The following is a 60,948-nucleotide window of genomic DNA, read 5'->3' as shown; positions in this document are numbered from 1 at the left end:
TAGCCTCTTACTCTCCTTTATTGTTTCTGTCCATCTCGCCTGTATGTGGCAATGCTTAACTAATACTGGCTAAGACCAATCTTAAGGCGTTTTGAGGTTATACAGTAGGATTTGAATTCATGTTGATAGCCCAAATTCTGTCAACAGTGCAGGAGGTTTGCAGAAGCAGAATCATTTGCATTTACATGATTTACTCTAGAGTAACATCCAAGGTGCGCAAAAGTGAACTCAGCTTCAATGTGTAGATCATCAAAATTATAAGAATAGTAAAGAGGTCACAGGTCAAAGCCTTAGTGCAGTTACTCATCACCTGAACAGAAGGAATCAAGGAGATCTCCTATTTCTGAAGAGTCATTGTTTAAGACTGCTGCTATAAAGCATGGGTCTGCGGGGAGTAGTGGAGGTTTTGATATAGTGAGAAACTGCATATGTGTCTACCAGCAAGATCTCTGGAGTTAGGAAGTCCCAGCTCTCTGAGATTCTGAAAGCCGTTTTTTTTCATGAGGACTGAAAATGCTGCATTCAAGCGCGCCCATGTAAATCTCAACTTGAATATTGTGCATTTCATGTGCCGTAACTGGATAGAGCCTGTACTGAAGTGGACCATCCATTTTGTGTGTGTGTGTGTGTGTGTGTGTGTGTGTGTGTGTGTGTGTGTGTGTGTGTGTGTGTGTGTGTGTTGGATAGAATGAGGAAGAATTTTACTATTATTATAATTATTAATAACAATTTTCATAATACAAATATGTATATAATATTATATTAGTTCTGATATTAGATATATATCACATGTCTCCATTATAAACTACATTATTTTTTTAGAGAGTGGGCTACTTGGACGGCTTGATGTAGTAATAAAGCTGCGGAAAAGAAGTAATTCAGGTGAAGTTGTCTACTTTCCGATTGTTTTTAAATGCGTCATAAACGTCCATGCAGGCAGTTTGCAGGAGGGAGAGCGAGTGGGATAGAGAGTCATTTGGAGAAGAAGAGGGGAGGAGGAAAGAAGGGAAAGGAAGGAGGAGGAGTAGAAAGATCCGGAGAAAAAGTTTGAAAGGAAAAGAGAGACGTCTCAGTGGCCGGCCCGGTAGAAAAGGAATAAGTGGAGGTAGAAAGTGAAGACACAAAGGGTTTTAAGTCTCTCCGCGTGGATTTTACTGCTGCCGGGGAGCCGCTGGGCACGCGCCTGCTCCTGTGTGTCGTTGGGCGGATTAGATGAGTTTGACTTCACGATGAGGAGCGACCCTGTTCTGTTCACTTCCAACAGGGGTGAGTGGCTCAACCTGGGGCTTTTTCTGACTTCGAAAAATCACTGTACAGTCGGTGCTTGATGGTTGGCTGCTGTACAAGGTGATTAAAGCGCGTGTCATGAGATTACAGTGACTGTTATTCTGCATTTTACGTAGCATCCTCGTGATATCCAAAATACACCTACGAAAGTGTGTTTTTTCATGAGCTGCTAGCATAGAGTTCGTTGTGACCATTTGTACCTTAACTTTATATTCCCACCTCGTTCGTTTGGCTAATAGTCGCTAACGGCGTTGGTTTGGCTTTCCTGTAGTCATTTGTAATAGCACCTTTTCTATTTTGAATACTCTAATTGTGCTGGAAGGTCATTTTTCTTCCATGTACTGTAATATTTAGTCCTATTCTAATGGCATTTTGCGTCATGATTTGATTACAAAACTTCATCATAACATTGCTATAGTTTCAGTATTATTACATGCTTGACAATATGATAGAATTGGCAGTATGATGCTGTATCATCGTGCCAAGCACACGCGCACATCTGCACGCGCGCACACCCACGCGCCCTGAATATATCACATTGGCTGAAGCTTCATTTAGGGCACATCCACGCGACTTCCAGATGATATTTTGTCAACAGTGTGCTGATAGAACAAACTTTTTGTGTGTAGAAGCTAGAGGAGCCAGCGGTGAGTGTCAGCAATAATAAGTGGAGCAATGTTTATAAAAGGTGGGTAGTTCTGCAGCAGAAGGGGGGGGGGGAGACAGTTGGCTCTTGACAGTGTCATTGGGGTTGTGGTTGGTTGTCAAGTGTCTATGCAGAATGAACCTCATGCCAAACTCCATTCAATCATCTGGTAATTTAAGGTCGCTTTACTTTATGCAAGAATGCACGCCTCATAAATGTGGAGCAGGAGCTTTTGGGACTTCTGTCTTCAGGGGCTAAAAACCTTAAGCTCTGCATTCCATGTAGCACTTAAACTGATTAAACTGAAACTGTTAGGCTTAGTTCAGGCTGCTCATTGCTCCTACCTACCACAGAATTTGGTGGAATGATCATAGGATTAACAGGAGTTATGATAATTTGCATGCCACACTGAAGAATGTGCTTTGTTAGATAGTGCTCAGGTTAGATTTCATCTGGGAATTTCACTGCAACAAAACAACAGAAATTGCAGCATCTTTTCACAGAATGGATGTTCTCCTTTACCTTCACTGACCCTCCATTGTGAAAACTAATGTTTTCTCTCTTTCTGCATTCAAGATGTCATAATCTTATATTCTGACAGGCCCCCTTTATGACGTACTGTGCAGCAACTCACTTGAAAAGCACCTAGCTGCTGCTTACATCAGCTTTTTGTATATTGTTTTATCATTTCAGCTTTTTGACATAGCCCACTGTTATGTAACTTCATCCCTTGTTTTCTAGCATTGTGACCTTAAAACACAGTCTGGTTTTCATTACCTCATTGTTGCTAGACAACAGATCCAGATACATCAACAACACATATTATCTTGCATGCCTCACTGAAAAATGAAATAAGGAATCAGTCCAGTTCTTAAATTAAAGCTCTGCTGCCAGCTACAGATGGAGCTACACTCTTCACTGTATAGCTTTGGCTGGCCTGTAAGATGGAAAGCCAGGAGTTCTGTCCTTCTGTCCCCACATGGCCTTGATTTGAACAATAAAAACTTTCACTTCCTGGACTTGCTAGTATCCACAAGCAGGAAAAAGGTAGGCCTAACTCAGTCAGTGTAACTCAGTCTGACCACTGTTCTGCTTTTGGATTCGACCTCTAGGTACACTTGAATGCTAATGGGATCCACCTGAACAGCTCTGTAAATTAAAGTTATTAGAAGCATAGCTGTTCATCTGCTTAGTTTATTTTCTATCAGATTTCCCAGCTCAACTAAAGCTGCCAGTGCCCAGTCAGATAGTACACAGTCCAGGTCAACACTGGGGTAGCTCCACTGTTGCCAGAGGTTTTCTAACATGATCCTGGAGTGACAACGCAAATGCTCCATATCTCTAATTTCTCCAGCAGCGAACGGAGTCCTTCAATAACAGGACCTCTTCTAGCAGCTGCAGGGTATCAGGTAGCCCAGTGGCGCTTCTCTGCTTGGCATTTGGTTTGGTTCTGACAGACATCCATTGTGTAGACGGGTTGTAGTCACATCTCAGCAGCACATGAGAATGTAGCAGATCATGTTTTGGTTTTGGATTTAGATAAGTGTTTATCTAGTGTTGAGTTTAAGATGGTCTATATGTAGTACATGGTAAACCTAGTTTACCCAGTTATGTACATATTTTATTTCCTTACATTTATAGGAGTCAGGAAAATTCCTTATAGAGGGAAAGCCATTTTTTAAAATTCTGAAGCCTCTAATCACAACATAGTTTCATTTTTAACTACTCCCTTGCTCATGAATATACTAGTGATAATAGTAGTAGGTAATGGTATGTTCTGATCCAATCAGAATGTCAGTACCTTGTCTATCATGTGAAATTGGGGTGCAGTCATACCTCAAAGTGGGCAGGGAAATTCAGTAGCACATTCTTGTGAAATATGTGTTGATCTGTGGGTCAATAGTGTCAAAGTTCCAAAACATGAACTCTGCAAAATTGTCTGCCCAAATTTACTCTGCCTCAACAGTCTTGGTGGTTCCATTGAAATGAATTGGTTGCCATCCAAACAAAACGTTTAAGCGCAGTTTATGTACTGGTCTGTTAGACCCTGATTTCTTTTCTCTCCCCTTCGACTTAAGCTGGTGGTGGGAACACAGCAAGATACTTGAGTTGAGTTAAGGATCCCTTTCAGCAAGTCCTTGCTCAAGAGCCCCTCCGTTTAACAGGGTGCTGTGTTTTGGGGGCAAAAATGCACAAGTGTTTAAGTGTTTATTACTATTTATTATTGCAGCTTTCCTCACAGAAACCCTGAGTTGATGAGCAATTAATTGGGGCGTGTGTGATGTGGTCAGAAGGGGTACATGTTGTCACCGTTCTGGCCCACTTGGCCCATTTGGTTTTGCTTTAGAGTTGGGGGTTGCTTTCCCTCTCCACCTCATTCAGAAAGCCTGTTAGCCCCGATGATGATTTAACTTTAAAAGCTTTCATGTGTCAGATATGTGAGCCCCTCCTTTTTCGTGGTGGTGGTGGTGGTGGTGGGGGTCCCAGAAGTGAAGAGGAGAGATGAGGATAAATGAGTTTCTAATCTCTCCCTCCTTCCCTCCAAAGCCGACCTGTCAGTAAGATGGCATGAGTGAACAGAGACTTTAATTTCAGGCAGACTAATCATAGCCCACCCAGCCTTGCCCATGTCAATATCCATCTGGAAAAACACAGGGAGAAAGATGGGGATCTCCGGCCAAGCTCGAGCACAATTCTAAAGACCATGATGCACACCCAATAGGACAGCTTTGTATCATAGGGCCCTATGAATGAAGAAAACATGGACAGAGTCACGGAATTTCTATCATTGCAATCATGGGCCCTACGTATGGATTAAACACCACTGGAAACTGGCCTACTGATTTAACATGATTTAACATTTAACACAACTTTTGGACTCCTGTTTCATATTGTAAAACTAACACTTGAAATAATCCTATTTAATCTTGGCATTGATGTTACCTTGGTAATGTCAGTCCATTAAGAGAGGATCATTTCTGATGAGCCTCACCAGGCGTCTTTAATAGGCTTATAGTAGTGATAGGATGAGCCTGTTAGCTTGTTAGGCTGTCTGTATGCCTTGGACAAAGCTTTTAGGACTACAAGACCAAAGCTGCATATGTGGCTTGCCGTGATGGGGCGGGGTGTGGAGTAGCTAATGTAGTGGGGGTGATGTGGAATATATGTGAAGTTTCACACAGCAAGAGCTCTGTCAGATGAAAGGTCAACAACAACAACAACAACAACAACAACAACAACAACAACAACAACAACAACAACTAAGGATGAGCTGAGGAGTAGGTTGGGACTAATGGGTACACTTGTGAGCATATAACATGTTTGCATGTGTAAGTTCCATGTTATTACGTGGTGTTCTGACTTGTGTTTGGATCTGTCATTTGGCCACATGCGCTTACACAAACAGATGCCCATATGGGTGTGTCCAATACTGGGAGTGCACTATGGTCTGGTACTATGGGCAGGATATAATGGGGCTTGACAGAAGAAAAGGCTTGGAGCTGTCAGTCACTGTCAGAACTTTTTGAGCATCTGAAGATAAGATGCTGCTGACATTACAACTGAAGAGAGGGTGTTAAGCTGGTTCTATTCTGTCTGTGCTAAGACTGCAGATCTCAGGCTTTTCCATGGGTACATATGTTTACAAAGTCTCAGGTTAGATTCATTGTTCTGCAATGACAACAACATTAAAAAGTAAAGATAAAGATGCAAATCATAGTTGTTTATCCATTTTCTGTCAGTTGATGAATTGGGATCTCATTGGGTTCATTCTGCTGAAATCTATCTGGTGGTTCAGAACGATGCATTCGCAGATTTTTAGTTATTCCAGTGCCCTGCTTATATCTGGGTTATTTCGCTATGTCATCAGTGGATGAGTGAATGATCTCATGATGGCTTTGCAACTTCCATAACCTCAGTTAATGAAAAAAATCTGTACAAAGTGACACTCATTTCTCACGCCCATGCAGCTACCATTCCCAATCCAATCAAGGAAACCACATGTTCTCCATTCCCACTAGAAGATAGAATCCCAGAGCTGGAGCTTCTGTACACTTCCTCCTCTTTACCCCATCTCCCTTTCCTTGGCCTGTGGTTTTTAGCTGAGCACCCTCTAATTATCTTTTTAAAAAAGATACCAAAGGGAGCTTCATCGCTGTCCGCAAGCTGCCTTTAGCTGTTGGACAGTCCCTCTTTTCTCACCCTTTTTCCTCCTCCTCTCTCATATCTTCTGTAAACCTCCGTCAGCACTGCCCTATCCCTCCATCTCTAACCCTTTCTTCTCCTCCTTGCCTTCAGATCAGGGTTTTGCAGATGTGTATTTGCGGTTAGGGAAACATCTGCTCGTACGGTAAACCACCTGTACTGTTCGATAGCAATCAGCCCTGCTCTGTGATGTTCGCTTGGCACGTCCAATGGAACGAAGAAAACACACAAACCTCATAATTACAGACCTGAGAAATGGGGAGAGAGCGAGACAGCTTGTCTTTCATCATAAACTAATGCAGCATCGCCCGTCCTCTGATCTGTTCATAACTCTCCCTCTCTCTTGGTGTTCGTCCAAGTCGAGGCTTCACAAACCCTCTCTGAAACATTTACGACTAAATGTAATATTGCATGACTTTCTCAGCTTTTCACCAGCAGTGCTAACCAAGTGTACCAATCCATATGGCTTTTTCCCCACTATAGTAGAATGTGTAGACTCTGAGACAAAAAGAAGTGCACAAGAAGCTTTTGAGTCATCATGAAGATGAGACGACATCTACAAAAGTCTTGTTGTGTTTGATCAGGAATAAAAAACCGAGTCGATACCGAGTCGAGACAACCACATGTAGACGCTGTTTTCAGCCCTATCACTTGATCTTCGTTGTATAAGGACTTCTTGTCTGTTGGTGGTTTAAAAGCTGAACAAAATTAATGTTGGTCAAAAGGATGAAAAAGGTCTCATTAGCTTTTCTGGACCTTTCACATATGTCACAGGATTTTTTTCAGCAGCGGGGGCAGGCTCTCTGGGGAGCCGTGGCGGCATAAACAAATGACACTTGACTGCAGATTTTACTTTTACAACCTATTTATTGGATGGCCAGTTGAAAATTGCTTTTTGAAGGCTGAATGTGTCTGTGTGTGTGCGCGTGCGCTGTGTCTGTAACCTCTGCTCCTCCCCCTCCTGCTCAGTGGTACACACTGAAGCCACCACAAATCATGTACGGCTTGAACTGAAAAAAAGTCGAGAAAAAACAAAACAAAAAATCCCCAAGGCGGCTTTCGCTCCAGCTAGCAGGCAGGAGCCGGCTCCGATTGTTCACATGAAAGAGCGGCTCTAAGAGCTGTTTCGTTCACGACCGAAACATCTCTACTGACTAGCGTCATCTTCTTAGAGAAGAACAAGCTCATCTGAAAATGCAGTCAGCAGTTACATCATGGTGTGTAGACATTAGCTTAATGCTATCAATTAGTTTACTCATGTTAGCGACACTGAATTGGCACCGGGCCCAATTAACTTAAGCTACCGATATGTTACGTAACGTTAGCTGGCCATCAATATTTTGCGAATGTCTATTTAATTTGTAAAATCTATTGTGGGGTATCTTAAGCTAATACGTCAACCTTTTCTCCGGTAAGTCGCTGCCCTATTTTCCAAGACGACATTCCTCTGACTCTCTGACCTGGTGCCTGGGTGCTTGACGTCACTTTCAAGGTCGCACTCTCACAAGTAATTAACGTCGGACTCCGCTGTGAAGGTGGAGACATGCAGCGGTGGTGTATTTGCGACAATAAAAAAAAAAAAAAAAGAAGAAAAATTTGAAGGAGCGGCGGCTAGGATTTGGGAATGGCGGGCCACCACTCCTAAATGAATGAGGAAACACTGTGTCACATGGTTTTCATCAACAATGATATTCCATATATAAATGTATAAAACAAAGAAAAACAACAAATTGAGACATTTGAGAAGCTTGAACTACTGAATATTTGGCATGTTTGCTCCGTTAAACATCTGAAACAATGGAGTCATTTCAGTGGATTAATAGACTAATTGTTTCAGCTATAGATCGGATTTTTGCTGGAATAGTTGAGACGGACAATAGTTTCATAAATCCTGCTACTATATGCGACAGCTGTCATATTTGTCAGCGTTGTAAACTTAGAATGTTTTCACTCATAAAACTTTGTACGTGAGTGTGTGTCGGTACTTATGTAATTCATGTGCCTTCTTTGTTTTGGTGGCTCACTGGAGGCAGTAACCATGACAATGCCAGACCATAAACCAACCTCAATTAACAAAAACCACCATCTTACTGTAACACTCAGCCCACAATGCAATTAAGTTTCCCAGAACCACAGAAAGTGCTCACCGAAGATGATTGTGTGGTTGGCTCATTAAATGCTTTGGCCTCTCGTGCATCTGTTGGCTGCGTCATCAGTCTGTTACACCTGGGGGAGGTTTCTGCCACCTCCAACAGAGAAGCACATCAGGTTCCCCGGCTTAGAAGTGGAAGAAGTATTGCTACCTGGACATCCTGTGGTGCCTATTTTAGTCTCCCAAACAGATTTAATGTTAGGTTTTAATTTGATCTGGTTTTGCATGCCGTAGAGATGACACGCCGTCCTCTGATCTGTCTTTAAATATGGATTTCTAGATGTTCTGTTTCTTTACTGTAACAAATTGTATCCCCTAATTATACTCCAAAAATAAGCACATGAACACATGTTTACATGAAAATGCATGAAGAAATAAAGATGTTTTCCTGTATCTGTCACCCCAATCAGATTGAGTTGGTTTCAGGGTTGGTTTTAACCCATTTAAATGTCTTTGCACAGGTTGTGTTCCCTTTTGTCCTTTCGCCATGCTATTATTTGGTATGTTATTGGTGTTGTAGTGCAGATTTGGATGTGTCCATGTTGTAGGGACATAAGAAGCATGTTGCTATATAGTTCTAAGCCTTAGTAATTTATTTATTTTTATTTCTATTTTGAATGTATAGCATATGGTTTGGGTTTTTTTGCCACCAGGGTTCCCATCATGCTGAGACAGTCAGTATGGAATCAATCAGTACTGCGGGTTTGGGCGACATTTGAGCTGCATTTCATTAGTCTGTGTTTACATTTTACATAATTTGCAACATAAATGCTCACATGATTTCTGTTTGCATGAACAGACAATACAGTGTGGCAAGATGTGAAGTTTTAAATAGAACTATTTAAATAGCATTTGTTTCTGTTTCTAGTTATGACACTGACAAAAGTGGGTGCTTTTTGTTTTAATCAAGGAAATGCAAACTGAACTGGGCGTTCACTTTGGCGTTGTGAGGTGGCAGACCCGCCCAAATCTCATAGACTGTCATATGTTTGTAAACCCTCACTTATCCAAGTAAACTGACGAGAGCCCTTGATGACTGACGATGAGAGGCACGGCTTTGCAACGAAGATGGCTTGTAATTAGCAGGAAACACATTTTCAACAGAAAACCCAATGTGTTAACTCAGTGAGAGAAACTGGATTTACTTTAATGATGTGTGTGTGACTGTAAAACCACAGATATTTGATGCTTAAATTATGTCTTTTAAGCCTGTGTGTGTGTGGAGGCAGATCCTGACCTGAAAGCTTGTCAAATTCCCAGACTAAACACATCCCTGAAGTGTTAAAGACACTGTTGGTAACAAGAAACAGGCACCTGAAACACACACACACACACACACACACACACACACACATACACAGAGTGGGACAGCATCTGTCAGTGTGCTGTCAATCACAACAGCTGTATTCTGGGAAGAGGGCACAAAACCCTCCTCCTGCTAACCTAGCTAAGCATTTTTGCACTAACAACATCTTTGGAGCCTCAGGGTCTGAAGTTCTCTGTGAGACCTGAACATGACCCCAGTGCTTCACACAAACACACACACACCTCACCCAGGAAAACCCCCTTTGTTCTGAGCTCCGGGAAGTGTGAATAGCTCACAGTGAAAACATCCCTCTGACATGTCAAGGTGTTTTTAGTGGGTTTGTATGTGTTTGCGTGTGTGGGGATTAATTGTTTTTTTTGGTTCATTTGTCATGCAGGCCTAGTGTCGACACAGCAAATGTGGTTAGTGGCAAATTATACTGCTAAAAATACATGTCAGGTAAATAAAATTGAAAGTATACGTGTGAGACATGTTTAGAAATGTCAGACAACTGATCAAAACGAGTTTTGAATCAGAAAAAAATGTATTTGCACAATCCAAAGTATGCAATAAATGCACAATTTAGTGACAAAGTGAGGGGAAGACTCAACGAAAATGGGAGTGAAGGAGGGAGTTGAATGACAGGGAGAGACAGGAGTGTTTTTTTTTTTTTTTTAAGAAAGGGCGTGGGTGGTTTGTTTGCGCGACGAGGTACTTTTCTGCTCGCCCTCGGGCCGTGTTTGAGGGTGGTCCTCCTCGCTCCGTGCCACTTCATTTTCCCTCGCCGTCTTTGGTGATCTAGAGAGCTTGCTTTAGGTTTTAATGACACACACACAGGCACGCACGCACACACAGAGTTCTCTGACCACCCCAGTAGAGGTAAAGCATTGCACAGGTTGCACAAAGCACTACGACACAGTAAATGGAGCAGTAAAGAGCGCTTGGCTGTTCTCGGCGTAGTATAAAAACAGGCATGGTGAAAGTGATGGAGGGTGCGTGTGTGAGCGAGCAGCTTTACAGCGGGGATGTGCGTGTGCTTTTTGTTTGCCTCTAAATAGAGGCTGACAGACTGGTTGACATGATTGATGATGCATCCATCTGACCGTGAAGTTTAAAGATGCGTCTTAAGCACTGTGATGATGTGATGCTCTTACTGTTGCTATTCTTAGAGGTAATAGTGTTCAATGAATGCGGATGACTTAGTGGCTCTTTAAAAGATAACTCTGGTTATTACGCTGGGTGTTTTTGTAGTTTTGTCCATCTTTCCTACAAGTTGTTAGGATTGAGCAGTACAAAGAGAACATGTTTAATATTTGACCTCATCAGCTTCATTGATTTTTGTAAATATCCGGTGAATTTGAATTTCAGTCCAGGAACTCATTTCAAACAAGTTGAGACAGGGCCGATAAAAGTCGGGGAAAGTTGTGGAATGCTACAGAAACACCTGTTTGAGTGGACTTTGGTTGTGTGCAGGTAAACTGTCCGTGTTATCTGTGTTATGTCGGCTATTGTCTGGTGACAGTTTAGCTTTTTACTAGCTTTTTTTAAATCTGCATGTATATGCAGACATCTGTTGATAGAGATCAGGCGAAATGTCGAGTTGTTGTCAAGTTTAAAGTCAAGTTGCTAATGGGACTGTAAACAACAGGCCGGACATCCTTTATCTGTTATCTAGATATCTGTTGGCTACACCGGAAACCCCAAATGACCGGCTGTTGCCCCCAGAGACCAATTCTTTGTCAGATGATAGTGGGCAAGTTCATGGTCTACTTCTGTGAGTGCTATATTCAAAAAACAAAAACAACCATACATACAATTCAATTCAATTCAATTACAACAACTGACTTTTTTTCTTTATTCTCCATTTGTCTCCACATCACTCCAACATCCATCTCTTTGTCTCTCTTTTGATCTAACTTTTCTCTGAGCACTACCTCCTCTCTCCTGGCTGGTTTTCCTCTCACTCCCTCTGTCTTGTTCCTCCTCATTGGACTCTACCATCACTCCTTCCATACCTCACTCCCTCTCTTGAAGGATAATCAGATTATGTGAGGAATGTGTGAAAACGGCTGCCTGTCCAGCCTCAGAGCTGCTGTCCAATAGCTGAACCCCTGCTGCCACTATGAATATGAATTATGGTTGCATTGGAAACCTACACGACTCTCACAGAATTTACTGTCAAAACACTGCGATGCTCTGATGAAAAGGTTTGGGATGAATCTTCCCTATCATGTGCCAGCTACCAGCAGCCTCACCTGCTGTTGTTTAAGCGTAGATACCTGTGTGATAGGCTGAGTAAATTGTGATCAGATCTGGTATTTGGACAAGAGGTTTGTTGTGTCATCGTACCTGGCATAAAGGAGCAAGAACATCTAGTCCCTGCCGAAGAGACTCAGTGATGCATTTGAATCCCTAACCTGAGCACGGTGGGTGGAAGCCTGGTTGGTTTTAGACTGCTGGGGCATTTAGCACTTGGGTCAAATCAGTACACCTCCTGTGCTTCTAGCCCAAATGTTGTCTGAGCTGATTTACTATGATTATGTAAAGACCCTGAACATATCACAGCTGGCCTGGCGGGGGGCGAGGGCTTCAACTTCTGTGGAACCTCAACTCATGACTGCATATTAGAGCTCGATAATTCTTGTTAAAAAAAGAGCTTCATGACTTTTTACTGTGAAGTAAGATTAAAGATTTTCTCACATACCTCTTGAGTGCACGCAGCAGCTTATCTATAAAACAATAGGTGTGTTTTGATACACGTCATTAGCTGGGGGTGCATGCTGTCAACCTAGGCCTGTGTTGAAGCCCTTATATGTGGGCAAGCATCCACCTGCCAAAGTGTTTAAAGGGTATAGTCCGTTGTGTCTCTGCTCACAGAGGTTAAATAAAATAAGCGTATCAGCATTAACTCCACTGGCCCCTTCAATCTGCAGTGTGATGTTGTCACCTTCGACGTAATCAGTTGTTGACAGTAAGCTTGAGTTGCACCAAAACAGACCAGGGTCCCCACTTTGGGAAAGGTGCTTGTTATCTGAGCACCTCCGCATTGCTGTGCAGAGCGTGGCAGCTCCGAGTCACCCTTATGAACACAATGTGATGCCGTCCATATCAAAACAACCCCTCCGATAAAGGTCTGCAGTGAGAGACTGCACACGCATACCTCAACTTCTTGCTATATTTGGTTTCCCTCCGATTGTTTTGCCCTGTGTGGGGAGCCTGCTGTGTATTTTCCACCAGCAGCTGTAATTCGGCTGCAGCGTGCCCGTCAGGTGGGTTGCCTGCTCTGACCCTGCCGAGCAGCTGTCAGCCTGCCGGGTCTCTGCTGTGGAAGAGGCACTGTTTGCTTTATGATTGATGGACTGACTGAAAGCTCTGTTTTCCATCTCTACCTGGCTGCCCGCTCGTCTGTTATGTAACTGTGTTTTGCTTTTGTGCAGTTTCAGTTAGAAAGACTTTGCAAATTGCTTTAACAAAAACATAGTGTACATTAGGATTAATTCATTAATTGGGCTTGATGAATGAGCAATGGTGTAGTTTGTGTGTAACGATAGAGGTTTGCAGCTTGCTCTTGCAATCTTGTATCACACTGGTTGTCAACACAGATTTAAAGGGTATTTCTGGTGTATTACAACAAGAAATAAGAACTTTGTACTCTGCGAGTTAACTGTGGAGTTTACAGGCTGACTTCCTGGAACAGCCCACTGCAGAGAGGTGTTGACTCTAGGCTTGTATTTAATGACTTTGGACATAACATAATCAAAAACTGGCAACTTGACTTTTAGTGACTTCACTTGGACCTGAGCCTTTCCACTTGGAATGACTTGAATGTTTAGATAATCTCCACAAACTGTTGGTTTGTTTACAGCTTGTCTGATCATATGACAGCTTGTTGCCTGTCGGACTTCCTTGTAGCATTTTTTCCATGTGTCCAGCTGTTCATGAGCTGTTGTGTACATAGTGACAGATGTAATTAATGTCTTCAGTGCCTGAACTAATAACGGATCCCTGAATATTTATGTTGCGTGTGTTTGTGTTGCAGCAATGGAGGAGTTGGTGTGTGAGCTTCGTCTGTTCCTTGACCTGCTGGACAGGGAGTATCTGAGTGCCGGGGTTCGAGAGAGGAAGATGCACCTTTCCAACATCCTCCACAGAGTCCTCTCAGATAAAGGTGAGATTATGAGACGCCCTGCATCATAAGCTTCCTCAGAAACCGCTATCTTTATCTTAACGTCCTTGACTTACTGGCACATTCACATGCAGACTGGTTGAAGCGGTTTGGATAGATGTGATCTCACTGTCAGTGTAGGCAAAGGATTTTGGTAAAGGATTATCCTGAGTCACCAGGAGACAGAGGTGGAGGTGGAGACAGATTGTTTTATCTCCTTAAATGTCAGGATGATCATCATCATATTTGCAGTGAGAAGTGTTACTGTTTTGTCTCTTTTTTTTCCTGGTGTTTGGCAGAATTCTTCCAAGGTTAAAGAAGGATCTCGGAGAGATATTTTGCTGTAGTTTCTGGTTTCTATGCATTCTGGAATTTCCATATGTAAATATTATAATGGGCTGAAACAGCACAAAACACCAAAGTGATTGTGAGGATGAGGAAATATATTGAAGTCTATGGATGCCAATTCTATAATTGAATAGAATTACAAATAATTTAATCAAATCGAGTTAAAATTATGACTTAATTCATAATGGAAAAGGTCAGTTTGTAATTTTATGTTTGATTTGATTATTTGTTTAATGGAAGTGCTTTTATTTTCATTGTTATTCCGACGATACTGTGTTTTCACAGTACTACATTTCTCAGACCTTACTCTCACGTCCAAATGGAAACTTCAATTACAAACCATCACTCAATAAAATGATTTCATTAATGGGGAATATTAGCAAACGTATCGGCTTATACGGTATTTGAAAGTCTTGAGCCTTTACTCAGTTCAGTTAAGGTCTTGTGGACGGCGTGATGCAACATAATTACATTTCTTATGCAGACAGAAAAAAAAAATCCTCGCTGGCTTCCATTTTTCATGCCAGTGAGCCAAAGTGCAGCCTTTTTTTTTCCAGTTGCAGCTACTGAAATTTAAAACATGTAATCTCTCAAAGTGCCCTGTCCTCATGCCCACTGCGTATTTACAGTATAGTTAAGAACTTTCTCTCATGTTCTGTTACTTGCTCCTCCTTCCCAGAGCCTTCATTTAAGTCAGAGATCCACAGTGGTCTGCCGGCCCCGCCTCAGATGCCCCTCCCTGAGATCCCTCACCCCTGGCTGGTAAGACTTTACAGTGCCTCCAACATAGACCCAAGAGTTATGTTGAAAAATCTGGAAACTTGACCGTGTTATCACCGTGAACCTTCATGCTCAGTTTCACTTTCTTCTTATTTAGTATCTGCTCTTTTGTTGCACGTAAACACACCTGATTGTGTTACTGCATTATGTGCTTTGACTGACTGAACAGAGGTCTTTCTCATCCTAGCTGCTGTGGTGCCGAAATTTTGACAGCTGTTGCTGACAAATTCTGATTGGAGCGATGTACTGCCAGTGACTTGCAGGTCATCTGGCTCTGTGTGTGATTTTTGCAGGCATGCAACACATTCTCATGGCGGCTTCGTTTGGGAAACAGCCGATGTAGCACACGCACAGGAATGAAAATGAGAGTCGGGGAAACTCACCACCCTGCATGAAGAATGTGAAAGTTGAAAGCATGTATTAGTTTGACATAATAATCTTGACTGAAGGTCTGCTTCCTCGCTTTTTCCAGAGCTTTCAACCACATCTCGTGGTCATGGTCGTGGAGATGATGACTGTGAAATGAAGGCTGCAAAGATGCAGCCAGAGACTCCAGAGAAAGTTAGAAATTAGACATTGAGTCAAGGTTATTCTGCCAAATGCTGCGTTTTGCAAGCTTTGAAGTGAGACCTGCGTCACAGAGTGGGTTGAGTGATCATTTTAAGTCTTCAAGTCATGTCTGTTTGGATTTCAACACTTTCATGTGTGGAAGATTAGGAAAGACAGAAGAGAATCAAGCAGAGCTGGGTTTGTCAGTGTGGATCAGTCACATCTGGCCGGAGCGTAAACCCCAGCAGCTGCAGAAGAAACTGGGTGAATTAATGTTTATATCAGAAAATAGGTAATCTAATTACAATACAATACATATCTTAGCCAGCATTTCTCCCTACATTTCAGCACTTGACAGTTTTTGGAACTTGGTGATGTGGTACTGTGTGAAGCAGTGTACCAAAAGTCACATGAAAATGCCCCTCGGAGCTGTTTGGTCACATGAATGTCACATTTAGTCACAGAGTGGAACGTGGAAGCCGTGTGCCATGTGTTTGAGGGTGCTTTTACGGCCTCTTGTTAAGCAGTAGGAAGGCTGGTCATGGCTTCAATATGTTTTCCTGTCGCACACACTGAGGACTGCAGCATCTCTACTATGGTAATTGTGTGTGTGTGTGTGAGATGATGTTGGGAGTGATATTAGGAGCACGCATGTGGAAAGAGACCCAGCGTGAGGTAGAGGTGTGTGTGTGTGTGTGTGTGTGTGTGTGTGTGTGTGTGTGTGTGTGTGTGTGTGTGTGTGTGTGTGTGTGTGTGTGTGTGTGTGTGTGTGTGTGTGTGTGTGTGTGTGTGTGTGTGTGTGTGTGTGTGTGTGCGTGCGTATGTGTGTGTGTGTGTGTCCTTAGTGTTGGAGCAGATGCCTCTGATGGAAAGCAGGTGGCTGCGATGGCTCGCAAAGCCTTCTCACCATAACAACAAGCCACAACACCTTGTTCTACATCCTCTCATACACACACACACACACACACACACACACACACACACACACACACACACATGAAAACACACTGAGGCACAAGGCCTTACAGTGCAGTTTGTAATTAGAACCAGTCCACAGCCTCAGCCTCCTCCGGTGACCCCAGTGTGTGTCTGGAAATCGCAGCCGAGGGTTTCCTGGAAAACTAGATGCGAGAGGAGGAGTGATGTCTTTCCACTTTTCAGCTCTGACCTTTGTTCCCATCTTTGCAGTAACTTTTGCAGTCTTTTGGACTTTTGGGTAAGTGATTCGTTACCGTCAGAGCTCAGCTGGTTTTGCCAACCCGGGTGTTAAAACGGAGCCACCAGTTCAATCCGAGCCATCAAATTTTGCTCAAATCAGCCCAACATAGTAGTGGATAGTACAGTAGTGAAACCAACAATTGCAATACTAAAACATACATAAACATAAAACATACAAGTGGAAATATAGCCTATATATATTGTAAGAATATCTGAAACTAACAAATGTGCAGGATGTGCAGAATAACAGCAGCAAAGTACAATTTTCATAAATATACTTGGATGGAAACCCAGCTACTGTCTTTCATTTTGTTCCAGCTCTCTGTCTCTCTGTTGCTGTCTCTCTGCTCTGAAATTACCATTCATCACATTTCCACACTGACCTCTGGATAAGCTGTCCAGGCAGAGAGAAAAAATCCGGTCCGCTCCCTCCCTCCACTTTCCATTACTTTAAATTACATAAATTTCAGCTTGCAAGAATGGATAAAGAATGGGTTCGCGAAACAAAGAAGAGCAAGATTTAGTGCAGACCCTGTTTAGTCAGGTTTTAACACGTCAAATGCAGTTAATTTGCAGGATAGTATATTTTATAAAGCATCATTTGGGAGTTACTGTTGGTGAGTAAGAACAATAAATAGACAAGAGAGATCTGATGGAAGACTGGAGGAGGACGAGACAGCCTTGGCCACAGTCTGTCTGCGACCCGTCAAGGATCAGTGCAGAGCCAAACCAACACACACTCTGCAAGACTGAGAGCCTGCAGCTTTAGACATCAACCCCAAAGCTATGGCAGCCATTTTGATTACTCACTGTTGTAAAAGGAATAATTAGTTAGAGTAGTATTCTGGACTTGCGCTGCAATGCTAATCGTTTAGCGTTTAGTGCAATTAATGGTGCAATGAACCCCTTTTCTCCATATACATTAGCTCTTTCAATAACGCCACTAAGCCTGTTGTTCAAGCATTTGCTTTCTTGCAAAACAACCTTTGTGTTCCACAAACTTGACAGTGTTGCCTCGGGACAGTCAGCTTATCTCTCGTAGCGGGGCATGATAGTCACATGAGGGATGCTGGTTATAAGCAAATGGAAACAACAAGATGGTGTGAACTGCTGTGTAGCTGGGTGGAGACTTGTTTCCCAAGGGCAGACTAACTGGCTCTCACACACACACACACACACACACACACACACACACACACACACACACACACACACACACACACACACGCACACAAACATTAACGTCATTAGTGATCAGCAGAGTACCCACTAATCAGATGGACAGCCATTGGACAGTGTTTTTAATCGAGCTCAGACTGATCTGCTCTTAGTGATCATATATCATACCATATAAAACATCAAGAAAAGAGACATGCTTGCCTATAAACAGTGTTAAAAGCTTTGCTTTGCCAGCCCCTTTTATTATTATTGTAACGCATGTTTGTGGTGGCGAGAAGTGAGCTGATTAACCTGTTGATTGGTTTGTTCTTCCTGGTGTTGTCGTGCTCAAAGGCCCTCATGATCGAAGTGAGCTTCTTTCTTTTCAAGTCAGTTTGATCCTCTCCGCGCGTCTCACCTCATAACTCACTTGAATAATCGCTGCACCGTTTTACAATGTGTGACATGCCACACTCGCACAAATACAAGCATGTATTTACGCATTCAGAAAAAAAAAGCTCTGGCTCTAATTAGGCCATAATGACCGTTAAGTGTGACAGAAAAAGAAAAAGATTCTCTCTCTTTCTCTTTCTGTCTTCTTTTCAAATCCAAGATTTATGCTCCACTAATATCGCTCTTTCATCTTTGGCATGAAATACAATCCTGTCATCGACGAGCTTAGTGCCTCAGCCACAAGAATGGTTTCCATCCAGCTGTCGAGTAGTTTGAACAAAAGTCCTGAAAAATAAAATGTAAATTATGTGTGTTTCCATTAAGCTGCAGCAAAGCAAACAAATCAGCATCCAGATGGAAAACGGAGCCACGCACTGAACATCCAGCAGGAAAACAATCACAGTTCCCTAACTTACGGTGCATAGGTTGAACCGTGGTGCAATGACACAGGACCCAAGCGTTTACCATTCATCACTTCTGCACACACCGAAATGCTTAGACTCAAGATTTTGAAAGAGCATGCGATGCTGAGGAAGTTTTAACAGAAGAAATAAATACACCAGCTTTTCAGTAGATTGAAAATCATCCATCAGCGCACTTGCTAGGCCATGCCTGGAAGCAGATGTAGCATCATGGAATGCAGCTAATGACTATTTTCATTTGTGAATATCTTCAAAATAAATTCTTATAATTATTTAATGCAAATAATGTTTTGTCTGTAAAATGTCAACTGACAGTCCGGACAAGAAGCAGATCCTCACATTTAAGCGGGTGCCAGCAGAGCCTGTTTGCTGTTTGTTTTAGTGCTAATGCTTTCTGCTCCAGTTGCATTCAAGTCCGTATTTCAGTCACATCATCAGCCGCATCCTATGGGCTGCGCGAGGCTCTGCTGAAGGAGAATGTGGACCAGTCCTCTTGTTGAGAAACACAAATGATTTCCATCTGTGTTGATGTTGGAGAGTCGTGCCATCCCCCCGCCCTCCCACCCCCACTCCCCGCCCCTCAACGCCCCTCTTCCTCCTCTCCTCCCTCATCTTCCCCCAAGCAGAACCTCCCTCACTATGCAATTTAACCGGGAAGTGTACAGAAGTGTGTTCATGTGATGGATATACTGTATACACACTAGCCGGATTGCTTTATCCATAGCAGTCTGGGTCCCATTTGGAATTCATTTCCTCCCCTTCTCATTTTGAATGAGACAGCCCCCTCCTCCACAAGTACTTGAGAAGATAAATATGTGTCTCAGCCCCAGCTTTGTATTCACACAAAGCCAATGCTGTACACCCAAAAATTAAATGCACTCTTATGCATTGTTGGATATCACTAGTAGTTTTGAGGCCTTACTTCTTTGAACACACCATCTTCTCACGTGTTACCCATGGCAAATGAGTTCCCTGTTGGTGGCCATAGACCAGCAGCTTTGTATTTGGTATAAATGTGGGCCTGCTGTATTTTGCCAAACCAAATGTTGCCTCGCCTGAAGCGGAAACACATTGTAGCAAGTCGATGTGTCACTGTACTGTGTCGAGCTAGTGATCGCATGCACAGCAAAAGCTGGCTCCCAATCACACAATGTGAGTTGAATCAGCGCTGCTTTCGTGTGTCTTTAGAAACGACTTGCTTTTGGGACTTCGTTGCATGGAATGGTTTGGTCTCCCCTTGGTGCCGATGAATCTGTTTTCATATTTAAACATATGATATAACATATTGTAACTTAATTCCTCAGTGGGATTCCCCTGCTCTGTGGCTTGGTCAACCACAGCAAAGCATTCAGTGACATCAGCACTGTTGTGTCATCGACTTCAGACAGGAAATGAGGTTTTTTTAACAGATCGTATTGAAAGGCGTTACACTGTGTCACTGGGGTAACCAAACAAGTGGCAAATTGGAGATTGATTAAGTCTTAACTGCAGTTAGCAGTGAGACTTTACTAAGTGACACATGCCCACAGCACAGTTAATCTAGGGGGCCAGAACTGTTTCAGCCTACTTATAACACTCTGGAAAAAGTCCCTGCTGAGAAACTGGGCCACGAATGGAAAACCTATTTCACAACTTTTTTTCCCCCACTCAAGTGCTTTTGAAGGCTTTTTACAATGCCAGGATTTTTTTTTTTCTTGACACATGATGTGATCGAAGTGACTTAATAAAGCGCTGAGGGAAAATTGAAGCTATTTGTGCAGTCTGGTAGATAGCCAATACAGTTTACCGTTGACCCAAATGGAATCTGTGGGTGATTGGTAGACAAAAGAATGGACATTTTTAGTTCATCACCAATAAATTTAATTGGAAATGTCCATTGGTCCTTTGTCATTGTAAAATAATTGTCATCCAGAGAACTGGTTCATGCAAAGGATGTGATGTAACTAGCTAAATACACCGTACTCAAGACAAGGCAGTACCAATGAAACAAGCTAAACCTGAACAAAATCCAAACTTTCACCATAACAGTGTTGTTAGTGACAGCAGACTGTGAGGACATATTCACTTAATTTCAGATTCTGCAAATATCAGCTATCTTTCTCCACACAGGATGATTTGAATCCCAGAATCAGGATTGATTCAAGAACCTGAAGTCGGAAATTCCAAATATGGGTAAAAGGGCTGGGTCTAGTTGGAGCTGAGGAGAAATTAACGAGTAGGTAAAGTGTCTGAGCAGCATGTCAGTCCAGCAAACATGACCCAAACATACCTAATTTGAAGCCATAAAGGGAAAAATTCTAATTTGAGGTAAACTGAATTGGCTTTGTTTGACAGCAACTTGAGAAGTCTCTGCCATATCTCAATGCAGCCTTGGAGCCACCATCTAATGGGCAGTGGATAAGAAACTCTTGTATTCTGGCTTGAAATCATTATGCAACACAATCCAATAGTATCCTATTTTTTAACATGACAATGAAGTTGTTAAACAAAGTACTGTAGTAGCACCAGTTACTACTGCAGTTCTGATCATTGGTGGGAAGTAGTCTTGCATAGAGATGGAATGATAGAGGTCTGGGAAAGCTTTTGTCCTACTATTTGGTGTCCTTTCTGAGCCAAAGGCAACTTTAAGCAAGCTGGACAAAAATATTGTTTTGTTTTTTATTGTTTTTTTATTGTTTATTGTTTTATTGTTAAGTTCTATAGTACTAGTTTGCATTAAGGGCTGACTGACAATATATGATCAGTCATATTTCATAGTCACACTTCTGCTGGAGGATGGCCTTGTCTGCTTCCTGTCTAGGTGACTAAATATACAGTGTGTGTGTGTGTGCGTGTGTGTGTGCGTGTGTGTGTGTGTGCGTGTGTGCGTGTGTGTGTGTGTGTGCGTGTGTGTGTGTGTGTGTGTGTGTGTGTGTGTGTGTGTGTGTGTGTGCTAGTGTGTTTCTGCATTGCTACATGAATCCCTTAATGTGACTTTTCACTCAGTTCTAGTATAATAGACTGATTCCGTTCCAGATATGGACCCACTTTATAACACAGGGCTTCCTTCCAACGAAAGCAGGGCCACCCCACCCTTCCAAAGCTTTTCCAAAGCGATGGACCACCGGCTCCTACCGGCTCCCACCGGCTTCTGCTGACCCACATTTACACCTCATTGTGAGGTGAGAGAAATGCAGGAAACACCCAACCCAATCTCACTCTCCGGTTATTTTTTCAGCACAGCCAGCAAGCTGGCACATCCGCCAGTAACGGCACTCTGGTGAATGCACCTGTCCCGCAAAATACGCACTTAACATGCCAGCCTGGGGCGGGAAGGAGGGAAGGTTATGAAGGGAAGTGCAGAATGGAGTTTAAGATGGGAGTTTTGAGAAAAGCTTTGTTTTGTCAGAGGTAACACTAGCATGGGTGGTTCATGTATAAACAGAGAGGTGGAACACTTAGATGTGTATCACAGACCTTGGACAAGGCCTTGAATCCTGCAGAGGATTTTTAGAGAGATTTAGTGTGTGTGTGTGTGTGTGTGTGTGTGTGTGTGTGTGTGTGTGTGTGTGTGTGTGCGCACAGTATGTGTGTATCTTAATCTAGTTCGTATTTTGTTTTCTTGATTCTTCCCATGGTAGTACTTTCTATGTTGTGCAATATTTTTGAACGGATACTAGTATGTCTGTGCGGCATGTCTCTTATGAAAAGACTGTGTGTTGACTAATCAGCTGACATCCAGACTAACTTCCCCTACCACAAAATGAGACCATTTACTGGACAGCTACCACTGTTGCAAACATAATGTAATGTACGCTGTGGTTTGAAATCACAATATTCTTCCGGATAAACACATCTTGGTAAATGAGTGTATACAGTATGAACAGCCAACAGCATGCGATTGCTCATTCCTTTTAGATCTTTCATCAGAGCTTTTTTACATTCAAACTGCATAAAGACGAACAAAACTTATTCATTTAAAATGACTGAAATATCGTGTTCATGCCGTTGCTCCAAATTTTTCCAGTCTTCCATTGGAGACCAATAAAAAAATGTAAAATGTCCCCATTGCTCCATGTTTTAAAAGAGTAGCTGTGTCTGGGTTATCCCGGGACAAAGGCAGGGCACACTGGTTTAACCCTGAGGCTGATGGGTATCTACCACCACAGCCTTTTGGTTTTTGTGCTTTCATCTTCTCTTGGAGTCTGGGATCAATTTATAACTCATTGCCTTAGCTTGACCTCATGCTTGAGCTTTGAAGAATGTATGGGGGAAGGGGGTGTGTGTACACAAGCATGTCTGTCCATATTCTGTCCTGTCTGTCATTTATGCTTTTCTGTGTTTCTGTAGGTTTCTTAAGGCTTGACGGTCATCATACTCCGCTTATTATATTCTGCTTGAAACCTTTCAAAGGTTTGGGGAAGATCACAACAGCTGATTTGAAACCTGGTCAGTCCTTAGTCATCTGAGCACTGACAAGAGACTGAAAACATATGTGCTTGATTAAATATGGGTAGCAGCAGCTGGAAATTAGAGAAATAGCTAAGACCAGCAGCAAAAATCTGGTCAAGAAAAGTGAAGAGGAACACTCACTCCTCCCTCAAATAACTACCATCAGGTGACCTTGAGCATGCCACTTAACCTCCAGTTGTACAGAGATGACCAGAGGCCAACAGCACAAGGCTGTGGTTGCACTGTGCAGCTCCCAGATGTGAATGTGTATTGTACTTTGAAGCAGAGTGGTGCTTAAAAAGAGCGTAGGCCCCTGCCAGCCTCCTCAGGATAAATAAAGCTTTAAGCAAACACTTAAAAGGTCTTTCACTGATAATCCTTACCTTGGGGGACCTGAAGGTCTGGAAAATATTTTAGAAGGTTTTCATTAAGTGCAGCAATGTGTCCTTCAAATGGAAGCACTTGGGTTTCAGTTTAAAACGTCTATAGAACCATTTTGTTTTAACTTATGGCCAATTTGGTATGGCATATGGCTCTAGAAACTACAATACCCACAAGCCTCAGCTATTATTTCTTTGGTGAGGATGCCAGGCAGACACGCAAAGCAAAGCTGGAGCAAATTAAAAACACTTCATTGTTGCAGTCTGGAACAAAACACCACGCCATAGCTGACAAATTCTTCCAAGAATGACCCAGAAGCCGAAAGTAAACAGAGTAAAATGGGTTTTCTGCTTCCTCCATTAGCAGAGCATACATCATTCTAAACTCGCATGCCCCTTGGGAGTCATAGTTGGTTCCTGCTTGTGTGTTGTTATATATTGACTTAATGCTTTTGGTGAATTTTCACAATTACTTATCTTTCATCCCGATGATTCAACCCGGCCAATTTCAGGCCCATCCAGGCCTTTGAAGTGCTCCAACTACCAGTCACTTAAGATTGTCTATTACCTTTAAAGGCTAAGAGTAACTCACGTAATAGGGTACAGCTTCACATCACGTGTGTGCACTTTTCTAATGCACATTCTACTATGTCTGTGTGTCATTTGCTGGCCATCAATATAACAAATGAAACATATTTCAAAAGCTGCAGAAATATATTACACACATACAATATGTAAAGTCCCATTAATGACGTGGTCATTAAATGGTCTGACCAAGTCGCCAGTTACAAACTGTTTTCATTGAGCATTGTTCGTCACATAAAATTTAAATACCTGTTAGGATTAGTGCCAGCTGGAAACACATATGCTTCTACATTGGGTCACTTGCCAAGAATCACTGGAAATGCAGTTTTCCCTTTCCAAAGGGAGTGGCTTTCCTGTGTCCAGTCAGTTTATCCATTCCAGCGTCCCATTGGCACCATGGCAGAAACATTTATTCAGGTCCAGTCCTCCTACGCAGGGCAAAATTGATACTTGGCATAAATGTTTGGATGTGAGTTTCAGGCCAGGGCCAGAACAGCAGACAAACCTCCCACTCAGAGTATCCAAACCAAGGTCAGGACTCCTTTACCACTACCTAATTACACATTATGACTGTGGAATTCTGACATTTCTGATATGCATCCATGCACATGACCTGTACATGCTGCTCTTCTCATGGTTGTAGCAGTTTTCCTCAACAGATGTATTCTTGTCAGGGAGAAACAGCATTTAGACCATGACAGGACATGAAAACCTCCTTGAATCTCTCAATGTAATTGCTTCAACTGAGTTAGAAGTTCCATAAAGTATGAAAATAATATGGATGAGTCAACATTCACTATGTTCCTTACATTTTGACACTTTTTATTTCATGGTAAGTTTTTTCTATTGTTTCACTCCACAGCGTTGACAAGAACATTTCTCAGGGAAACACAAGCAGCCAGTTGCAAGGAGCACATAAACTGTTCCATGTCTGCATTTAAGAAAATGAGTAGGAAACAATACACAATTTGGTATCTTTCCAAGCCATTTGGTGACTTATGCCAAGCAGACTTTTACAGCAAGGCCAGTTATATTGACTGCCAAGTTGACAGTCTTGAACTGTCATGTATGTTTTAAAAAAATGCACGTAATGGTCTCATCTTATTAAGAGACTTGATGACTTTCCACTGAGTCTGTCTATCCTGGAAACAGTTCACAAAAGTCTGAGAGTGTGCTAGCATTTTGTTTAAAATCATGGTGTGGTAGCCTGAGCTGCAGTCTCAAAGCTGATTTATACCTCTGCGTTAAATGTACAGGACTATGAGTTCTTTGCCGTTGTGGCCATTTATACTTTGTGAGCATCTACACTGCAATTACACCACCACACAATTACACAAATGCAAAATGGCGGTAGGGTTTTTGAGCCAATGTGTTAAGTTTCCTCATGTGCTGTCTATGTGTACATTAAACAATGGCGACTGAAAGTGAGCAGATCATGTTTGAAAAAATTTGGAGCAACAGCTGCGTTCATTGAAAAGGGCAAGGAAATGCATGTCAGACCAGTCGCAGTTGTTGTGATCTGCTTCGCCATGGCCCTTCAGTTTGGGACCCCAAACTCTGGAAGGCACTATTAGGCACCTTTGGTAACAAGCAATATAGGCAATGATATACAGATACACAATATAATTATTTTAACATACTGCAGTGTCCTCTTCCTCTCAGATGTTTTCTACCATTATTGTGATTTTCTTATTGAAGTTCAAACGGGATGGAGAGTAGAATTACATAACTGCAGGAATTCAGTGATACATAAAATTAACTTTATCACCTTTTGTTCTCTACAAGAAAATTATGGCCGTCATAACTTCCACCTTCTGTCAAAAACTGAAGTCGACTGGCCTAGCCGCTCTCTCCATTTAGGAGTTCAGCATATTTGGAGTCCGAGTCCAATTTAGTTCTAAATCTAAACCTTGTGTAAAATTAGCTGCCTGAAAGTGAAGTAGCTCTCTTTTGGAAGTAATGGCTTTGAATTTGTGAATACCAATATGGAATAGGTGGGGGGGGGGGGGCTAGTAAGTGGACCTTGGATTTTCTGGGTGCGTCAAAATATCTTTGAAGCATTTGAAGCTGATCTGAGCTGCACTGTGGAGGAAGACCGACCTTTGTTTGTTGGTGTTTATGCAGTGTGTGTGGGTATGGTCAACAGAGGGGCGGCATGCATTGTGACCGCAGTGAACAGTGTGCGTTTCAGTGTGCTGTAGCGTAACTGATCTGCAGGCCACTTGTGTGATAGAGCCAAGCTGTTGTTTTGGAGAGTGAAAGCAAAGGACGTGTGTGTGTGTGTGTGTGTGTGTGTGTGTGTGTGTGTGTGTGTGTGTGTGTGTGTGTGTGTGTGTGTGTGTGTGTGTGTGTGTGTGTGTGTGTGTGTGTGTGTGTGTGTGTGTGTGTGTGTGTGTGGCCATGTATTCTTCACGTTGTGGCGACAAAATGCAGGTCCCCATAATGTACATGATTCAACTCTTTGGGAGACTTAGGTTAAGGTTAGGGTAAGTTAGGTTTAGGTTAAGGGTTAGCCAAGCAGCAGTCTGAGTGAGTGAGTGTGTATGCAGTGTTTGCAAACACACTCTCCTCACCCCATTGCCTCAAAGCTTTGAGTCACTACATAGCAGAGCAATGGGATCACATTCTCTGGGGTGTAATGTAATGTATTCTGCTGCACTCAGGGAAAAATGCTTACCCAAACAATGGACGTCTGCATTATTAGTAATGGTATTGTTGCTTAAAAGTATTTGGAAGGAAGTCATTGTGATGTGAGATATGAAGCTGCAGACCTCATTTCGACAATCGGCCTCCACCAACCCAAACAAGCCTACTTTCTCATCCACTTCTCAAACCTGATATTGTGCTTTATTGTTTGACCGTCGAGGCTGAGTGCTTTCGTTCTTTTCACTTCTCTGCCTTTCTTTCCTTCTGTCTTCCTCTCTGGGGGATTTTTTTTCTTTTTAAGGCTGGGGTAGGGAGGAGAACGCTGGCGGTGCTGGAGTTTAGCAGGGCAACGTATCCCTGCCAAGAAATGAGTTCACTGAACTGCTGTTTTCCCCAAAGGAGATGCGATAAGGTTTCTACTAAAGGCCTGAAAAAAGAAAATGGGCGCGATGAAGAGGAGGATTAACGGAGGGGAGGGGATGTATTTACTTAGACAAGAGACAGAAGAGGAAAAACCTTAACTTTGCGTTGTTCATGGTGAACTTCTTTAATGGACTGTTGGACCGATGGTGTCATAGGCTTGGTTCGACCAGCATTTATCTTTCATCTCTAGAATCTGATTGTTTTAGGGCTTGACTCCAACGTATTGTTGATGGTAATGAGTTGGCTCAAATATTAACAAAGTTCCCAGTGCTTCATGTTTGATTTTACAGGGGTAATAGTACAAGTCGGGTTTGTGTGCCATTTGTGGCCATCTGACTCTGAGTCTTCAGTCTACAGAATAGTAATTTCAGCATTCTCTTTTTCCATAAGCAAAAGACCAGAGAAAAGCAAAGCTTGACTTGTGCACTCAGCAGTCAGATGTAGGGCAAAACCAGCAGGCCGAGATCACCTACAGAGGGTAATCTTGCCTTGCTTCCGCTCAAACTCTAGAGCGGCTTGTCTGCAGTCAGAATGCAATCGACTCTAGCATCTGAAACAATTGGCTTAATGTAATCAAGTTTACCTGATGCGCCCTCTAAAGAACAATTATTTGAGTATCTCCAAGAAGGAGCTCTTGAGGCAGCATGGCTGCTAGATGCATCAGGACATTGCTTTCTGGTCAAAATGCTCTCTGTAACACTTTGACATTGGTATATTAGCCACATAAATGCAATGAAAAAAATTACCAATGACACTGTTGATGCTCGTTTTGAGACAAATCTTCCTGCTAATATTTCCAACTAATGAGTTTTGGAGTTTGGGTTTTTAATTGTATAGTCTGTAATTGTATCAAATCAGTCCTTGTTTGGGAGCAAAGTAAACAAACTATAGGTCTACAAATGCCCTGACCTTCGGGAAAGCTTGGTAGCCCTAATGAAACTTACCAATGAGAAAATTAAGATTATCTTTGTAAAGACGACAAGTGTATTCTCCCCTGATAGATTAGCCTTTTACTGGGCATTCTTTTAATCCTGTGATGTGCTCGTTCAAACTTTATTCAGTAGTTTTTCATTACAGCAGGGCTGTAGTTGTGGCAGAATAATGTTGGACTGTCCACTGTCACGGCACGGTGACACATACTTTCTGCACTTTGAAGTTAGCCTTTGAGGCTGCACATCAGCCAAACCTTTTTATGAATGTTCCACGTTGCTACAGCAATGGGTGCTGACATCACTGCAGCGCTGACGCCTGATTGGGTCAGCTGTAACCAATGGCCCATAGCACATGGAGTTTCATAACAGTTATGGAGTTTCTCCCCTTTATAACCAGCGGAAAATCGGCGCTGCCACCGGTAAATAAAATAAAAAGTGAAATCAAAGGGGTTTTCCATAAGAGGAAAAAAGTCTGAAGCCATCGCAGCTTGGTCATGGTCTTTGTGAAAAGGGCTTTCAGGAAGACTTGGAGCGTGGCCTTATAAGGTCTTTACAGTTTGACCACATTTCATACGCTTTGAGGTTGTTTGGTACTGGCTTGTACTCCAGAAGAAACATTGCTTTTAATGGTCCATGCTACACTCCACTGGGCTCCTGTAAGCAGGGATTTAAAAGCATTGTTGACGATAATTTACATCTGTAAAATATGCAGATTTCTTCCCATCTGGATGAACAGGCATATGACAAGTAACATCACACAATGTCTTTCAAAGGACGAGCTAAAGTCACAAAAACAATGACGAATATTAATCATGTATGGCTGAATGCCATTTAGCAGCTTCACTTGCAGGGTCCTGCCCTTTAATAGAACATTGCCATTGTTAATCTTGTTAGTAACAACTACTGCTTTCCTACTTTGAATGAAGTTAAATGTAATTTCATGCAACCAGCACTATGATCATTTTTCGTCAATCATCACAAGTTGGGAAGTATGACTTAAAGACAATATATGACTCCAACAAACATTTTTCTACAGTGGTGAAATGCTGGACTTACATTGACATATACCAGCCAGGAAGACAGTCATTTCTATGTGCTGTCAGATTATCAGATTTGATGTTTATAGCCACAGTTCTGTTCTGAAATATCAGAGAAACGGTGCACAGTGCCGGCCAAGACGGATAACGTCAGGCTGTGCAGTTGATCCCCCCACTCTAACAACTGGATTTGTTGGACTGTGGTACCAAAGAGAACACGTCCAGACAAAGGAGGTCTGATTTATTTCCACCCTCTCCCCCTTGCGTGTCTCTCTGCTCCTGTCATCAGCTCTGCAGCACAGTGCCATGAAACATCTGAAAACCATTCATTATGCAGAAGCATCTTCAGTCACAAATGAATTTGTTTTTTAGGCTTTGCTTCTTTATTTTGGTCATCAAATCACTCTGAAACTCTGTTGCAGTCATTATTAAATGGCCATAACAAGACTTCAGCTTAGGTTTCTTTAACCAACACTTCTCTTGGACACTAATTTGTTTTCTCTGGCACACATTACCTTAAAAATTATTGTCTTTTCTTCCTCACAAGCATTTTTTTCTCCTCTGTTCTCTTTTCATATTTTGCGTTTAACAGTGAAAACGCCTCTAAAGTCTGTGCTCGGTGGATGCCTCTGCTTTAAACTTGTAATGCTTTTGATTATGAGTGCTGAAAGATCATGAATGACTTCCCTCGTATCTTCTCTGCTCTGATCAAAAGAATGCCACTTTGATGTGGCTCCTTGCTTACACCACAGAAGCTGCACATTACTGCAAACTACTGCTTGTCTCACAATCCTGACATTACAGACGATGTGTCAGCTGAAGTGTACATGATAAAATTGAATTGTCATTCGAAGTGTTAGTGATGGAAATAGTGGAGGCATCAGTTGTCAGTGGTATTGTTTTTGCTGGCCTGTTTTAGTTTTAGTCTTAGTCTAGTCTTTGAGTCAAGCTGTCATTTTAGTTTTTATTAGTTTTAGTCACGTTCATACTCTTTTTAGTCTAGTCAAGTTTCAGTCGACTAAAAGTCTGATTATTTTAGTCGTATTTTAGTCAGTATTATTCACTTCATGCTCTTCTCTCAATCAATATAAACATCTATTCTCTCTGCAGCCTCCAAACAGCGGCCCTCCTCCTCTCCCCAGCTCCTCTCTACCAGAAGGCTACTATGAGGAAGCAGTTCCTTTAAGTCCTGGGAAGGCCCCTGAATACATCACCTCCAGTGAGTGACAAGCTAGTTCACAGTACACCGATACAGAACACTTATAGTACTTACTTACTACATGCAGACAGTAGTTAATGGACAGCAGCTGAAGTTTCATGTTTGCTTGTAATGAATTGAAAATAGATAGCAGTATATGAAATAAAAAGTTCATTTCCTTCTGCACCTCCCTCTCAGACTATGACTCGGATGCCATGAGCAGCTCCTATGAATCATATGACGAGGAAGAGGAGGATGGGAAGGGCCAGAAGATGCGTCACCAGTGGCCATCTGAAGAGGCGTCCATGGATCTGGTGAAGGACGCTCGGATCTGTGCGTTCCTGCTGCGCAAGAAGCGCTTTGGCCAGTGGACCAAACTCCTCTGTGTCATCAAAGATAACAAACTGCTGGTGAGGGACACTGCTGTGCATGCGTGTGCGCAAATGATCACGCGAGAGTTCTTATCCCAGCGATGTTTGAGAAAATATGACAGCTGCATCATGTTTAGTTCCTCCAGTTTAACCGTGCCCCCTTTCTCTCCCTCCAGTGTTACAAGTCCTCCAAAGACCACACCCCCCAGATGGAGCTGACCCTCTCAGGGTGCAGCATCACTCACATCCCCAAAGACGGCAAGAAGAAGAAGCACGAATTGAAGATCGTCCACCAGGGGGCAGACGCCCTGGTGCTGGCTGTGCAGAGCAAAGAACAGGCCGAGGAGTGGCTCAAGGTGACAAGATGAACCCCAGAGCCACTGTGACATGTTTTCCATTTTCCCACCATTCATTCATTCAAATAAGCAATCTGAGCTTGTTATTTAGTTTTAAAAATAACACCTAGTCGTTTTTTGTTTTTTTTTACCAAAGCAACTTTTCTTAAAGCATGTTGTCACCAAAAGACACTGTTGCTGAACAGTGCGGATTCCTCAAACCCTGTTAGCTCTTCTAAAATTACTTAAACCACAACCTCATGTGGCTCATTGCGTAAAATGGAGAGCTGTCAAACAAAGGGTGCTGTACGACAGCGTCAGCAGTGCTCGCCATAGATCGCTGTAGCACAGTTCAGACTCCGGTGAAGCCTCGGAATTTCATCTCTGAGACTTTTTCATTTCTTTTTGTCAGGGAGGTAAAAATTAGCTGCACTGTAACTTCCATTTTGCTGCTCGTGTTGAAGAATACAGGGTGTAGCTCTCAGTGTAAGAATAACTCCGCTTTTGTTCTTCAGGATGGACCTTTCCTGCTATTGTATGACCAGTTTGTTATGAACAGGTGGTGGTTTCACTCTGATGTGAAGCTGTTTGGTTTGCAGTCCTCTGATCCCTCGTCTCTCGGTCTCTCACACATTCTTTCTCGGCCTGTGTCATCCCCCCGTCTTCTTTTTCACCCTCTGATCTCTGCGTCTGGCCCCTCGACAAATCTGCAAAACAAACGTACCCTGCCGACATCAAAAAGGCTCTGGTGCGTTCTGCTTTTCAACCCCTGCGTCCGTTTGTTGTTAGTGCAGTGCCAGCACCTCCGGGCTCTCTATTTCGATCACGGGAGGAAAGACGGGCCTCACCTGGTCTTTGGATTTGAAAGAAACCTCCTCACCTCTGCTCTCTTTTGCTCTCCTGAGAATCTCATGCAATTCCTTGTTTGTCCTTGACTACGTATTGTGCGCTATTTTAAGATCCCTCCTTGTCCACTTATGTGATGGTATTGTAATCATTAGTGCCTGCTGGCCAACTCAATTCCCCTTTGCTGCAGTTTCACCAACAGGCTTCTGGACTCAGAGGTGCACTTTCTTCATTGCTCACCGCAGGCCTTGTTAAGTGTGGAGTAATTTTGCCCTGCAGACCATTGATGGAAACACCAGCCTTAATATTTGCAGTGTTTCTTTTTCTTGAAGTTTACGGCTGTCAGGAAACAAAGATCATAACAATTTTTTTCTTCTTGATTCAATTCCTCATTTTGCATGGTAATTAACCGGTGTTTATTGATTGGCTGAGGCAGTTGACCTCATCAGGGCCGAGGTATCTGCAGGCGGTCGAAACCAGACCCGTGAAAATATACAAATCTCTGTGCCACCCAAACTTTGGTAATGACTTTACTAATTGTTGCTTGGAGAAACTGTTTCTCTTTGCATATTTAGTCAGGTGCTGGGATATTGGAAACATATTGAACTGATAACAGTATGGCTGCAATCAGCAGCTATCACATCCAGTTGGCTGAGGTTCTGTGCTCACACCCTTCTTTGCAAACCTGGATTTAAAGTCAATGTGCTGCATTTGTCTCATTAGCAGCAGAGTGAGGGAGGGTTCGACTCCCTGGCCTGCTCTGTGCTCCCTCCAGCCTCAGGGTGTGTAAGAGCATTCAGCCAGAAAGATTAGCCTGTCTTTGTGTCTGTGTTTGGATATTGTGTTGCTAGGACCGCTGGGTATTTAGCAATCACTCATTTATTCATTACTCCCTTCACTTTCTCTTTTGTCTCTTTATCTCTTTTTCTCCAGCTTTTCTATTTTTTGTCCACCTCTCTGGAACTCTTCTATCCAGAGGCATAAAACTTTAATAACAGTCATTCTTGCATTTCATATTACCAGTTTGGATAATGGAAATAGATGTTTTTACGTCATTTCCCACCCTCGTTGAACCAGCCAGCCAACAGCGTGTCCTTGGGACAAAAGCGAAGCCATGTGAAACTGCGTGTAGCAAATGGAGATGAGGGACAGAAAGAGGAAGAGCTGGTGAATAGCGAGGAGAAAACGGAGAGAAAGAGGAAGCCAGGTGAGAGAAGGAAGGAAGAGGAAAAAAGAGACAGAAAGTAGTGAAAGGAAGAGAAGAAGGAAGGGGGAAGGGGAAGCTTGGAGAGTACCCGAGTCTTTCCAAAGCCTGCTAGTTACAGTAATGATTCTCCCAGACTTTGTCTGCAAACGATGTGTTTATGGAGCACACATGTCCATATTGTGTCCTTACTTTGTTCTCCTAAACCTTCCCAATCCTTTCTCTGTATGCATTTCTCCCTCTCTCCCCCCTTTCTGTTTACCTCATCCCTTTTGCCTCCTGCTACAGAGCAACTGGATTTTCTTCATCTCTATGACTAATGTTCTGTAATATCTTCCTTCCTTCCTCCTAACTCACCTTTTCTGCACTAAGTTTGGGGAAAGTAAGTTATACGTTTACTGTATTCACAGCTTATCTGTTTGAGTGTGCTTTCAAACGCCACCTTGACAGCCTAACCTCAGGTGCATCATTGTTGTCCACTGCAAATTCTTAACAATGCATGGCCATTTTGTGTATGTCACCATCACTGTATTTGCTTATGCAATGTTTATTGTTACAGGGACAAGTGAAATGCATTAACCAATGCCACATACCACAGCATTTATAGCTTAAGCTGAATTGAAATGCCCCTCGATGGGCCTTTAAAATACACAAAAACTCAAGAAAAGAAAAAACATGCAGGACAGCACAAAACATGAGTAATGCACAGTGATCAGTAGACAAGCACCAGATTACTCATGACTATACCACTGATCCCTCTTTAAAACCGCTTTCAGCTTAACTCAGTTTGAAGTTGTGTTGGTAAATCAGTTCCCTGTAGATCCCCTCAGCAGAAAAAAGTCCAAATGAAGGTTATTACAGGCACGGGGCGCCCTGGTGGCCGAGTAGTTAAGGAGCTTAATGTGAATCAAAACCTCACCGGTTTACATCTGGCTGGCTGTTGCACGACATTCCCCATCTCAGTCTCTCCTCATTTTCATTATCGTCATCTCTACTGTTGGCTAACAAATAAAAGACATAAAATGCACCAAAAATGAAAAGTAAAAATCCAAGGATGCCCTCCAAAAGTAATGGCTTAATGGCTAGAAATACGGTTCATGACCCTTCAATATAATTTTCCTTTGAAAATAATGATAAAATAAAGCAGCTATTCTACACTCCTCCAGCATTCTGCAGCACAAACCACATAAATATACACCCAGAATTCATAAAGAATGGAACAAATAAAGATGAAATTACAATAATTTTAAAAAGACCCTCAGCTTTCATGCATCAGCGATGCACAGTGAGTGCAGCCAAAGGCAAATGGTTTAATCACAGAGCATGGAGCCTGAATTTTGATCATTTCCATAAAAGTGATGGTGACCTCCAACAAAAAGCCCTGTGATATGCTGTCACATGCAAAAGGCTCGCAGCACTGGTTGATTCTAAAGACTGAATCAGTTTTTTGATATGTTGCCAAATATATCTCAAGTGGATAAAGGCATTAAACACACATTAAACACAGATTTGGTCTTATTGGAATATGTAAAGTTTTCAAATTTTCACTGCACTTTGATATGGTTGGAATAGTTGGATTCAAGCTAATTCTATTGCACGCAAAGTGGGAAATGTGCAGTCCTGAATGTTAATATTTACAAAAACCACTTCAGTACCTAAAGCATACAGCACCAATTTGTCAGTCGCGGTCATATTCCTTAATTGAAAATGATGTTTCAGCAGCCAAAACTACCACATACACACATATGCGCTACCTCCTCAAGTTTGATTTGCAGTACATCATCAGACCCACGTAGCACCCCAGTCTGGCAACATAGCTCTCCAGTGGAAGATAGACATGATGTTGCTGTCTGTCCCACTCTCCGGCCTCTGAGCTGCTCTCTGAGCCAAACCCATGGAGCCACAGTCTGTCATTTCCCCTGCGAAACCCAATTATGCTCCCTCCAAGCCAAAACCAATGAGCTGAGGAGTTCTGCGTGGCCAGAGATGGTTCAGAATGCTTGTGGAGAAGACGAGGGGGAGTGTGTGCATATGCGTGTGTGTGTGTATTGCACAGACAGCGGTTCGACTGAAATCTCATTTCCCACTGCCCACCGCTCATCTACACACACCCCTGTCACCACCACAGGCCTAGGATTGCCAGATCTGACTGTGGGTTGCCAGGTCTGAAGTCCAATGAGGTCACGGTAATGCACAGTGGCGCCCCGTCCAGAGCCCTGCAGATCTCATTCACCCCTACTGGACCTTATTGCATAAGGATTCCATGGCCGTAGTAAAACTCTGTGGTGTCTGATGTGTGTAACAGACACCCCCACCCCTCCACCGACTCCTAGCACACATACATGCACGCTCTGTACCTCCTGCAGTTACACCATTGCATGGGCTGTATTGCCTTATGATCCCTTGGCTGCAATTCAGTAGCATGATGGGATATGAGAGAGGAGGGAGTTCACTGTACATGTGGCCCACATTACCCCAGGCATGCTTTCTTGACTGAAGGAATGAGCTGCTTAATTATGTGGCAATGGTGTGAGGAAATATTTTTTAAATAAGGGATCCACCCATGTGTTATGATCACGGCGAGGACCTAACATTCCAACGGCCCAGTCAGACATCGCAGCGTATGCATTGAACTCCCCTGGGGGTGATCAGGATGTGTGTGAGGGTGAACTTTCCACTTATTTAATGTAAAAGGCAGCCTCGTTAGCTAATGCTGTGTTTCTTTATGTTTTCCAGGTGATGAGAGAGGTGTGTGTTAATGGGAGTGTGGACTTGGATGGAGCTGGATCTGGATCACCAGTGCACAAACCTGAGCTGGAAAAGGTAAACACACTCATCTCAGTTGCGGAGGAAGCTTTCTCCTAAATTTTGATGCATATTATATTAACTTAAATAATTTTTGGTTGTCCACATCAAGCTGAAATCGCACAACATTAGCACTTCACATTTGGAATTAGTGTTTCACCTGATGAATCCAAGTCCAATATTCACCCTTCTTTTAGCTCTGATGAGGTCTTGACCAACTCCTGAGGGAAACACCTGTTTCTTTAGCTGCTTAATGCATACCATAAGATGGAAAATAAAACCCAACGAGTAGCAGTAATAAAATAAAAATAGAATTATATGCATGAAATTGAGTTTAATACAGCAAATCAAGCATTAATTGTGCTTGATTTGCTGTATTTAGTTGGATTTGGCTTAATTTGACTTGATAATCTGGGGTTGATCTTGCTATAGAATACAAAGATTTGCAAATAGAACAGCATCCACCCTCCAATAAGCCCCTCTTTTCCTGGCATAATCGAACACAATCACACTGGGTAGTAAAAGCTGTTTGCCACACTTTATTCCATTTGGCACAGAGGGGAAAATGTAGGGAGCTGAAGGGAAAACACTGTGTTATTGGTTTTCATTGGGAATAGCGAGTAAAGTCACCGGAGACATGCTGTACCCAGCACATATGTGTGTGCCTATACATATGCATGTGTGCCTCTTGGTGGAAAATGAGCTACATCAGAGGTTCTTTAACAACAAACCGCTCCCAACTTGGCAAAGCAAACACAGGCCCAGCCTAATTATTCATCTAAGTATAACATGTTGCAGATGCTCTGACGGGTGTTTGTAATGTACAGTGTAATTAGACAGCTGTGTTTGTGCATAAGTAAGGAAAGAGCAGCTTTGTTCACTTTGTACCTTCTTCTTCCATTGTATGGTCCTCCTGCCCTGCCAGAAAACATCGTGTGACCGGCCGAGCTCAGATGGTGAGGTGGCTCACGAGAATGGACACGGCGACTGCAAGGACCAAGGTGAGAGTTCTCAGCAACAATAGCCAAATCAGCTAGAACATTTTCTTGGAAATGAATGTCTGTTGCTAACAGAAGTGAGTCATTTACTTCTAGTTCTTAGAAATATTTAAGTTTTTTGATGGTTGGAAGGACTTTCCTGGGAAAATCCCTCTCTGGTGCAACTCAAGGTCCACTTACTATTTTTTTTTTCCAAAGCTTTATCAGTGATAAAGTGCTATGGATGAAATCCCACAAGGTTTTCATGTCATGAGATCCTTCTCCATGACAGATACCCCAACTATCTACTGATGAAGATGGTATGATACAGTTGAAAGCTCTGGACAAAGCTAGTAGGTGGTTTTGTAAAGTGTGTGTGATGTTTCAACATCTGTGACTCGTTAGGTGTTAAGTTTAGAATACATGTGTTTCAATAGAGTGAAATCCCCATCATAAAACTCTGCAATCACACAGTACAGCACTTTAATCACCAATAACTGAAGCCCTAAAGTATTAATAGTTTTAGTAATAGTTTAGTTAAACGAGGGCGAGGACAGTACCAATATTTCTTGAGAACAGCTGATAATTGTTCTCAAGTTGGACCCAGTTCCAGATCCTGAGATATCACAGCTGTCTGTTCCTCCATTAATCAGCAGTCTCATTATTCAAAGGAGAATCTCTGAAAGCTCCGGAAAGGTCAGCCTTTAATAATAATGCATGAAGAATGAACATTTGGATTTATTAAACATGGCTTTTGCACAGAGATGGTCTTCCCCTGCTGAACTCGATGCCAAAACAAAGAGATTTGGATGAAATAGCCTCTGATTATTTACCGTTTGTTTGCTCAGCAGGCAAAATTCCTCGGGGAGAGACATTTCATTTCACTTGTCAGCTCAGTTATTTGGATGTCAACTAAAATTTAACACTCTTTCTTTTTTCCCTCTCGAAGATTGGTTCATTTTTCCAGCATTATGTCTGAAATAGATTTCCCACCAGCCGTTAATTTCACATTTTCTATCCAGTTGGGTATTTTATGGAGTCAGCACAGAGCTGTGATTCATGGACTTGGTTGTGTAAGTCATGTTCATGTGTCATAGCTGTGAAACCATGGAGAATGTAGAAATGGGATCAGCAGTGACTTTTATATAATGCAGGCCTTAACCTTTCTGGCCTGTTCCAATTAGAAATGTATAGAACTATCATTCAGAACGTCTGATTGCATCTCATATTTATTTTATTTTTATTTATTATTTATTTTATGTATTTTTGGGCAACTTTATTAAAGAACTGAGCCTTGGAATTTAGAAAAGACTATTTTGCCTTCCATTGCTGAGGGGTATTGTCCTCAGCCAAGCTGTCATGGCATTGAACCTCTGACAGCTAGAAGTATTCCTGTGATTGACTACTGGCGTTAGCAGGTAATGCTAGCTGATAACTTCACCGCCAGTACCAGCATCGCTTTCTTAAATTATCACCAATATTTATGGCACCGGCAGTACATCTTCTGGTACATTTTGAAGATGGTGAATCCAGTATAAGAATTTCAGGCCGTATTGGGTGTGGTAGAAAACTGGTGATTGCACACAGTTGTATCTTGTGAGGGTTTTCTTATCTTTACACCTATAATAACACAGATTGGACCAGTCCACACCTGTAAATCTGAATCAGGACACTTTCAGCCTCACCTCAGCTCAGGCTGTAACTTTTCCTACGTGAGCCGTTTTTGAATCCTCAAAGGTTAGAAGCTACACATCGCTGCTAACTTTTATTGTGAGCCAGTAAACACACCAGATTTATCGGTGAAACAAACATAATAAACTCCGCCGGGTTCTTGGTCTGACTTCAGCTCCTTGTGTTAGCCTCTCGTTGAGTCCTGAAGAAAGCCTTTTTTCAGCTTAATCAGCCACATTCTTTCCACGGCTGGTAACAAAAAGAGCTGATTTAGTGGAATCAGATTTACCTGATCAGAGTTTTCCTCCTTGCCGTCTTCCTGAAGGGAAAAATAATAATAATTCCTCTTTTTTTAAAAAAAAAAAAAAAAAAGGTTTGAATTGCTTTCACATCTGTGTGTCTGCTTTCCACCTCAGGCCTGCATTGTGTGCGACGTGTGTTTGTATACTTTTCGCATTATGACAAAAACCCCACGACTGAAATTGTGTGCAGACGGCTTTCTATTTAATTAAGGCAGTCGCCGTGGTAGTTGTCACATCATATCTGGGAGGATAACGCAGAGAGGAAAAAATGTTGAAGCAGGAGCTGTGTGTCAAAAAGCATTGGATGGAAGGAGTTTCTGTCACTGTATCAGTTTGGACTGCTATTCATTATCTTTCAGCAGCTCGGTGCTGTTTTGTGTAAAGTGAAGGCATTGTTTGTCTGCTGATTATGCACAGTATATTAGTGTGTGTGTCTCGAACCGCTCCAGACTCTCTGTGTTAGCCGTCTCGGCATGATGACTTCACTGAAGGAGAATTCTTTATTTTCTCCCCCTCCGGTTCTTTGCCACTGTCTCTTCTATGTCGATATCTGGCAGTTGGGAAAAGTTTAAAGTTTTTGTTCTCTTCCACTTTATGTCTGACATCACACTATCACATCTTTTGACCAATACTCTCTTTCTTCCCTTCTTCTGTCTTTCATTTTTTCCCTTTGATTCTCCCTCATGCGCGTCCATTTAAATGCACCACAGACCACAGTATCTAAACAAGTGAGCCAAGCAGAAGCTATTTTCCTCATTTAGACAGGCAGAATAACGCAGAGACTCAGACATGGCCTCTTAAGACCTGGCTTACTCGACTTCAGCCCTCATTCCAGCAGAATGTGCGCAGTCACTCCTCTCTCTTTCTCTCTTTGGACAGAAACTAGGCCAGCTGAAATTGTCCCGCTCATCAAACCAGTGGGGTTGCTGGGATTGCAAGCTGAGCCTAATTCACCAACAAAGAGCCTTTGAACCCACAAGGGTCTGATTAAACCCAATGCAACTGATTCTGAACTCATGGTTGTTTATAGTAGAGTCTAAGGTTGCTCTTTCTCTTCGTTTCTCCTTCTTACAGCGTTGCAAACACATCCAAACATAATTGAATCAACATAAATGGACACGTAACATCTCTCTCAGTAATTTCCTGTATTTAGATAATGAGGCTAGAGCACATTAAGTCTCCCTGGGCCCTTTCGTGAAGGACTCCTGCAGACATACGTGTTTTACTAATTTCCTCTTCATTTAAAGTCATGAATTAGATTCACAATCTCTGCCTCTCTCTCTCTCTCTCTCTCAGGAAAAGGAAAGAAAAGCTCAAAGTCAGAGCAGAAGACTGGAACGGTGGGGAAAGGAGCAGGGAAGAAGATCACTAAAATCATCGGGCTGGGTAAGAAGAAGCCGTCTACAGACGAGCAGACCTCCTCGGCAGAAGAGGATGTGCCCACGTGTGGTAAGACAAAGATATTACCGGACCTTGGAATATTTCCTAGCAGGCTGTGAGGAAACATTGTGTGTTTGAACTTCATCCCAATGAAAGATACAAAATAAAGTTAGGTTTTGGTTTCTGTTTAGTTTGGCTTTACTACTCACACATTCTCTCTCTTGAACAAACCTTCCTTCCTTTCTCTCTCTCGTCTTGATGCTTATTTGTGTGTTGGGATGATAAATAGAAAGTTTGCACCCAAGCTGAAACTTAAAGGATTTGTGAAAAGTCTTGCGGACCCACATATGACATATGACATTTGATCGACAGGCTACCTGAACGTGTTGTCCAATAACCGCTGGCGGGAGCGCTGGTGCCGCCTGAAGGACAACCAGCTGCTCCTCCACAAGGACCGGGACGACCTGAAGAGCCACATCGCCTCTCTGCCCCTTCGAGGCTGCGAGGTCAGCCCCGGCCTCGATCACAAACACCCGTTTGCCTTCCGCCTGCTTCGTAACGGCCAGGAGGTCGCCGTCCTGGAGGTGAGCCGTGTTTCAAGAATCCGTATTTGATTTTGCGTATGAGTAGATGAATATTCCTGTGTCAAAGTCAGATACTAAAACTCCAGTCAGCCATTAAATGAAGTGCAAGGAAATATACTAAAGCTCAGTTACACCAGGACAAGCAAACATTGTCATGTTTTCCGCCTTTCCTCTCATGTGGTAAATGCCTCCTCCACCCAACACTGACTTGTGTCTGTGTGTTTGATGTCTTTGGTGTATATGAACTTCCTCCATTGGTCATTTTATTTGTTTTTATTCTATTTCCTCACATCGTCCGCACGCAATCCTCTGCAAGACATTTCTTTTCCCTGTAAAACCTTATCATTGCTGAGCCTTTGCTGGATGGTAACATGCAAGAAGTGGCGAGTTTGTACAGCAAACCCAAAGAGCTCTTAATCTGAAGACACTATATGAATGTGGAATTAAGGTTAGTGATTCAAAGAAAGAAAAACTGTCCTGAACTCTCACCATAAAGCTGTTTTAGGTAACTCAAAGATGCAAGAAGCAGCTATTGGTGTCATCTCAGGTTTCATTTGGCACCACATGTTAGTGCAACAAACATTCTATATACAGTACATTAACCACCTCCTGTCAAATAGACCTTATCATATCACATAAACTGGTACGATCAACGTCCTGTAACTCTGTCCCTCTCCTCCAGGCCTCCTCCTCTGAGGTGATGGGTCGCTGGTTGGGGGTGTTATTGGCTGAGACTGGCTCCACAACCGACCCAGCCACCCTGCACTATGACTACATCGATGTCGAGACCACCGCCAATGTCATCCAGCTGGCCAAGCAGTCCTTCTGGTGAGGGACACACATTTTCTCCAGTGATGGATGCTATGCACAGTGTATTTTATAGACTGGGTCTGTGTATGTGTATGTTTTTAATGACTGTTGATGTTTTCTCCTCCCAGTTTCACCAGTAAGCGTGCTGTCTCTCCTAATCCCTACCTGGACAACCCGGTCAATGGCTATGCCTGCCCCACCGGTATGGCTCTGCACTATGATGATGTGCCCATCAACGGAACGGTAAGGACTCACCTGCTCATGGGTGAAACACAAAACACAATACCTTCTGGGTTTACTTTCAGTCAGACTCAGTCAAGTGGTTGAAATCCTACATGTGAAAATCATATTTACATTGAACACTGTAAGAGGCTCGAAGGTGGCGAGTGCAACGTAAGCACGAGCCATAGAATCACGATGGCCATATTTATGAGAAAATGGATTGGTTGAAATAAACTGTAACGTTCCTCTAAGGTCATGTCACCAACCCCTGCTGTGATTTACTAGATGTTAAAATGCCACATGTAGCATCGCAGTAATACTTGCTATGGCAGTGTTACCTCACTAAATTTATACTGCTATCATCTCTGCCGTTCTTTTCTTCTTTTATTTTTCCTTCTTGTTATGTCTCTCCTCTCCTCTCCTCTCCTCTCCTCTCCTCTCCTCTCCTCTCCTCTCCTCTCCTCTCCTCTCTGCTTGCTTGCATGCTTACTCCGTTTAACCCAAGGACCCAGAGGCGCTGTACTCCAGTCCCAGCACAGGGGGGCGCCAGCTGAAAGAGGAGCTGCACTATGAGAACACTGACCTCTATGAGAACATGCCCTCACCCAAGCTGGCCACTCGCTATCCTCCCAAGCCATCATCTTCTTCTACTTCCTCTTCCTCCACCTCTAACAGTCACTACAAAACCCCTGTTAATAAATTATCTTCTAAGTTCCTCACTGCTGATGCTAAAACTAAAGACACTGCTCAGGTGACTAACACTCTGCTCTTTAACCCTCACTGTTTTCCTGTTTTTCCCTTGAACATTCACACTGTTATCTTCTACATGTCTGTAATTCTTTGGTGTGTTAGCAAACAGGCACCTGCTTACACAACCAGCAGACATGGAGCAACATTATCCCCCAGTTATGCTTGTGTTTCTTGAAAAAATATTGGAACTTGTCTGAAAAACTTTGATTAAATTATATTAATTTCCTGTATGAAAACTGAATTTCTTCCCTCTCTGTAAAATGTAAGATAATTGCTTTAGGGACCAGTGTGGAGGACTTACTGGCATCCAGCAGTGAGGTTGCAGATTGCAACTAAATGAATGCCCCACGCCTCACTGCTCTCTTTCCTAGAGTGTAGCATAGCCTACAGTGTCCTCAAGACTTGCAAATGGAGCACTCGAGTGTTTGGTTTGTCCATTCTGGATTATTGTAGAAGCATGGTGGTGCAACATGGTGGACTTTGTGGAAGTAGATTTAAAGAGCTCACTTTATTTTTATTTTCAGGTTATATACATGAATGAAAACATGCATATGAATATTATATTTCATTTCTGCCAGTAGAGGCCTCTAAATCTGATCACTGGTCTTTTAAAGCTGCATTACTTTAGTTTTTTAGGCCACATGTGGCAAATACAATTTGACATTATCACACTGTAGAGTTGTTATGGAACATGTAAACTACAGTCAGCATTTTCATTCATTTGGCGTGGTGTTATGTGTCCCTCTGAAGAATACAAGTCTAATTTTCACTCTTCTTGTAGCTCTGTTTTAGTCTTCACCAACTCCTGGTAGAAATATCTGGCTAAATGCTCCACTATGTTCATCAGCTAGTTGGCAACTTCATCCTGGAAGGCAGTGTACACGAGCTGTTAGCCAAAAACATCTGCCCGCTGCAGCTGGAGTTTGCTGGCCAGAAGACCAAAACAATGAAACTCCCATAGAGTTGAAGGGAACTGTGTAGTTAGTGATAATTCTTGGAGGGTTTGAGACACCTATCACATTATAGTGACATTTAATCCATTGTTAACATTAAAAATACTGATTATTGCAGCTTTAATGTCAGTGAGTCACATCAGTGATTCTCATCCAAATGTTTAAATAAACAGGGGTGATGCTCTGCTGGGAATGATTTTAAAACCCTGAATCTAATATAGTTGTCCTAAATGATGACTTCACTTACTATAACTACAATGCATCCCTTCACTAGAATAGCGAGTCTGCTGATTTGCATGCACTGTGAACGAGTGAAAGTGAGATGTGCTTGGCCGGAGGAAAAAGAAAATTCTGTTTATTATTCCTGAAGAAGCATGCTTTGACTCATCAGATAAGGTGTTGACGTTGGCCACCCACAAACCCACCTCTCTTTCCCATCAGCTGGTGAATCATGTCGTCCTGCTGGTGTGTTTTTTAGTAATTCAATTATCACCATGTCTGGGCCTGAAATCATTCCCGTGTCCAGACTTTGGAAACACTCAACATGTGCTTCACCTCTAATTAGACACGCTCTAGTCAAGCTTTTAAGAGTTGATACTGATCACTGATTTTGATATCAGTATCTGAAACAATTTAATTCTGGTCTTAGACACAAGCTCTTGCGTAAGTGCATCTTATAGCCAATTTTTTTTGTGTGTGTGTGTGTGTGTGTGTGTGTGTGTGTGTGTGTGTGTGTGTGTGTGTGTGTGTGTGTGGTTGTCCCACATTGTATTTCCTTCCTCTCCTTTACATTGAGCGTTAGCTGTGTGTGTAATTTATATTTTTACAGCCCCGCTCTAAGTGCCACCCTGCCTCCACAGCCACATAAGTCACCACATGGAGTTGTATGGAGCTCCGCCTCCTCTCCGCCGCCCCTTTGATGTGTGTGCTGTGTGTGGTGTGGCCAACGGGTGTTAACATCGCCTCCAAGACCACAAAGTACTGCTCCACTGTAAGATGTAGATTTTCATCCGGCGAGGTGTACAGCAGACTGTGGGCAGCACTGCCGGCCTTCAAGTCCGAGATCGTTAATCATTAAACCATTGTTATTGAAGACAAGGTGGGCTGAATCTGAACTACTCAATATTTTATGTTTCATGTAAAAGGTGTTGCTCACAGTGTCAAAACCACACCGAATTATCACCAAGTCTGAAGGGTTGCTGAGCTTCATAGCATCTCTCACCTTTTTGCTTTGGTTTTCCAGCCCACAACTTTTCTCTGATTAATCCACTGTATTCTAACTGTTCAGCACGAAACCGAAGTTGGTGACTAGCTGGTGAACATCGTTCAGCTGCTGAAAGCGATGTATTAGATCACAGCGAAACAGACTTACATTCGTCAGGTGGACACAAACACAGTTCCAAAAGGATGTTAACGTTGCTCTTTGTCTGCTTGATGTGTAAATAGGCAATTGTTTGCTAATGAATTAGCTATAACAGCTTTTCATCAGGTGATATTTTGCCATTGTTGTGTTTTCAGCTTGTTTGGTCATTCCAAGTGAATTTTTGGGCCAAATAGTTCACAGTTCATATATGGCTCAATGTTAAGTACCTTGGTCTTTCTCCAATCAGCTGAAGGGAAAGAAGGGAACCACGACCAATGGGATGGCATCAAAACAGAAGGCGGAGCCAAAGAACCAGTCCAAGAAGAATGGAGTCATTGGGACGAATGGGACAACTTCGCTGAAACGCAACACCTCCAGTAAGTAGCAGCAAAAAATCTGTTTGCAGTTGGTAGTGACGTGTTAATATCAGAAGAGCTTATCACACTCTACTGTAAAAAGTGAGTTGTTGAAGTCAACTTTTCTGCCATTTCTTGTTAAATCAAACACTGAAATGTCATTAAAATAGTAACTTCTGAGGGTGGCCCACCTTTCCCAGTCAGTTCTTGTTCAATGTGTCTGGATCCACAGTCCCAGCCTCACCACTGCTGATTGCTTTCTAGCTAAACATCGCTCCACAGAAATTTGTAAAATGCAGGATGTCCAAATTACAGTTGGTTTAAGTAAGGGGGAGTAAATAACTCAAAAACCTGAAACCTATCTTACCCTCGAGAAGATCCATGTGACGCAAGCTGGCCAAACTTGAACCTCCTGCCAACGTTGGGGTGAAGCTCAAACAGGCGCGATAGCAGAAGTGGAGCCCAGATCACTGAGAGAGGGTGGAATGTGGCTGTGTTAATCCCTGTGGTTTAGAATAGTATTTTTTTTTGCCTAATGTGCGAACGAGGAGGGTTGTCGTTCGTTCAAATGTCGGAATGGAAAAAAGCAAATATGTGTCGTGTTGGATTCAGAGTATGCCACACAGTTCTCAGATTTCCAGCGTCCAATAGATATGTTGAATTTGAAAATGTCAGTGGCGGTTTGATTGAGTGGCTTCATAAGCAAAGTTCACATGCACGCACACAGACACGCAGATGCTGGATGTTCACCCTCCGTGTATTTTCCAGTAAGGGAAGGCATTGTCCTGCTTAACGCTGTGGCTGTGAGTCCAGTGGGTTTCTGGGCAGTTCATGTCTTACCAGTGCCCTGATAATAAAGGCTATGCACTCCTTTTCCCACATAGATTAGTAGGGGATTTTGTCCTTGGAAAATCTCTTTATTTTCAGCTATTTTAGGCAATGCACCATCGTGTGGGGGGGGGGGGGGGGGGGTTGGTTATCTTCTGGCCTTCTTCTGATGCCCAGAGCTCAGACTGTTAAGGTTTGGTGTGTGTAGTCACCAGTCAAATGATCGACAGGTAGTAAACAAACTATTTGTGAAAGACAACAAAGGCAGACGGTTAAATGTGTAAAATGTGTAACATTTCCACTTTAAAATGTCTGACATTAAATATTTTGTTGAGTACATTAGATCATCCCAAATGTTTTCAACAATATTCTAACCCAAGGAAGTTTGTCATTTTACTCAAGGTAAGGGTGTGTTTCATTTGGTCGCCTGTCAGTGTGATAAAACATGAATGTGTTACCTCGTCCGTAAACATTTCTGCGTGAGTCGCATCAGATATTCATCAGCAGTGTTGCTTGTTTAACTATGAAGACAACAAGTCCCGTGATCCAACACTACTTCACAGGGTCATCAAACCATGTCTTTTGTTTTCAGTGTCTTGACTGAGAGACTGCTAGTGGTAGAAATTACATACAGTTAGATTTTTAACCAAAGTATTAATTTTAAACCTCCATCACACTTCATGGGAGACTCTTAAAGGGCTGGTATGACCTGTGAAGCTGGGGTCACATGACCAACAGACAGCAAAACAACAGCAGCAAACCCGCAGTCATTGTGATTTATCAGATGAATATGCAAATATGATAAAAGCTACATGTACCAATTAGTCTTAGCACAGTTTTACTCTTTGATGAGGGATTATCACCTACCTCTCAGGTGCAGTCACTTGTGATTTTACCTCCAAAGAAAGTGCTTTTGAAAACAATCAAATCCAGATATCTTACCTACATGAAAATCCATCTTAAACACTGTCCAACTGGCCATTGGAGTCTAATCTTGCAAGTCATGGACAGCATTTCCCACTTATTTTGAGACATGCTTGCTGTAGTCGAAATAGAAACAGGCTCAGCATTTCATCACACTTGGACTTTTGTATCCAGCTTCTTCACACCCAGTCCTCATCTTGCAGATGCAGAGCAGTGTAAGTACGGCAAGAACCGCGTGGAGGCCGACGCCAAGCGGCTGCAGTCCAAGGAGGAAGAGCTGATGAAGAAGAAGCAGGAGATAAGGAACCATCTGACCCAGCTGAAGAAGGACAGAAGAGATCTGCGCGCTGCTGTCGAGGCTGCTGCTGGTAAGAGAGAATAGGAGAGTCTTTGTTGAATGAGTGCTTGTCATTAAGAGAGTCCTGTCTGAAATTTAAAGCAGCGTCTTACCAGGTAGAAGTTTATTGATGATAAACAAAGATAAACCTTCACAGAGAGATCCCCCTCTCTTCCTCCACTAGGCAAACGTTCGCACACATCGCTGTCAGAGCGACTGAAGAAGGTGGAGGAGGACTGCAAACAGAGGGAGGAGGAGCGTGTGAACCTGGAACTGGAGCTGACAGAGGTGAAGGAGAGCCTGAAGAAAGCGCTGAGCGGCGGAGTCACCCTGGGCCTCACCATCGAACCAAAAGCTGGCTCCTCTGGGCTCCAGGTCAGAGCACCTTGTGGTTGATTTGTGGTGCTTTTATACAACAGTATAGTACAACAGTACTTCAGAAATCTAATGCTGCTGGCTTGAAATAACAAACATCAACCAACTGCATGCCACCATCAGCCGTCTAATTCTTGTCCCTTTCTGTGTGTGCAGTCGCCAGCGATGTTGCGACGGACCCAGGAGTCTTCTCCCTTCTCCAGCTGCGACACCAGTGACACAGAGTCCTGTTCCCTGCCGGTCAACAGCGCCTCACTGCTCCGCCGGCACCAGGGTGGCCAGAAGCCCTCACCAGTTCGGGGACACGTCCTAAGGAAGGCCAAGGTCAGAGCTCACAATGCATTCTGGGATTAGAGCACTGTGTAATAGTTTGCTGTTACATTAGGCTAGTTGAGACATCTGTATGAGGTGTAGCTGTTACATCTACTACACCAGTGCATTGGGAGTGTACGTAGCATAAGTGTGGACTGGAGTCACATCGGACTAAAGTCATGACTCGCCTGACGTCAGACTTGACAAAATCCAAAAAAAGACTCAACCACCGATACCTCGTGACTTCACTTTGACTTTGGACTATGGTTTAATTTGGTAAGACTTGACATCTTCCCAAAGCCCAAAGAATAAAAAATGATGATGATGATTTATCATGCGGTTCATCAATTTCCTACTATTTTACTTTGGTTAATAAGAATGACTTGCAAATACATGCAAAGTGTATAGAAGCATGCAAACAAATATGTGTCTCTGTGTTTGTTTTCCAGGAATGGGAGCAGAAGAGTGGCACATAAACCATCCAATCCATCACATCAGTCATTCACGTCTTTCTTCTTTTTAAGAAATTGTGTATATATTTATTTAAAACTGTTCAAACAGTCACGACAGCAAAGGAAAGGACACAAGCATAGCATTCTCATCAACCAAAACACGTTGCTGGTTTTAGTATATTGTCAGTACCGCGACATGCAGACACAGCAACCTTTTTAAACTTTCTTACTGTCGAGCATGCTCAGTATACTAAGTTGTTTAACTTGTGTTGTCCGCTGTACTCTTTTCAAGCAACCACCTTTTTTTTCTCTCTTCATTCAAATCTGTTCCAGCGGATTGACAGTTTGGTTTCAAAAAGGTTAAAGGTCAAAACCAAGTATTTATTTGTAAATGTTTAAAGGAAATACTAGCTTCCCTTCGTTTATTTATGTTGATATATTTAAAGTTTCTTTGTAGAAGTTGTGGTGCTCCACAGAATCCCATTCCCTCCACCGTTAATGGTTCTCATTCATGGGTGTCAGCATCAGCCAACAAAGCATCTTTAATCAGAACACACACCATCTGAGTGACAATGCAGCTCCGCTCAAAGGGGTATTTCCAGAAGTGGAGTCATTCCAAATGAACTCTAAGAAGCACAATAAATTAAAGAGAGGTTGAGACACTTCGACATGTTCAGCTGGAGAGGAGTTATTTATGCAAAGCAGTGTAGTTGCAGAAAATGAACCCTATTGGTTCAGAAATTCAATACACGAGTAAGACAAATATTTAAACTTTCGGCTTTGGAGAAGATGCTTTTTCCTGTTTTTGAGAGGAGGTGCTAATTGATCCCACGGACATCTGTGAATTGAAGTCAGCTGTTCAGCGTACCTTCAAACTTCATACACAAGTAAGGCATCTGTGAGTTTATCAGGTCGTGAATAAAGTAAAAAATGAACTCAAATACTAAACCATTCCTTTTACAGTTAAAAATAGCAAGTCACGTGGCGCCCACAGGCCCTGTTTTCAGTAATTACAAAAGAAACAGATGTAAGCTGATCTATACATTTTTATATCAAAAACCCTTTGAAACAAGTCTTTGTATAATAAGAATTTTAGCCACTGGAAACAGCCTCAAAGTGTCATATCAGTGAATTATTTATGCTTTATAGGCCCAAGGCTACAGAAGTGTGTGTCACTGTCAGATGAAGCTGTCACCATGTCCATCGGTTACCAAACTTACCCAAAGAAATAACACACGTTTCATCTAATTATTTAGATATTTTACTGTTTCTGAGGGGGTAGTGTATTTAATTAGAAGGAAACAGTCCCAAATAAAAGAATTATCTGCATGGCTAGAGACCGTTTGGGGTAATTAAGAAAATACGTTTACTTAACAGTTAACTTACTAATGGAATAATTGTGCTTCTTTAAATAGTCCTGTAGTGTGATGATGGATGGCTGTCATCAGGCTCTAAAGGGACTGTAACTGGGTGCGTTTTAGCTGTAGGAAAGCCGGGCGGGTCAGGCTGAGGTGTGGCCGCCCTTAGATTTGGCGCTCTTTGTTGGAAAACTCAGAAACCTCAACCGACATGGCAGACGTTAGTCCCTCATCCAAGAGCCTCAGTCCAGATCCTCTAATCACACCACTGGTTTACTGTAGCCATGTGATCTGACTGTGTGTGTGTGTGTGTGTGTGTGTGTGTGTGTGTGTGTGTGTGTGTGTGTGTGTGTGTGTGTGTGTGTGTGTGTGTGCGTGTGCGTGTGCGTGTGCGCGCACACACTCAAAAGTCTCCAAGGCACATTCCAAACCCATCAACAATACACTGACTGAAATAGAGGCACTTGCTGTAAACCAATTGACTCTGTGTTCTGCTAAATCAAAGGCTGTGACCTTGATTTTCAGACTGCTTCACACACACACACACACACACACACACACACACACACACACACACACACACACACACACACACACACACACACATCACTGTCACATTTTTATGGGGTTTATTTAATGGTTTTATGTTCCACTGCTTGCGCTTTGCTGCCATGTTGATACTGCTAAGTAGGTACTTTACTGGGATTGTTGACAGAAGTAGTGTTAGCATGCTAGCTGCAGCTAGACTTTGGAAATCAATGCTACATACATCAGTTGGGCACCATCTGCTCCTCAATCTTGTAACTATCCTCTGTCCCTCTCCTGCTTTCTAATGGATACCCCACCAGTCTGCAAGCCAGAGCATAGTCACCGTGTTAGCATGAAGACGGGGTGCACGGGGAGTTATATCTGCAAGTATTTAGATCGTTTTGATTCCCTATGGGCTCAGCATGGCTTGTAACTGAATAAGATGTGTGATGTGAGTAAATGTGAACCTGCTGTACATAGCTTGACTCTGTGGGGTGGGGTGGGAGGAGTACAGACTCATACATCAGTGTTTGTTTTTGCACCTTAAACATTTTCTACTCTGTTGTATTCTCAGACAGTCTCCGCCTTGGTGACAGATATGCTGTACATAAATTAATAAACCTCCTGACAAACTGCTGGCATTGACTTTGTGGTTTATTGGTGAGGTTGCTATGACTAATAAAATTGAGTGTATTACACGTGGACCTCAATTTTACATAGTGTATGACATATATATATCAGCCTTAACAGCATAAATATGAGATCAATCTGTAAAACTCAAAATCAAGAGTTATACTCATCCAAGTATACCTCTGCATCACTGCACTGGACAAATGAAGTTGCATATTCAGCATTTCTGCTGCTGTGTAATAGCTGTTGGTATTTAATCAGCTCTGAGGAATAAAAGATCTAAGACATTTTCTACACGATGTCAAATTCTGTTCTCGCAGCTGATTCGCAGCAGTGTCTCTAGACCTGATGAGTGGTTTACTGTCCGTCAGTGCAGGAGTGAGAACGCTGTGTCACATCAGAATGAGTGTTTAACTAAATTGCACTAAATTGGATCCACATGCATGAGTTTGAAATGTAATTCCACAGCATGTTTTTCTTCTATGTCTAAGCATCAGTAAAACGGCAGGTAGTAAAGCTGAGGGACTCCTCCGTGCATCTGAATGACTCTGCTGTGAAAGCAGACATCCTGAAAAAGGTGAGGCTGCAAGACTCATCCTGAGACACTCACTCATTCATGCACCCAGGACAGATGCAAAGCACCCAGCATTTCTTTGCTTATTTGTCCTGCTCTGCGTTTTATCACTGCAGAGCATCTAAAAACCATGTGGTGGGGGTTTGACTGTAAAAACCACATTCCTACATTTGCAGAAGCCTCAACAGAGTAGAATGCAAAGCAGCCACAGCAATAGATACAGAAGAGTCACTGTCATGATACAGGGGTCAGTAAATAATGAGGCAAAAGTTTGTCTGGTGTTCACAAAACAGCTGCTTTGTAACGTAAAGGTGTTGGTGTCTAGACCAACAAAAGAACTCTAAAAGTGTCCAAAAGTTCTGAAAATGGCTGCCATTCATCTTTTCCAGGCTGAAGGAGAAAGGAGTGAGTGGAGTCGCCCTGAAGTGGAGATAGCAGCCTGATGGGGAAGTCTTCCACAAGGAGGGAAAACCTGTGAAGAAAAATAAAAAAAACGAAAGTCTCCATGAAGAACGTTGAATCTGTATCGGCTGATGTGCAGGATGTGTTCACTGATTCCAATCAGGATCCTTCAAAGACAACTTGAGTTATGAACCAAAATGTGACTGAGCATGCCCACATCAATATGAAACATCAGAAATGCCCCAGGACAAGTGCACCAAAATTGTGTCCACCGGCTTTAGGAAATTAACTTTTTTGGCATTCGCAGCTGCCCCAGGAGGTCTGGCTCAAAATGCTGTTGTAGGCCTATTTCCAAGCAGTAAATGGTCAGTATGATTGGAAAAATGGTCAATGAGTTATTGTTTCCTGCTCAGCACTGAACTTTCCCTAAGTTTTTCAATTGGTGGCAGTCTTGATCCTGCAGGCCTGACGCCAGCCTTCAGTCTTCCTGCCCTCTTGCCAGCTTCCTGCTTAAATTTCCTGGTCTTTGGTCCTGATCTCCAGTCACATTGCCGGCTTCCAAAGGGGTTCCGCCTTCACTGCTGACCTCCTGTCCAACCTTCAGAGGGGTTCTGCCGTTCACCGCCAGCCTCCTGCGGGTCCTCCAGAGCAGTTCTGCTTACACCACCAGCCTCTTGTCTGCCCTCAAGAGGGATCTGCCCAGTAGTAGTTCAGTAGTTCAGGTTCTAGGCCACTTGCTCCTGAAACCAAGACAGCAACATGGATGCAGTTGCACCATCAAAATCGACAGCACTGCACATCAAACGAGCAAGCCGACAACAGCTTGCAGCTCAGGGAACATTTTCTTAACTCTATCATTTACCTATTGCTCCATATTGGCTTGCAGATTTCTTTTGGGTGGGCCAAATTCCTGGATGGGGGGCCTGCACCCCCAGCTGTGATGGAGAAACTGTAGAGAAAGCAGGACAAATTTAATATACTGTATCAGTATAGAAGTAAACTTTTTTGTTTATTAAGAAAACAACATGAGAAATGGTTGAACTCAGTTTTTATCTTGACTTTCATCCAGCTTCTCTGTAAACAGGTTTCTACTGAAGACATACTCCCAATGAAAACTGTCACTCCTTCACTGCCATGAGCATCAAAATTATAAATGTAAATCCACCTCCACTGTAGGCATCAGATAGACATCTCTGAAAAAACCAAAAACATTGGCTTTTACACTTTGCGTACAGACAATGCTTTTTGCATAAAGAATGCAAAAGAGCAGAGAACAGCAAATATAGAAGACATGTTCCCTCTGGGTGCTTTACATGGACACAGTGCACAGAGCAGCAGCATGATAGAGAGGATCTTGCTGGGTGTCTTCTATCTGTCAGGTCAGTGAAATCTTTGATAATCTCTAACAGTGTTTGTCATTGTGCCAAATGTCATTGTGAAAAATGAGTTTTAATTCACCTTACATTTCAAAAAATGCTGTTGTCCTCAGGGTGGCACATCTTCTCCACATGCCTCCTCCGCCAGTACCACTATGTTGCTAAACCTAGGACTTGGCCTGAAGCTCTGACCTACTGTAGAGAGAAATACACAGACCTGGCCACCATTGAAAACCAGGATGAAATGAATCAACTTATCAACACAGTTCCATTTTCTGAGTACCACTCTGAGGTCTGGATTGGCCTGTACAGTAATCTACACTGGAGGTGGTCAGACTACTACAGAGGGAGTGGAGCTGAATATAGAAACTGGGGAGATTCGGAACCAAACTATAACCCTGCATCCAAATCAAACTGCATTTTGCTTGGACAGTCATGGGTGAATTACAGTTGCTCAGCGAAATTTCCATTCATCTGTCATAATGGTAAATACCCAGCAAATCATTATTTCTTCTCTGATTATGATTATTTTGAAATTGAGTGTGTCAACTTTTTTCATAAACAGCAGGAATGCAGCAGGATCCTGAATTTGTTTTAGTCAGTAAAAAAATGAATTGGTCCAGTGCTCAGAAGTACTGCAAGGAGAAGTTCAGAGACCTGGCCACTGTGAAGAATGACACTGAGAACCAGAAGATCCAGATGATGTCGGGCAGTGGAACCCAGTCATGGATTGGCTTGCACAGAGACACTAATAGTTATTGGTCTGATTTGAGTGGCTCGTCCTTCAGATACTGGGAAGGAGCCTCAATCGCAGTCTCAGTTAAAGCCGTTTGTGGGCTTGCAGCTTTGAACAATTCAGGAAAATGGAGGTTTTCGCTCTGTGACAATATATTACCATTTGTCTGCTACAGTGTTCCTGGTGAGTAGTTTACTGTCCTTCAATGGAACAGAGAGAGAAAACCTGCATCACGTTAGACAGTTATTGTCTGTAATGCTGGTTGGTTTTTTTTGGTTATTAAAAAAAAACGAAAAAAAACAAACAATTTTTTTTAAAACACTATCACAAAGCTAATATTCCTAATATTTGTAATTACGTCTACCCAAGTGCTGTACTTGAGTACTATTTAGAGATATTTGTAATTTACTTGAATATTTCCTCCACCTTTACCAGCTATGACATTAAAATGCTGAACACTTTAACGCATCAATAGTTATGATGTGATAAAATAATAAACAGATTCTGAAATGGGCCATCTCTGCATGATGAATACTTTTATGTCTGGTCCTTTTTACTACTTTACTCAAATACAAGATCTGAGTTCTTCTTTCACAGCTGGAATTACGTATCACAGAACTAGTACCACAGCAAACTCATGTCTGGTTTCTCTCTTCATTCTACTCTTTAAAGCAGTAATGAGGAGGGTAGTGAAGCTGGGGATGAAGCTGAGGGACCCCTCTGTGGATCTGAATGACTCTGCTGTGAAAGCAGACATCCTGAAAAAGGTGAATCTGCACAATTCATCCTGAGACACTGACCCATTCATGCACACAGGGCAGATGTAGAGCACCAAGAAATTATTTTGCATTTGTTTGCTTATTTGTCCTGTTCTGCATTTGCAGAAGCCCAACGCAGTAGAATGCAAAGCAGCCACAACAATAGATACAGAAGAGTCACTGTGATGATACAGGGGTCACTAAATAATGAGGCAAAAGTTTGTCTGGTGTTCGCAAAACAGCTGCTTTGTAACGTAAAGGTGTTTGTTCTAAGTTCTGAAAAAGACTGCCGTTTGTGTTTCCCAGCTCCAGGACAGGCTGAAGGAGAAAGGAGTGAGCGGAGTCACCCTGAAGTGGAGACAGCAGCCTGATGGGACAGTCTTCCACAAGGAGGAAAAACCTGGGACGAAAAAAAGGAAACAGACTGAGCTCTGAAACTGAAACTATACATGTGCTTATCTGTAATCCACGGAGAATGCTGCTTCTTTACCTGCTGATTCAACAGTACATACAGGACACTACTATCACCGTCCTGAGAGCTGAACCGTAACCCTGAATATATGCTGTAGGCTGTCATAGAAGAGTTTTGTTCCTTGTCATCAATACTGATGTGTAAGATGTGTCAATGAAATGAAAGTTTCTTCAAAATAACACGTGTGAGATGTGGCTTTGGCTTCAAGTTTACAGTGTGTGAACGGTCTGATTCAACAACAAGATTCAGGTGGATTGCACTGCATCTCCTGACGGGGAAACACATTTGTTCTTCTTGTAAAAATGGAATCATTTGGTTGGCTGATGCACGCAGTCCCTTTTTGTTTACCATAGGCGTTGCTGTACACACCTGTGTGAAGTAGTTGAATAAAAATTGAATTTTCTCCTGGATAAAACATCTAAAATCATGTAAGGATCTCCTCAAAATAAAGTGCTTTTCACTCAAGGGTTCTGTGACTGTATGAGGTTTGGTTCTTCAGACAATAACAGTTATTTTCAAATGAAGGGGAGGAAATGTTTAAAATGTAAATGTTCATGTCAACATTTCCATGAAGTCATCCATTACACTGCTTCTTGCATAGTGCAGCAGACCTGTGGAGATGAGGAGCTGGTGTTGACTTTGCCTCGATTTGCTTAATGGTGCCAATATAGCAGTGGTGTCTTGTTTTAGTACCACACTTTGACCTGCACAGACCACTGAGCAGCATGATGATGGACAGGATCTTACTGGTGATCTTCTATCTCTCAGGTCAGTGAATTATTTGATACTGTTGATCTGTGATTTGTCCATAGTATGAATGTGTTCTGTCAGCAGCATGATCAGATGGAAAGTGCTACAATTGTATAGCCTGTCACAGGCCATTGACCTCAACTGTCCCACAATGTGAGAGTCTACTCCTAACCTTACCTTTAAACTAACCAAAAAAACAATATGTGGACTGTGGACATTCAATTGGGATGTGTTATTCCCAGAATTTGTAATTTAAGATATGTAAGTACAATCACAAAAATGTATTTCAAGTATTAAATGAACTCAGTTCAGAAAAATGTCCAGTCTGACTGACTGATATGTTCAGCATACTTAACGGTGCTAAAATGGGACTATTTTAAATATACTTAATATACTGCAAATATACAAATTAGCTTGTATTCATTCATGCTATTCTTCAATTTAAAACACATCTGAAAATTCATTTATACTGTAATTTAAGTTGTACTTTGAGTATACATAAAATCTAACATTAATAGACTACAAATGCATCTACATTGAGATAATAGTGTATTTTTACATACCTCTTGAGCTGAAGTGTATTACCAATTTGCTTAAATATACTGCACTTATAATAGTTGACACACATCCTCAGGCGATTAAAAACACATCTGCTGTCAGTGGACCTTTGCTTGTTCCTCAGTATCAGTCAAAATAGTGGTTCTTGTTTCAATACAAGTCATCGGCTGGAGTGCATCTATTAAGTGTGATGCATGCAGTGACACTTGTTTGTATCCACCTTGATGCTTTTCTTCCTTGCTTCAATACTGGCTACAGTATAATTCAACCAAATGTATTATTAGTGCTTCGCCCCTGCTGTGTTCAGGCAAAAGCACTGAACCACTATTGTTCTTCTGCGTGTTTCTTCTTCTTCTTCTTCTTCTTCATCCGTACTTTTTTCGGTTCGCTACTAGTCATAAACGATAGCGAGCACCCAGGCGAATCATATATCAAAACGTGCGGCTTGATCGGGAATCGATGGCTATTATTTTTCTCTACAGAATACGACGCGAAAAACGCACGAAAAAATCCCATTCAAAGTAAATGGGAGAAGGCGAAAAACGCGAAAAAATCTCCCCCTTTTTCAAAGGGCTACTGCTCCGGCATACTTTCGCCTAGAGACGCCATTCCAACTTTAAAACGTAGACACAAGTCTCATCTATTGGTGTAGTAATTCTCGTTTCGATAGGTCATAAAGTTTTTGAGCAGTCGCCATTCAATGACCGTGAGCGTTTTGGGAGAAATTGTGAGTTTATAATGGGTGTGTATTGCACGGAATGTTCGCACTAGAGTGGAGGGGATTAACTGCTAGAGTGGAGAGAAGCTCTGAAAATTGTGTGAAACTTTCGTCTTTCCACGCTCCTCCAAAGCACAATTTCCGCTCTAGACGCGTGAAAATTTCCAGAGTTGTAGTGCCGCTTGCGCTGATTCTCACAATGTGCCTGGCTAAGTGATAGGAATTACGGTTTTTGAGTTCTCAGCCTCTGAGCGAGGAGAGTACCTCTGACCTCGCCCATAAGGTCCAATACAAATCATAAACAGGAGAAACAGAAACCAACCATGTTTTTAACTCGCTGTAAAATCCGCAATTTTGACCCCAGCGAAAAAACAAAGTGATCAGCGTGTACAGCAAAGCCTTGTGGCTCAGACGGTGAAAAAATTTCGGCAATAGGACTTTCGGTCTTCGTGTGAGAAGCGTTTGTTCGAGGGGTGCGCAGAGGCCAAATTCAGACATTTCTGTGTCTGCTCCTCATTGACTCCAATCAAATGCATGTGTGTCCGCACCTGTGTCTGAGTGGGTGACATCATGGATCAGGCCACCTCAAGTTTCCATGGCAACCTCTGAGCCTGATTGCCTCTCCCATACACACACATATGTAGCTTTAGCTGCAGCTGTGCAGCTCAGTCAAATGATCAGTTCTCCATTAAGCTCTGTACTGACATGCTAACCAGCCACAGCCAAGTTACCTACTGGTGAGTTGTATATGTTAGTGATGTAATGAGTGATGTTGGGCTCTTAGCATTAGCCACAATGCTAACATGCTAATGCTAACATGAGGTCCTATGAACTTGGTGGTGCGCGGAGGTTTGACCAGTGATGTCGGGTTGTTGTGCTAACATGCTAATGCTAACATGCTAACATGCGTTAAAATGAATGTACATTGCGTTCTAATGGTGGTTCAGAGGTTTTTAATGTGTTATTTGACATGCTAATGTTAGCATGCTAATGCTAACATGCGTTAAAATGATGGGGAAAGGCATTCTAAGGGTGTTTGAGACCTTTTCAATGTGTTTTCTGACATGCTAATGTCCACGTCGCGATGTGTTTTTAGTACTGGACACTGACCTCTGTCAGCAACACGGCCCGGCGTTTGCGCACTGTATCACTCTCCAAATTTCCTGCCGAGGGGAATTTGTCTAGTTTACATTTGAAATGGGCTGCGGAACCATGAGTGCCGGTATAGGGTTCGGGCTACCTACCCTAACTGCTTTTGAGCATGAGAAGTTCATAAAAACATTGAATTTTAGTTCATGTTTATTTATTTACATTTACTTATTTTAAAAGAAAGAGAAAACGAACTCAAATTCTACCCGTTTTTTCCTCCCCTTCCTTCCATTTCCATCTGGGTTCGCATCTCCTCCACATACGCAAGTGCGCACATGTCTACTTGATATGGTAATTCATTCACGTGCTACTTTGCATTGCATTGACGCCATGATAAAGAAGTTGAACCTCTGGTTAAACTGCATGGACAACAACAAAACGGAGGTCTTTCCGTCATTGCATGACTTTTTGTGCGCAAATGAACTCTGTTTGACAGACTGTGTAGCAGCCCGGCTGAATAATGGTACTCTTGAACTGATGGCTCACATTGTTTTATTCCCTTTTTATCAATGTTACACACACCGTAAGAGCTGTGGAAAAATAAAAAGCATATACTATCTCAATGTCCATAAAAACAATTTACATCATAACTGAATGACAAACTTATATTGAGTGCAGCAGAAATAACCATAAATTTAACCATCTTATCCAACAGCATAAATCAAATGCTCAATTTTAGCCGTCTTAGCATCATATATAAACACACAAGGACGGACGGCTGACGCTCATGCTAATGCTAATTAACGTTTGCACGGTTCGCACTAGTTAACAATCTCACACAAACATAAACGGTGTCAAGAACATTAAAACCTAGAGCAACACAATATGAGAGATAACATATACAAACCTTGTGCCTCTATCAACCAGGCGCTCATGAGACACATTTATCATTTTAATAACACGCACACTCGGCTCTTTCGACTGCCGATCGAACTAGCGGAAGTGTCCGCTCCGACTGAGACGCTTTCAAAATAAAAGCTCAGGCTCTAAACACATTAGTACATTAACAGGTGAATAAACAAAGGGTCATTTACAGACTGGGCTCTATTTTCGACTCCGCGGCCGGCGCAGTCGTATTTTCGAGCAGCGCAGGCAGGCGCACGGCGCACGACGCACTTGGTATTTTGGTAAACTGAGGTGTACAGAGGTGCGCCAGGATGGGCGTTGCGGCGCAGTATGGGGGGAGGTGTTGGCATAATGAGCCGGCGTATTGGGATTTTCGACCATTTTGGTCTGCGCCGGCGGCGTAAAAGTGCGCTGAACGCTTGCCACCACAGACCTGGTCAACTCTGCGCGCCAGCGGCGCACCGCCAGACAAGTGGATTTTAAACGTGCGGAGTCGTGCGCTCACGTCACCAGCACCTCACAGTCATGTTTCCACAGTGTCCGACATTTCACTGCGATCAATAATTAGCAGCAGCCATGATTCAATGCAACTATCTGAGTCAGCACATACAGTCAGACCTAAATTTATATATTTTGATCAGTATCTCATCTGACCACATCGTAAGCGCGTTCAGCACACGTAATGGTCACTCACCCTGACTGAATGTACACAGGTGAAACAGGGATGCGAACTATTCAATTAACGTCGCTGTGCCAATCAGAAACAGCCGTGGCATCCTACAGAGCATATATACTGCATCTATCTCAGAGCACTCGAGAGACAGAGAGAGACAGACACATGAAAAAACGTAAGTGATGATCGTTGTCCGCTATTACCCACGTCATTTCATTCCAAATACAAATGTTATCATGGTAATGCGTAAAGTTATCTACAAAGATGGAGTACATCATTGCTTTGAGGAGGAGGAGGAGGTCGAGGATTTACCATCTAAGGACCTCATATTTAGACATCAGAATCAGAATCAGAAATCCTTTATTTATTCCTGAGGGGAAATTGTTTTTGTTGCAGTGCTCCTTACAAGAATAGAATTAGAAAAAAAAAAAAAAAAAAAAATAGAAAAGAAAGAAAAGAGAGAGAACTATATACATAAAAAGCAAATATAAAAACAATGTATATATATAAACAAAATATACCACAAAATATAGAACATCATATAAAACAATATATATATACTGAGAAAAAATAAACAGTATATACAAACGGGTGTGCAAAATAATACAAACGGATGACTGGAGACATGAGTGACGTCAGTCTCCTGGAAACTTGCGCCTCGCCAGCGGTGTTCTTAAAGGTGAGGCGAGGAGCTGCTGTGATTGGTGAAGATTTGACTCAGCTGTGCCAAACCCACTCCACGCCTTCTCCCCTCCCTCTTTCCGAGTTGGGAGGGACTGAAATGAGAAGGAGGTGGAGATGCGAAAATACCAAAATCTGCGCCGCCACGCCCCATCGGCGCAGCGGACCTGACTTTGCGAAGCGCCTGCGCCGCGCCGGTGGCGGAGTGGAAAATAGAGCCCATGTTCTTAGAATCATAGTAGTCTGTAATCTTTGTAGGTGAC

At 42.5% G+C, this 60,948-nt stretch overlaps 1 protein-coding gene across 2 annotated transcripts; it reads left to right on the top strand.

Annotated features, from left to right (window-relative positions):
* Positions 1 to 974: 974 nt before the first annotated feature.
* afap1 (actin filament associated protein 1) lies at positions 975 to 49,625 on the top strand. 2 transcript variants are annotated; one of them, XM_070993343.1, is made up of 18 exons: positions 975 to 1,266; positions 13,634 to 13,762; positions 14,787 to 14,869; positions 30,232 to 30,340; positions 30,518 to 30,729; positions 30,867 to 31,046; positions 35,812 to 35,898; positions 36,806 to 36,881; positions 40,127 to 40,279; positions 40,583 to 40,794; positions 41,477 to 41,622; positions 41,733 to 41,847; positions 42,332 to 42,577; positions 45,140 to 45,269; positions 47,204 to 47,368; positions 47,522 to 47,712; positions 47,869 to 48,036; positions 48,474 to 49,625. In XM_070993343.1, exons 1-18 carry the CDS (start codon positions 1,230 to 1,232, stop codon positions 48,498 to 48,500), a joined length of 2,466 nt encoding a protein of 821 aa, XP_070849444.1. In that variant the 5' UTR covers positions 975 to 1,229; the 3' UTR covers positions 48,501 to 49,625. The 2 variants fall into 2 exon arrangements, with proteins under 2 accessions (XP_070849444.1, XP_070849443.1); XM_070993342.1 differs by lacking the exon at positions 42,332 to 42,577.
* Positions 49,626 to 60,948: the final 11,323 nt, after the last annotated feature.

The sequence above is a fragment of the Chaetodon trifascialis genome, chromosome 23 (genome assembly GCF_039877785.1).
Source record: "Chaetodon trifascialis isolate fChaTrf1 chromosome 23, fChaTrf1.hap1, whole genome shotgun sequence".
Taxonomy (NCBI): domain Eukaryota; kingdom Metazoa; phylum Chordata; class Actinopteri; order Chaetodontiformes; family Chaetodontidae; genus Chaetodon; species Chaetodon trifascialis.
Note: the sequence above shows the minus strand (reverse complement) of the source record. Positions and strands in the feature narration are given on the sequence as shown.

Excerpts from the sequence above, each read along its gene's own strand:
- afap1 (XM_070993343.1), top strand. The coding sequence starts at position 1,230 with ATGAGGAGCGACCCTGTTCTGTTCACTTCCAACAGGG. Across the intron at positions 13,763-14,786 it reads CAGAGTCCTCTCAGATAAAG|AGCCTTCATTTAAGTCAGAG; the intron begins GTGAGATTATGA and ends CCTCCTTCCCAG. Across the intron at positions 42,578-45,139 it reads AAACTAAAGACACTGCTCAG|CTGAAGGGAAAGAAGGGAAC; the intron begins GTGACTAACACT and ends TTCTCCAATCAG.